This window comes from Mesocricetus auratus, unplaced genomic scaffold (assembly GCF_017639785.1).
Source record: "Mesocricetus auratus isolate SY011 unplaced genomic scaffold, BCM_Maur_2.0 Super-Scaffold_100004, whole genome shotgun sequence".
NCBI lineage: Eukaryota > Metazoa > Chordata > Mammalia > Rodentia > Cricetidae > Mesocricetus > Mesocricetus auratus.
The window spans coordinates 56,060,474-56,132,562 of record NW_024429189.1 but is presented as its reverse complement, the minus strand read 5'-3'; the positions used below and the strand labels follow the sequence as shown (position 1 = coordinate 56,132,562).

General features: G+C 36.7%; 5 protein-coding genes across 5 annotated transcripts in view; 4 read left to right on the top strand and 1 right to left on the bottom strand.

Annotated features, from left to right (window-relative positions):
* LOC101840227 (olfactory receptor 4C11) overlaps nt 1-6,050 on the bottom strand; it is a 12,013-nt gene extending 5,963 nt beyond the window's left edge. Inside the window, exons 1-3 of the mRNA XM_040745729.1 lie at nt 3,909-6,050; nt 2,388-2,576; nt 157-249 (exon numbers count right to left, since the gene is read on the bottom strand). The gene's annotated coding sequence lies outside the window, so the exon portion shown is untranslated. The remainder of the gene's footprint in view (nt 1-156; nt 250-2,387; nt 2,577-3,908) is intronic.
* Nucleotides 6,051-23,318: 17,268 nt separating this feature from the next.
* Nucleotides 23,319-24,694, top strand: LOC101840500 (olfactory receptor 4P4-like). Its single transcript, XM_005064999.2, has one exon. It carries the CDS (start codon nt 23,464-23,466, stop codon nt 24,397-24,399), a length of 936 nt encoding a protein of 311 aa, XP_005065056.1. The 5' UTR covers nt 23,319-23,463; the 3' UTR covers nt 24,400-24,694.
* A 6,623-nt stretch (nt 24,695-31,317) lies between these two features.
* Nucleotides 31,318-34,861, top strand: LOC101836160 (olfactory receptor 4P4-like). The gene has a single exon (XM_040745728.1). The coding sequence runs from the start codon at nt 33,228-33,230 to the stop codon at nt 34,137-34,139; it is 912 nt and encodes a 303-aa protein (XP_040601662.1). The 5' UTR covers nt 31,318-33,227; the 3' UTR covers nt 34,140-34,861.
* Nucleotides 34,862-41,247: 6,386 nt separating this feature from the next.
* LOC101836411 (olfactory receptor 4P4) lies at nt 41,248-42,932 on the top strand. The gene has a single exon (XM_005064583.2). It carries the CDS (start codon nt 41,302-41,304, stop codon nt 42,295-42,297), a length of 996 nt encoding a protein of 331 aa, XP_005064640.1. The 5' UTR covers nt 41,248-41,301; the 3' UTR covers nt 42,298-42,932.
* Nucleotides 42,933-61,841: 18,909 nt separating this feature from the next.
* On the top strand, nt 61,842-62,747 carry LOC101840765 (olfactory receptor 4P4-like). The gene has a single exon (XM_005065000.1). It carries the CDS (start codon nt 61,842-61,844, stop codon nt 62,745-62,747), a length of 906 nt encoding a protein of 301 aa, XP_005065057.1.
* Nucleotides 62,748-72,089: the final 9,342 nt, after the last annotated feature.

Below are 72,089 nucleotides of genomic sequence, written 5' to 3'. Positions count from 1 at the left end.
TTATACATTCCACCTAGAAAACAAGACTGCAAAAACAAAAGTTTGGAAATTTAAGTGATTTCTTGTAAGAGGTTCATTAAAATAATGTGATGAATTTTGGGTGTGTTTTCCTTAGTAAATTATAAAATTGAAGATGCAAAACATAAAAATACTCACTACTACAGTTTATTTGCCAGGATTTGGTGAGTTACTTAGCCGAAAAAGGTGCCTCCACCAAGACTATGACTTGAGTTTGAGCCTTATAACAACCTGCATGACAGAAATAGAAAATAAACTTCTGTAAAATTTCCTTTGACTTTCACATATGTTAGTTCCATGCTACACACTCACACACACACACACACACAGACCGCAGAAAGACAGAGATGAGACAGATACACAGAGAGATAGACACAGAGACAGACCCACAGAGAAATAAATGCAATAAAAATTAAAGCAAAGATTCATTTATCTCTTGAAATAAAAAAATCACTGAATTATTCATTGGAATTTCATAATTTTTGTCTGGGATTTTCTTATGAGCTTAGTTTTAATGAAAAGCCAGGGTTATCTTGCTACAGACATCTATTGTTCTCCCCTTTTAGTAAAAAAACAATAAATTCAGCTGTCCTGAAAAATTGCAGGGTTTAGAAAACTTGGACCTAAAAGGTTTTGCTTCTCATCCTGGGTCATACCTGGCTGCTCGTAATAAACAAACAAGTTTTTGCAATGTGTGTGGACTGGAAGAATATAAACTTTCCTTATTAGGTGTGGTAAAATTGGATAAATAATGTTCAAACACAGAGGAGAAAATATTGTTCTACAGATGGTATAATTAAACAAACACATACAAAATTATTAGTGAAAGTCTGTTAGTAATATTGATGCTGAAAGCCAAAAAAGCAGATTTGCCATGCAGGGTGTCTCAAGTTTGACTTCCCCACTAGAGTCCCTATGTTAGAGAAGGACTGGAAGTTCTCATCCTCAACTATTTTCTAGAAGAACAGCAAAATTGAATGTTTAGCCTCTTCTTGATAAAAGATTATTTTCATATTTGTATAGTGTAGGCTATGATTCCTTTGGCACAACATTTTACAGTTACTATATCCTAATATCTCATCTATATAATCTATTAATTAATATAGAAAGTAATTTGAATATCCAAGAAGTTTATTAATAAAATCACTGCTAGCCTTTAGTGATACATCTTTTCTATGTCCCTAATCAGAAAACAAGGACCACAATTTAGACTTTTAGCTTGACTTTTTGTGTATTCTCTCCCCTCTGCCTTCTTCCTTCATCGCTATAATTGGACAAGTGGGCAGGTGAGATGAAATGGCTCATGTGCTGTAAAGTTACTACTGCTTCCAAACACAGTGGTTGAGATACTCACTGTGGCTTTCAGCATCACTGTTCCAGTGTCACCAATTCCATTCCATGTAATCACACCTAGAATGTCACTTTTTCTGTACATTTCACATGTGGAAGCCTGATGATCTTTCCTTTTCTAAAACCCCTAGTCTCTGTTTCTTTCTGGACAGAGAACCCAGTGTAAATACCATTTCCTCAGCAAAGCCTATCTATATTTAAAGAGTCTAGTATGGTGTAACTAATATACTTCCTTTGTAAACTTTGTATTGTGCATATTTTCTGAGTATTTTTATCCCTCGAGAATACTTGTCTCATTTTTGTTGTAGCACTATTTATTCAGACAGTTCTGCACTCCCAAATAAGACAGATAAGATAAATTTATGCTGTTCCAGACTGCACATATTACAAAAACGTGTGCCTGTCAAACAAGAGCCAGAGAAGACCCAAGGCTTTGTTCCCCAAGTGTTCTAACCCCTATATCTGTACAGCATTCATGCCTGTTAAATATAGGTGAAGATCCATAGTCAAAAGGAAAATATTATCACTGTTAGTAAGAGTAAGAAGAGGAAGATAAGGAGATGAATCAGGCCAAAATTCATAAAAGGTTAAATAAAGTAAGATACTGTGTTTTAAGATTTAAGTAGAGTTGCTTTCTGTCTTTTATTCCTTGTTTTAGCCCTTACATTAAATCCACAGGATGAATTGTAAAGGAAGTTTATGCAAGTTCCCAACACTTATTTCATCCCCATTATCATACTGTCTCAGCAGCTTTAGTGCAAACTGATTCCATACCCTGAGGGCCTACATCTATTCCTGTCCTGACCCTACACTTGGTGAATAAGAAGTGTGTAGACAACCTGAGACTTTGTCCAGTGTCAGAGGCCAGATTTAGATAAAGAAAAACAAACTATTAACTTCTCATCAATGAACCAAACATGTTTCTGTTATTTTACATTTTCTAGGATTCAAAATGAAAATAGTTGATCTAAAAAGGAGGAAAATATGAACAAAATAGCTTATTATATTTGAAAACTTACCCTTTCTTTTGGAGATAAAGAGATTGTTTCCAACATATTGCTCATAGTTTATTTTCTCTTATTCAGTTCTGATTTACTTTGACAATGAATCATATGAAAGAGTGTCCGCAATATGCAAATTGGAGGACTGAGTCTTTCCAAGTGAGGCTGTATTTTAGATTCTTTCACAGTTGCTGTCTGTTATAAAAACTATGGAGAGAGAAGAAAGTCCACATACACTACTTCAGAAGACCCCATTTAGAATCCTGATGGAGACTGAAATATTGACTGAAAAGATTCTTTTCTTAAAAAGTCACTAGTACTCACTTTACTATACAAAAATATTTCTAAAATCAAAGTCAGCCCTTACACTGAAAAAGTCACTGGAGATATATGATAAGTAAATATCTTTTCTCTCCACAAAATATTTATAGGTAGGTATATGATAATATGCACAAATGCCCACCCTCAGAGGGACCAATACCATGTTCCTTTCTACTCTCCCCTGAAGGATTTTTCTGAACAGGCTATTTAACAGACTTAATACACTATCATAGCAACTACACAGCCAATTATTTCCAGGAAAATTTGTCATAGACATATACTAGTCCCTACCCCTAACTCCTTATTCTAAGGGACAGTTGTCACATTATTTACTGACTATTATATCCAATGATACTTTCAAAGCTACATTGAATTTTAGCACATAAAGAGACACAATAAGGTTTTTGAAAGGCTGGGATACTCTAGGGAGAATAAGGAAAGAGATATCTTGATTGAAGTATTCATTCTGGGGCTAGTAGGAAACCTGGGACTAAGGAAATTCCTGGGAATCCACAAAGATGAGCACAACTAAGATACTAAGCATTAGTGGAGAGGGTACATGAGCTGACCTTGATCTGTAATCAGATTGATGACTACCTGAATTATCATCATTGTACCTTCATCCAGCATATGATGGACGCAGATGCAGACATCCAAGGCTAAGCACAGGGCCAAGCTATCCCAGTCCAGTCAAAGAGATGGAGGAGCAATAATATGAGCAAAGGTGTCGAGACCATTTTGGGATACCCACAGAAACAGCTGACCTGAGCTAGTGGGAGCTCACTGACTCCAGACTGACAGCAGGGGAACCTTCATGGGACCGAACTGAGTCCTCTGAATGCGGTTGACAGGTGTGTCGCTTGGGCAGTCTGTGAAGCCATTTGCAGTGGGACCAGGATTTATCCCTAGTGCTTCAACTGGCTTTTTAGAGCCCATTCTCTTTGGATGGATTCCTTACTCAGCCTAGATACAGCGCAGGAGGCTTGATCCTACCTCAAAGAGATGTGCCAGACTTCGTTGACCCCCCATGGGAGGATTTGCCCTCCCTGAGGACTTAATGGAGGATGGGATGAGAAGGTGGGGAGAGTGGGGATTGATATGTAAAATGATAAAAGATTATTTTCAAATGAAAATGATAAAAGCATTTGAATATATATATTCAGTGTATTGAGTTTTAATCCCTGGAGCTTTTGACATATTTTGTAACTAATTTCTCACCATAAAAAGTGTTATCATTCAGATGCAAGACAAAAATCCAAGCAATCAGAATGGCTCAGGTAATCCTGTGGAAGAGGGCAAGGAATAATTGTAGGAACCAAAAGGGTAAGGGACATCTCAAGAAATATCACAGAATCAAATAACCAGACCTCATAGAGGCTCACTGAGATTGAACTAACAAGGGAGCTTGCCTGGGACTGACCTACACCCTCTACATACATGTTACAAGGTATAGCATTTCCTTCTTGTGAGACTTAGCAGTGGAGCAGGCTCTGTCCCTCACTCTTTTACATGCTTTTTGCATTCCTTTTCGTCATAGTGGGTTGCCTTGTCCAGTCTTAAAACTAGGGGAGGAGCCTAGTCTTACTGCAATTTGATATGCCATTTTGGTTGATATCCATGGGAGGCATGCCATCTTCTAGAAAACAACTGAGAAATATGGGTATAGGCAGAGGAGAGGTGAGATGAAGAACTGGGAGGAGAGAAGGGAGAGCAAACTGTGGTTAGGTGTATAAAAATAAAAATTTAAAGGTGTTAACATTAGAGTTAGAGATACAAAGGGAGAATACTTTCCTAGTATGTACAAAGGCCTTGATGCAGGCGCAAGGACCAAACCTGTACGTGATCATACACACCCATCCACAAATCACACACATGGGAATTAAACATACTAATGTACTATAACAATTAAATTATTTTACATTAACCTCAATGAATTTGATAAAAGGAATTTTAATATGTTAAGCAATTAATGTTGCAAGTTTTAAAGGAGTTTGAAAATGGAATAAAAGTGGGCAGAAAGCAAAAAAGAAAATTTAAAAGAATACTGCTTTTATTTTACTTCAGTTACTTTATATGTAATTAAATATGATAAAATGAAATACTTTAAAATTCATGTTAGCTAAGTTTTGACAAATTAAAATATTTCTACTACAATGCTATAAATTTATTTTAATTCATATTCAAAGAACTACCATTTGGTCAAGTTTGATTTATCTTCATTTTATCATTTTTTATATTTTGTTTTCTTTGCTTTTATCCTTCATTATGTACTCTTATCATATAATTATTTTTGAGTCCTATAAAGACCTTCTTACTAACTTTATAAAGTCTGAGAAATGAATTTGAAATCTACATTTTCTGTACAAGTGCTCTACAACTCAACCTCTGAATATTTCAGCATCTTAATGATGGATTCAGATGGTGAATAATAATTATTTTGAACTTTGAACGAATTAACCATGCACAACAGACATTACATAAGAGATGATTGTATGCTTACCTGTACTTGGCATTAATATGCTGAACAGAATCTTTAATGCCTATTAGGCTTACATACTTACTGATATATGAATTTCTTTAAAGGTTGAGGAAAAAAGTAGGAGGCTTGTTTATCTCATCTGAAATTGTTGTGAATGACAACAGAAACAATGTAAGACAACAGTGATGCTAAAAATATAAAAATGTGTATGTCAATATTATCTTTTTTACTTTAATTACTTTGATTATTTCCCCAATACTTCAAATACCACATAGTGCTGCTTCTTATACTATTTAATGTATACAGTTAAATACTATATCCAAGAATGGAATAATACAAAACAAACTCTATAATGTACTTGATCCGAATTAAAATATTATTTAAGAACTACTCATATACAATGCATGTGGGGTCACTTTAACCAAGGAACAAAGCAGAAATTAAATGAAATAATAAGGACACGAACTCTAGGTTTACAAATAACTGTATCAAATCATGCTTTGCTTAGTCTCACATTTAATAGATTATTTAAATTTGTAAAAGTTTCATATTTTACTTCAATCACCTAGTAGAGTAAAGCTGTATGTGCACACATACTGTCCTTGGGAGAATCTGTTAAGGAGACAGACATAATTCCACATATAGCTTGGCTGCTAAGCGTGGATGTGTTGACATCCTAGGTTCCCAGTTTGAAGGTGACATACAGAAAAGATTCCTGCTGACTTGTAATGTCCACAGAATATTATCGAGGCTATAAAGGGAAAACAATATATTTATTTATCAGAGAGAGAGAGAGAGAGAGAGAGAGAGACGCACTGACCAGGAGTCAGAAGCGTGGCTGGCTTCCAGGAGAAAAAAGGGAGTTCCTTCTTCTTTCACTTCCTTTTATATCTACCTGTGTCAGTTTACATGTCTCCGCCCTCATGGGTGGATAGCTTTCTGGGGTTCACTCCTACAATTCCCATTTTAGTATAAATAGAAGATTTAAATTTGATACAAACTCAAACATATACAACATATATACGTAGAGGGTGATAATTAAGTTTTAATCTACTTATCCTAAACATATCCATTCCACCTAAATTCTAAACTTATCTGAAAAGGATGCCTAAGTCTGAAAACCTCCTTCCAATCCCAACCCTAAAACAATTGCAAAGTAACACTAACAGGTGTAAACTATCCTCTAATGTCAATAGTAGGGAGAGGGGACGTGGAATTCTCAAATTTACTTCCTGCTGAAGTGGGACGATGACAATCATGGGGACCTGTGGGAAAAATTGTTAGTGTAACAAGAGTCTTAAATAGGTCAGTTAGTCTCTGTTTTGCAGGAGAGGCTTGACTGAAGTTCCGGATTAGATTTCAGATTTTGATTGAGGCTCTTGACTGAAGCTCTGATCCGATTGTAGAAGATGCACTGTATCAGTTCCTTGGCCTGACGATGTGTCAAGTGATGTAGTTCCAAGCTGGTTTCAGGATGGTGCCTGTCAGGTGGGGTCGATGATGTGGGGCAGTTTAGATGTATCCAGTCGAATCAGGCGGAGTCGGGAAAGTGAATCCACATTCTCTTTCTGAAGCAGTTGAAGATCGCTGTCAAGAAATCCCTTTGTCTCTGGAAAACTGAAATATTAATGTTAGCACAGAAATTCTTAACTTCTATGTGTATGAATACTGGGAAAGGCAACCCTAAGGAAGATAATACACATGAAGGAGATTAGAGTTTTAGAAAAGAATCAAATATACACAGATGACAGTCCCCATATATGTATATCTTTTTTTATGTCGTTGTTTCTGTCTTATATCAATGGCTCTTTGATATAATACAGAAAGTCCGAATTGCATTTTAACAATATGCTTGGGTTTAAAGCAGGAGAGCCAATCCAACTCCAAAGCCAGCAATAATTAGATGAATTTGGACTCAGGCATATTAAGAAGTGGAAGAAATAGAAATTATAATAACAAAATGCAGAGATTTAGACATTGATAACACATCGCATTATTGCATGTTTGGTGGTCCTCTGAATAGCTATCCTTTCTTTTTAGGTATCCATATACCTAGTATTTTTTTTCACTGTTCAGAACTAATTGTCCTATAAAGACACAAACAGAATACTTCTCTTTCCTTTAATGAGGTCTCCTTATACTTAGCAGACCTTGTAGATGAGCTGTCATCCTTCCTCCTCCTGAGACGCTTTCTGCTCTGATCGAATCTTAATTAATTTAGATGGGACCCAAAGCTTTTCTTCTCCTGTGGAAACAAAAGCATAACCCCTTCTCCAACGTAACACATATCCTGGTTTCCAGACTAAAGTCATAACATCCTTAAAATACACTGGTTGGTTCAGTTCAGAAGTCTTCTCCATAGTCCAGTGTCTTTCTGCTGCAGTTTGTCCTTTTTCATCAGCATTAAGAAAATTCAATGTTAGTAAAGCACTATGTAACCTGTGTTTAGGGGTCTTTGTTCTCCCCAGCTGTTTATGAAGCATCTCTTTTAAGGTTTGGTTAGATCTTTCAATCACTGCTTGTCCTGTTGGATTGTAAGGTATACCAGTTACATATTTTATATTATAATATTTGAATAATTGTTCCAATTTGCTGGAGACATATGCTGGAGCATTGTCAATTTTTATCGTTTTAGGTATACCAATAACAGCCATCACCTCTAAGAGGTGTGTAATAACAGAGTCAGCCTTCTCAGAGCTGAGGGCAGTAGCCCATTGGAATCCTGAGAATGTTTCTATGGTATGGTGTACATATTTTAAACTGCCAAATTCGGGGAAGTGAAATACATCCATTTGCAAAAGTTCATTTCTATGAATACCTTTAGGATTACAACATGCTGGTAATGGAGTTTGATTGTAGAATGAGCAACTGGGGCAATTTTTTACTATTTCTTTGGCTTGTTGCCAGGTGATAGAAAAATCCTTCTTTAAGCCTTTGCTGTTGACATGGTGTTTCTTATGAAATTCTGAAGCTTCCAACACATTACCTACTAACAAATCATCATTGCCTTGTGCCAGAGGACCTGGCAAACCTGTATGGGACCTGATGTGTGTTATATATATAGGATGAGTCCTGTTTCTGATGGTTTCCTGTAATTGTAAAAATAATGAGGTTAATTCTGTGCTATCAGGAACAAATTCTGCAGTCTCAATGTGCAAGACAACTCTTTCTGCATACTGAGAATCTGTGACTATATTAAGTGGCTCTGTGAAGTCTTTAAGTACCATGAGAATGGCATATAACTCTGCCTTTTGTATGGAGTTGTAAGGGCTTTGAACTACTTTACTTATATTTCCTGATTTATACCCTGCCTTACCTGATTTGTTTGCATCCGTGTAGAAGGTACGAACTCCAGAAATAGGTGTTTGTCTCACGATACATGGAAGAATCCAAATTGTTTTCTTTATGAATTTGATTCTCTCTGTTTTGGGATAGTTATTACTAATAGTTCCCAAAAAGTCACTGCAAGCTATTTGCCAATACTCATTATCCTTCCATAAGGAGGAAATTTCATCATTTGCTAAAGGTACAGTAATTTCAGCTGGGTCTTTCCCCGTCAGTTGACGAAGCCTTAACTTACCTTTTAATATCAAATCAGAGATCTTTTCTATATATGTTTTCAATTTTTTATTCTGTTTATGTGGCAGAAATACTCATTCTAGTATGATGTCTTCCCTCTGCATTAATATTCCTGAGGGGTATTCTCTAGATGGCAAAATAACCAGAATACAGTCCAGTTTTGGATACACACGGTCTAGATGTGCTTCTAATATTCTCTTTTCTACCCATTATAATTCTTTTTCAGCCTCAGCTGATAGTACTCGTGGGCTGTTTAGGTCTTTATCTCCTTTTAAAGCCATTTTTAGGTGTTTCAAATCATGCCCTTCTACACCGATAATTATCTGTAATTGAGAGATTTCTCCTAATAGTTTTTGAAGATCACTAAGAGTCCGGTAACGATCTCTTCTGATCTGTACTTTCTGCGGTCTAATTTTCTGAGCATCTATTTTATAACCTAAATAGTTAATAGAATCTCCTCTTTGTATTTTTTTCTGGGGCAATTTGTAATCCCCAGCGAGGCAAAGTTTCTTTTACTGCTGCAAACATCTTTTCCAATGTATCCTTATTTGAATCAGACAATAATATGTCATCCATATAATGATATATTAACGAATGTGGAAATTTTTTACGAATTATTTCTAAAGGTTTATTCACAAAATATTGACAAAAAGTTGGACTGTTTAACATACCTTGAGGTAGTACCTTCCACTAGAATCTCTGTACCGATCGGGAATTATTATAGGTAGGTACTGTGAGGGCGAACTTTTCTCTGTCGTTTTCTTGTAACGGTATCGTGAAGAAGCAATCTTTTAAGTCTATAACTATAATTGGCCAATGCCAGGTTATAGAGACCCCATAGGCTGAATTACCTTGTTGATGGCTCAAAGATCAGTAACCATTCTCCACTTACCAGACTTCTTGACAACAAAAACAGGTGAATTCCATGCACTAGTTGATTCCTCAATATGTCCAGCATCTAACTGTTCCTGAACTAACTTCTCCAAAGCCTCTAACTTCTCAGATGTCATAGGCCATTGACCCACCCAGACGGGTTCATCTGTCATTATCGCTTGCTTAATGGATTTCATTTCTTTCATGGGAATAGGTTCCCATTTCTGTGTAGTGGAACCAGATTGGTTCCTCTGTGATGATGGCCTTTCTACTACGGTTACTGGAAAGGCCACCTTAGAATGTCTAGTAGCCATATTTCGTTTATTTCCTGGTAGCCTAGCATCTGTTGACTCAACATCTGATATTTCAGAGGATGTATCTTCTAAAGATTGAAATTTTGCAACCATGTCATCCTTTAGTTCTCGGATTTCCTGCATTAAAAATTGTTCCAATTCCTTGGACTGTTCATTAAGGTCTTGGATTTTCTGCATTAAAGATTGTTTTAAATCTTTGGACTGTTCAGTTAAACGCGATTCCAAGCCTTTCATACCATCCTCCCTAAAAACTCCAAAGGCATCTATTTTTTCTTCCAGAAAAGGCATTCAGTCTGCTAGATTGCCATGATTATCAGAAATAGATTGAATTGACCCTGCTAATTTTGAATATTCCTCCTGGTTAGATTCCATCTTAGCCATAAAAGTAGTGGACATCGAATTGAATGTGTCTCGAAGATTGTCCTGGTCAAATTTGAACAAATCCCCTTATTCCTGAATTTTTAACTCTAACTTTTGAATTGACTCTGATAATTTGGAAAGTTCCAGCTAATTAGACTCAGTTTTAGCCATAAATGCAGTAGATATTGAATTAACTGTGCCTCGAAGATTGTTCTGATCAAATTCCAAATTATCTGTTTTGGTAACTAAATCACCTTTTTCCCGGATTTTTGATTCTAATTCCCAAAACATAAGCTCATGTTTCTTCCAAGTGATTACATGTATTAATACACTAATCACAAGCATGGCACATATATATGTATGAAAAATATCATAATTGTCTTTTACTGCATAATACATCATATTGGTAATGAAATCTCTAAAATCCTGCAGTGTTAAATTACCTGCCATGTTATAATTAGATGTTCTTACCATCAATTGGTGATTCCTAAATTGGAAAAATTCACCTCCTTTATTATCTCAAATTAAAATACCTGTAGTTACCGTGCTTGGCCAGCAGATGGCGGAGGTGTACTGCCAAACGCTACGTCTCCGCGGAAAATCGGATTCTCCCCAAGGAACCTGTGAAAACTTAATGAACAGATTCGGGCAGGCAGATTCACCACACAGCAGTGGAGCTTGCAATGGCTCTGGTAGCTGCTGAGGCAGTGCAATGCAGAATTAATCAGGCACGGGAATCGGGCGGGTGGCGGGTGGCAGGGGTGGGGCGGGCAGCAGATGACCTGGGTGCTGGCAGCGGGGACGCGGAGCAATCGCGGGGGGGGGGGCAGCTCCAGGCACGGAGCGGTGGCAGGGGGCACTCAGGGGCCCCGAGGAACAATGGAGCTGGGCCGCGGGGTGCGCTGCTGCTGCCGCAGCTGCTGCTGCTGGGCGTGCTGCAGGTGCCTGAGGCGGGGCGCCCAGTGGTCACGCGCAGCGGCTGACTGTGTCCGCGCCGGGTACACGCAGAGGTAGACTGCTGCGGTGTCTGCGAATGGGCGAACAGCACGCAACAGCTGTGAGCAGCACGCGTGGAGGCGCTGGGCAGCAGAGGGTTGGAGTCCTTGGGTCTGTGCAGCTTGGCAGCAGGGTCGGCAGCGGCCGGCGGGGCGGCAGGGCTTGTGGGGAAGGGAAAACAGCTCAGGGAGGAGAGGCCAACTCCTCTCTCGCGGTTCAGCTGCAGGTACGCGCAGCTGCAGATGGAACAGCACTCGTGGGGAGAGTGGCGGAGGCTCCTCTCTCGCAGCGGCAGGGGCGCTGTGGGTGTGGCTGCGGGGCGTGCAGGCTTGGACTGCAGCAGCTCCTAACTCAGCCTAGACCGCGGCAATGTAGCCTCCGAGGCCTCGCGGAGGGAGCGAGCCCCGCTGAAGTGCCAATTAGCACTCACCTCGGGATGCCGATTTCAGATGGTTTTCAAGGCATGGGCTGTAATTCCAAGCCACTTCTGCCACCAGATATCGAGGCTATGAAGGGAAAACAATATATTTATTTATCAGAGAGAGAGAGACGCACTGACCAGGAGTCAGAAGCGTGGCTGGCATCCAGGAGAAAAAGGGGAGTTCCTTCTTCTTTCACTTCCTTTTATATCTACCTGTGTCAGTTTACATGTCTCCGCCCTCAAGGGTGGATAGCTTTCTGGGGTTCACTCCTACAGATTATGAGCAAGACTAAAAATTTGTTGCTTGAAAAGACAGTAAAATATATAGTAAAAATATCTAGAATATATTTGTGAATTATGAGAAAAAGTTTGGGGAGGTTGATTGTATCTTGTAACTCCTGCTTGACCATGACCAAGACTGCTGGATATTTTTTTCTCTTCTTCTTTCTTTGTTTTTTCAAGACTCAGTTTCTCTGTGGCTTTGGAGGCTGTCCTGGAACTAGCTCTTGTAGAGCAGCCTGGTCTTGCACTAACAGAAATCCACCTGCCTCTGCCTCCTGAATGCTTGGATTATAGGTATGCACCATCAGTGCCTGGTTCCTCCTCTTTTAAAAGATGTTTTAATCCATGTAATCCTTTTCAGAGTGACAATGTAAACACTAATAACTTTAAAAGCCTGGAATATTGGTTTTGATTTGTGACCCACTAATCCTAAACAGACTAAGTAGCCATGGATTTGAAGGTATTTGTTGGAGCCTGGTGCAATGAGATGAAGACACACAAATGGTGGCAGTATAATTGTAGATTGCAATTGTCTGATTCACTAGTGGTGATGGACAGCTTTCACATGTTTATTGCATTACATCTTTTCAGAATTATTTCATTATTTGTAGACTGAGTAGTTTGTGCTTGTTTTATTGAGGCAGTCTAGTATTCTCAGTATATTGTTGACAGGAACCTTCACTCCTTAGAGAAGACTACAGTTACTATCTTAGCAGCCATTAATTGTCTACAGCTCTTCATCTAAGGGTTGGACCTTGTGATATTTCCTCCATCCACATTGACTAGCCAACTAATATTGCCATTGTTAGCATCTTGTGTAGGAAAGAACACTGTTAAGATTTCATGGATACAGCTTCCCTATCATACATAGAAAATACTATCTCAAAGCATTTGTGCTGGTCCTCTGGCACTTAAGATTTTTCCATGCAGTTTTCAACTATGTTCCTTGAAGCTTATGTGTAGGGTGTAGGGATTGTCAATGTAGATGTATCATTTGGGTTTGCACACCACAATTTGTTGTTATCTACATTTTGACCAGTTTTTCTTTCTTTCTTAAATATTTTCCATCTTATTTTGAGATCATAACTACAACATTTATTCCTTCACTTCCTTCCCTCCAAACACTCCCACATAACCCTTCTTACTATCTTTCAAATTGATGATCTCTTTCTTTTTTCATTAATTGTTTTTGTATAATTATATATATATATGTATACACAGATGTGTATATATGATATGTATGTATATGTGCATGTGTGTGTACATATTACTAAATAGAACCTGATCTGACAGTAGTTGTTACTTGCATGCATATTTTCAGGGCTGACCATCTGATATTGTATAATGACTTGGTGGGTTCCTGTCTGGGGAAGACTTTTCCTCCTACTGTCAGCACTCATTAATTACCTGCAGTTCTTTATGTAGATTTAAGAGCTGGTGGTCCATATGCACTTCTCACTCCCCATCCATTTCCTATATCTATTGTCTTCCATCTCATGTTTAAGCAGCCATATTAGTGAGTTTTTAATGGGTGTACCTTCTGAATTTCTAAGTCTATACAGTATCACAGCAAATTCTCTGATGTCCTGGATCTTACAATACTTCAAGTTCCTTTTCATAAGTTCCTTGAGCGTTAGGTGTGGGAGTGATTTGTAGATTTATCCATTGAGATGAGACTCCTCAACTCTGAATTTTGATGGGTAATAATCTCTGTATCTTCCATAGAGTATCCTGTTTCCTTGGTGGAGGATAAAGACTACACTTACTTGTTGCTATAAAGAGAAATATTCATAATATTACTAAAGATTATGCTATTTTAGTAACGCAGTAGTTGTAGGTTTTTCTCAATATCCTTGACCTCACTAGCACTGAGTAGTTAGCTAGGTCTCCAATACTAAGCATGGTTTCCCTTGTGTGGAGTAGGTCTTAAGTCCAATTAGAAAGCTGTTGTTTACTGCCAAGGTATGCACGTCATGACTAAACCTTAGCGATATTGATTCATGCCAGTCAGTGATGTGTTTTGTAGGTAAATAGGACTGTTAGTTACTTCCCTCCTTCAGAAGTGTGCACTGTGCACTCTGGAACCAAGAAAGTTAGTCCTCGGTGAAAAGACATCCAGATCAGATCTAATTCAGGGCTCTTTAGGTAATGTTTCTGAAAAACATGATTTCTTCATCAATAGGGATGTACTTTCTACCTCTGGGGTGGGAAAGGAGGTAGCAAACAAGGCCAAAAATAATAGGTTATATGTTTTGAGAGACTCATGGACAGTCCATGCCAAAAACTCACTACATATTTTTTAACGTGATTCCTTAACTGCATAGTGTCTCCTCAATTATTATAAGACTTCTGGACTACCCCTTCACTGCCTTTGAGAACCCTAAGGCTATGTTCTAGGGCCTTGAATGTACAACTAATGGGCACCCATTTTTTTCAAGATGGGTGTATGATCTATTGGGTTCTCTTTTCCTCACTAGAATAAAGTATTTAAAATCTTAATTTTCATTATCAGGTAAGATAGAAAGAATTTTAAATTTTAGCATGTATGCATGTGCTAATCCTCTAACCAGATACAAACGATATAAAGACATGTTTATAGATAATGTCTATATATAGATTTCAAGTAATTTTTTTTGGTTTCTGCATGTTCTTTTTTTTCTTTTATTTATTTAAATTTTTACACATGTTACTCTCAGTTCCTCTCCCTCCCCTCCTCCACCAACCCCCCAATCCTCCCAAACCCACACTCCACTCCATTCTCCCTCTTCTTTACAGGGAGGGTAAGGGCTTCCATGAGGGATTTTCATAGTCTCTCATAACATCACGGGCAGGGCCTAGGTCCTCCCCCATGTGTCCAGGCTGACAGAGCATCCCTTCATGTGGAAGGGGCTCCCAGAGTTTACTTGTATGCCAGGAATAAATACTGTTCTACTCTCCAAGGTCCCACAGATTGCAAGGTCTCTTCTCTGACACCCAGGTTGGGGGAGGAGGGTACCTGGATCAGTCCCATGCTGGCCACTCAGTCATCAGTCTGGAGACCATACGTTCCCCATTGTTTAGGTCAGCTGCTTCTGTGTGTTTTGCCAGCATGATCTTTTTTTTTTTTTTTTTTTTTTTTGGTTTTTATGAGACAGGGTTTCTCTGTATTGTTTTGGAGGCTGTTGGTCCAGCCCGGCCTCGAACTCACAGAGATCCGCCTGCCTCTGCCTCTGCCTCCGGAGGGCTGGGATTAAAGGCATGTGCCACCACTGACCGGCTCTTGCCAGCATGATCTTGATTACTTTGTTCATCACTCCTCTCTGCAATTGAGTTCCAGAAGTTCAATTCAGTTTTTAGCTGTGTGTGTCTGCCTCTGTTCTGTCAGAGACTGGATGAGGGTTCTAGGATGGCATATAAGACAGTCATCAATCTCATTAACATGGGAGGGCATTTAAGGTAGCCTGAATGCCAGTTGGTGTCATTCGTGTAGATATGTGAAGATCTCACTAGTGGCAGATCTCTCCTCTAACTTATAATGGCTCCCTGTATTACGGTATCTCTCATCCTTCTCTCCTCTACTCTTACCCTGGCTCAAACTTCCTGCTCTTCCAAGTCCTCCTCTTCCCTCTCTTTTCCCCCCTCTCTTTCTCCCATCTCCTTCTGTCCCCCACCCTCCACTCCCAATCCAAATTAGGAGATCTTGAACCATAATTTTATTCTGTGTTACCATGCATATCCCTGCACCCCAGATTCCCTGGTGGTGGGATTGTAGGCTGGCAATGTCCTCCTCCATGTCTAAAATCCATATATAAGTGAGTACATACCATGTTTGTGTTTTGTGAATGGATTACCTCACTCAGGATGGTTTCTTTTAGTGCCATCTATTTGCCTGCAAATTTCAACATTTCATTGATTTTTTTTCTGCTGAGGGGCATCTAGGTTGCTTCCAGGTTCTGGCTATTACAAATAATGCTGCTATGAAGATAGTTGAGCAGATGTCTTTATTATAAGAGTGTATATCTTTTGGGTATATGCCTAAGAGTGGAATTGCTGGGTCTTGTGGTAGACTGATTTCCATTTCCCTGAGGAATCTCCATACCAATCTCCAAAGTGGCTTCACAAGTTGGCATTCCCGCCAACAGTGGAGGAGTTTTCCCTTTCTCCATATCCTCTCCAGCATAAATTGTCATTGGTGTTTTTTATTTTAGCCATTCTAACATGAGTGAGATGGTATCTCAGAGTTGTTTTGATTTGCATTTCCCTGATGGCTAAGGATGTTGAGTGTCTCTCAGCCATTTTAGACTCCTCTATTGATGAAATGAGAGACTCTGGAAATCCCTCCAAGGAGGGCCTCACCCTCCCTGGGGAAAGATGTGGGGATAGAGCTGGGGGTGGGGGGTGGGAGCAGGACGGAAAGGGAGAAAGGGGGGAAGCTGGGATTGACATTTGAAGCATGCATGTTCTAATTTAAATAAAAAAAAGAAAAAAGAGAGAATTCTTCATTTAGTTCTGTGCTCACTTTTTAATTGGATCCTTTCGTGTTCTGGAGACTGGCTTCTTGCAATCTTTGTAAATTTTGTAGATCAGCCCTCTGTCAGAAGTGAGATTTGTGAGACAAGTTGTCTCACATAACAATCCCTGCTCCCTCTCCCTCCCCTCCTCCCAAGTTGACATCTCTGAGATCCTGAGCCAAAAGCAATCCCTCAATACTGGGCAGCAATTTCCTTAGAGGTTAAAAAAATTACTTCTTGTGAGGATCTGATGTTGTATAGGGAAGGAAGCATTCTCTCCTGAGGGAGCAACTTAAAATTCAGGAAGTAAACAGCTCAATAGCTTAGGAAGTTCATGAAATTGATCAGGTTCACTAAGCCCATTCCTCCTCAGAATAATACAAGAAATGCTAATTGTGAGATATTCTCAGACACCCAGGTTTCATAGAGGAGCCTCAGACTAGCTTAACTGCCTCAAAGATGGAGATCTGCTAAGCTTCCTGAGAGATTAGCAGAGCTACCTTGAAGGAGGAGACACCTAGTGAGCTTCCTAGAAAAGTCACAACCTAATTGAGCTACCTGGAAAAAGACATTCTTCTTTATGTAAATCCACCTGCAAGCTGTCCACTGAGGTTCAAATTTCTAACTTTCATGTGGCTTCACCACTGGTGAGTTGGTCTTTTGGTAATATTGCTGCCTATGAGTAATTTTTGTTTCTGTAAATAACGCCCCAATCATAGTTTTCTAATTAATGCCAATATAACTCATAGGCTTTTATGATGAACTTTCTTGGTATCTTTCACTATACAACATTTTTTCCAGATACATGCCTAAGAGTGGAGTTGCTGGGTCTTGTGGTAGGTTTATTCCCATTTTTCTGAGGAATCTCCATACTGATTTCCAAAGTGGCTGTACAAGTTGACACTCTCACCAGAAGTGGAGTAGTGTTCCCCATTCACCACATCCTCTCCAGCATAAATTGTCATTGGTGTTTTTTATTTTAGCCATTCTGACAAGACCCCAAATATACAGAATAAACAAAGAATGTTAAGAGCAGCTAAGGAAAAAGGCCAAGTAACCTATAAAGGCAAACCTATCAGTATTACACCTGACTTCTGCATGGAAACTCTGAAAGCCAGAAGGTCCTGGATAGATATTCTACCAACACTAAGATACCGTGGATGCCAGCCCAGACTACTATACCCGGCAAAGCTCTCAATCACTATAGATGGAGAAAACAAGATATTCCATGACAAAACTAGATTCAAGCAATATGTATCCACTAACCCAGCCCTACAGAAAGTTTTGGAAGGAAAAATCCAACCCAAGGAATTTAACTACAACCAGAAAATATAGGCATTAAAGAATCCCTCTCTACCAACAGCCAAAAGAACAAAGGGGTGAAATTCCACACATAACTCCACCAACAACAACCATTCCAAATCAAGGAAGAATGAGCAGTCAATGGTCATTAATATTCCTAAACATTAATGGCCTTAACTCACCCGTAAAAAGACACAGGCTAGCAGAATGGATTCGAAGACAGAACCCATCCTTCTGCTGCATACAAGAAACACACCTCACCCTCAAAGACAGACATTACCTCAGAGATAAATGTTGGGAAAAAATTTCCAATCAAATGGACCCAAGAAACAAGCAGGGGTAGCAATCCTAATATGTAACAAATTAGACTTTAAAATAAAACCAATCAAAAGAGATGAAGGAGGTCATTACATACTCATCACAGGTGAAATCCACCAAGATGAAGTGTCTATCCTGAACACCTATGCCCCAAATACAAAGGCATCCACACTCGTAAAAGAAACATTACTCAAACTTAAATCACATATAAAGCCCCACACACTTATAGTGGGAGATTTCAACACACCACTCTCACCGCTAGACAGGAATACCAGACAGAAACTCAACAAAGAAACAAAGGGTCTAATAGAAGTAATGACCCAACTGGGATTAACAGATATCTATAAAACATTTCATCCACATAAAAAAGAATATAACTTCTTTAAGACTTTCACAGCCATTTGAGTTTCCTTTATAGATAATTATTTGTTTATATCCATAGTCCATTATTAATTGATTTTTATACATCTAGCTTCTTGAGTTCCTTACACAGTTTAGATATTAGTCCTCTATCAGATGTGGAGTTGGAAAAAAAACTTTGCCTACTCTGTAGGCTGACATTTTGTGAAAATGATGGTGTCCTTTACATTACTGAGCCCTTTCTGTTTCATGAGGCCCCATTTATTAATTGTTGCCTGCATTATAGGTGTTCTGTTCAAGAGGTTTTTTTCATATGCCAATGAGATTGAGTATATTTACCACTTTCTCTTCTATCAGGTGTAGTGTGTTGGTTTTATGTTGAGATCTTTGATTCACTTGGACTTGAATTTTTTGGAGGGTGACAATTATGGATCTATTTGTATTCTTCTACATGCAGACATCCAGTTTGAACAGGACCATTCATTGGAGCTGCCTTTTTTTCATCATTCATTTCTGGATTCTTTATCAAGAATCAAAGGTCCATAGGTGCATGGATTTATGTCTTTGATTTCAATCTAATTCTATTGATCATCATGCCAGTTTTTATGCTAGTATCATTTGGTTTTTATTATTACAGTCCTATGGTATAACTAGAAATCACCAATGATGAGACAGATCTCTAACAGTTCTTTTATTGCTCAGGCTTGTTTTAGCTATCTTGTTTTGTTTTTCTTCTCTTGTTTTGTTTTGCTTTATATGAAGTTGCAAATTGTTCTTTCAAGGTTTGGTAAGAATTATTTAGGAATTCTAATAAGAATTACATTGAATCTTTACATTGACTACTTGGATTGTTAAGAAGTACACTATATAGTTTCTAGATATTTGAGTATTTCCTAGCTTTTACTGTAAAATTTTTAGTTAGTTTCATTTTGGTTAAAGAATAATTTACAGCAATTGATGCTTGTCTCATGATTTACACTTTGCTGCTTTGTGGAAAATCCTGTGAGAACATTTGGAACAGGCATTGCTTGCAACTGAAAGTTATTGAGACAGCTAGAATAAGTAGTGGGTATGTACAAATCGATTGCTTTGCTAATGTTCTTTGTGATTTTTCTGTTGACTGTGCAGAAATCTGGAACTATACCTACCGATTTATTTACTATTAAGATTCAACAGTTATTGGTTCATGAATTTAAAAACTGATGTTAAGATTTCAAACATCTGTAGATAAATCATTTGGATGGTTAGATCTTTTACTAATCTTATGCTAACAACATTGTTATTTTTTCATTTTCATGGGGGTGTGTGCAGTGTGTATAAGTGTGTATGCATGCCTTAAATTGTGTGGATGAACTCATGTGAGTGAACATTCATCTATGAAAGAAAGAAGAGTGTTAGAGGAAATCCTACTACTATCCCTAAACTAATACGGTTTCCAGCTGTCATGCAAAGTTAATACATATACATACACACACACACACACACACACATATATATATATATATATATATATATATATATATAGTGCTTTAACAAATAAAGCTTGTCTGAAGAATAGAGTGCAGAGCTAGCCACTACATATCCATAAAGGCAAGGCAGTGCTAGCACACACATTTAATACTAGCATTTGTGAGGCAGAGGCAGGAGTATCTATGTGAGTTCAAGTCCACCTTGTGTTACACAAGATTGGTCAAGTCTATAAAAGAAACAGACAGGCAGTGGTAGCTTACAACTTTAATACCAGTACTGGGAGTTTCATGCCTTTAGTCCCAGCACTAGAGAGGTGAAGACAAGACTAATATTTCTGGGAGGAGAGAGGAACATAAACTGGAGGAAATAGAAGCTCATTGCTTTCAGTCTGTGGAATCTTAGAGACAGAATTAGTCTGAGGCTTCAGTACAGGTAAATAATAGTAGCAGGTTGCTCTGCTTCTCTGGTCTTTCAGAATTTATGCCTATATCTGACTGTGGGTTTTATTATTAAGACCAATTAGATTTGCAATGTATATGTATACATGAAATTTAACCTTGATTTTTCATACATTAACTCTCTTACTCCCTTAACTCCTTTCAGAAATTCCCTACTTGCTTACCCACCCAACTTCATGTTCCCTCTTAAAAAACAGAGCATATGAGCAAAAATAATGGCAAAGCAAGTAGTCCATAAAAATTAGAAAAAATAGTGCCACTGGGCTGGGGACATACCTTCAACAGTGAGCCTATAGTGAACATTTACTATTAAAACTGCAACAACATTATACAAACACACACACAAATACAGAAGTTCTTGAATCCTTTTATCATTTACTACTTTTCAAAGATAAATTTGGATAGTGTAAGTTATCAGTGGGAGTGACAGTACATATTAATTTTAACATGCATTTTTTCCTATCTCTGAACAAAACAAGAAAATTCATTGAAGGAAGAATGAATAGTCCATTGCTGTTTTTTGACAGCTTGTCAAATATATTCAGAAGCAAATTACAAAATTAATAAGGGATTATCATGTGTCTATGTTTCCCTCACTGATATTTCATGATAGCATTTTGAACTCTCTCTCTCTCTCTCTCTCTCTCTCTCTCTCTCTCTCTCTCTCTCTCTCTCTTTCTCTTTCTGGTACACACACAGGAACACACACACACAGAGGCACACACACAGAGGCAGACACATGCAATCACACTTCTCTTTATTTCTCCTCTCCAGAATCTCCAATGCCTCTTTGGTGATTCTCAAGTGTTCATGTTCTTCAGAGAATGAAATTATTAAAAGGAGTGAAAAGTCCTTGATGTTCTTTGGATCCTAACAATACTGACCCTAGAGACACAGTGCTCAGAGAGTGGCTACTACAAAAGAGAAAAGAGAATTGTAGCCTCAGAATTCACAAGAGGCCTGAAAGAGAAGGCCAAGAAGGTAGACAACTGAGGAGTGCTGTGATATAAACATTCTTTAAAGAAGGTTCCTGAGGGTAGAAGTAGTCCTGCATTCAAATATAAAGATGCTACTATTTATTTCATTTGTACTTGGCTCTTGTATGTTTACAGGCCTAGCTATTTATCTGAGAATATATAGCTTTAAATACATGTGGATGGTATTTTCAAAAAGTTCACATTAATCAGCTTTCAAAATGTAGGCTCATTTTCTTATAGACTGAAAAAATATAGTAGTATGAATCCACAATTATTTAAATCTTACTCTTCTTATACAGCAGTGGAATTTTTTCATTTGGCAAAGATAAATGCAATCTTGATATTTTTAGAAAATTTACATTTCACAAGCTCTTTTATAGTCTTCCTTTTTTTGTTTTTTTTTTGAGACAGGGTTTCTCTGTATTGTTTAGTCTTCCTTTTTATTTCAGGTGTTCATGTCAAGCAAGATCAGGAAAATGAGCTACTGAGAAAGGTAGATGTGTGATAAGGAGAAATAGAAAACTAACCTGAAGAACATCAGTAATTCACGCACAGGTAATGTTCATACTATGGTCATTATATTACTCACTATTTATTTTGCTATTCATAAGTTACTAATTCAGGTGCTATCATCAAGAATGGCATGAAAGGACTGGGAAGCTGTTGTTCTTATTTGAAAGTTATTCCAATTGTTACACATTGTATTTGCTTTTCTTTTGGAATACATTATTGCTGCAAATGAAGCATAAATTTCAACTATAAATTTGATACAATTCATTGAAAAATATAACACATTGGTGGTATTGTGTATAGGCATTTTTAGTTAATTCTATGAATAAATGAAAGACAAGAAATTGATAGGGAGACATTTTCAGACCATGACAAATATCAGACTTTCCATTGTTAATGTAAAAAAAAACAGCTAAAATTGAAATTTTAGGTCAGTGTACTACATAATGATTTTTAAAGTATTCTAATTTTAAGCTTCAAAAAATTGCAAATAGCATTATTAGTGAATTTATAAAAGATGGAAACCATTGACCAATACTATCTGCCTAATTTGCAATAATGAGTCCTGCATTTTTACTAAATTATCGATTTGTTTTTTATGTGCAAATTCCTTCTGGATATTATTTAATTTTTGCCAGTAGAGCCAGAAGGAAAAGTGTGTGGTTATTACATTTCTCATTCTTTAACATGAACCATAGCTGGATAATATAGAATAATATATGTCAATGAGCAAATAAGTCCTAAAAATATACAAGCTGAGTTTTTTCAGATTTGCACTTAGATTATATACTATCTTTTCTTTAATTTGTTGTTTATGCATATATTCTATAGATTTCAAATTATTTGTGAATTTTAGTCATTCTTCCTAATGTGCTTTTATCTTCACTGTTTATGACTAGAGTTTAAAGATAATATATTACACTAAAATGTACAGGAGAAGTGCAAGTAAATATTCTTTCTTTTCAAAATAACAGTAATGAAAATTTAATCATGTTTTACCTTTTTAACTATCTTTAGAACCTAAACCACATAGTATATTATATTAACTTCAACAAGTGATTCTTGTCTCTCTATCTCCCTGCAAAATTTCATGGAATATTTCACTTCAGCCATATAATTTACATTTTAAAAATTTTAAACTTACTAATATATATTCCTGCACAACACATCAGGCAGATACTCTAATTCATGTTGCAGAGAGAAAATATTCTTAGCATTCTTCACTGTTTCAAATAAAATATGCGAATGAAACCAAAAAATAAGATGCATTCTGTACATTATGTTAAACTATATTCATGTTTCAAAATTTTACACAGCAATAGCACATTCTACCTTTATGGGGAAAATAGTAATTATAATTTACACTTTAACAGATAAAAGATTTTCTGGATATTTCTAATACAACAGACTACTACAAAGTTCTTTTTGAAATACAAAGCTCAATTTCCAAATACTAAGGCTGTGTTTTTGTGCAGTAGTACCTAACACTTGTTTGTAATGCAGACATATTTGTGATCACATGGGAACTCTTTTCCCTTGATCCTTTCCACAGATACTCTATAATTCGTGTACAAACTAAAATAAATGGAATGTCAGAGGAACATATCAGAATTCTTTCTCATGGGTCTGTCTTCTAAGCAGAATATACAAGTGTTTTGCTTCATCTTCTTCTCATTCTGTTACCTTGCCATCTTGTGTGGGAATCTTCTGATCCTTATCTCAGTTAGGTGCAGTTCTCTGTTCAACCAACCAATGTACTATTTCCTCAGTCACCTATCTTCCATGGACATCTGCTATACTTCCTGTGTGACACCCAAACTGATTGGGGATCTGCTACTTAGAAGAAAAACCATCTCCTATGAAAACTGCATGCTGCAGATCTTTGCAATGCACTTCTTTGGAATGATTGAAATCTTAATCCTGACAGTCATGGCCTTTGACCGCTATGTGGCCATCTGCAGGCCTCTCCACTACTTGGTTATCATGAGCAGAACCAGGTGCCATGTTCTGATCTGGGCTTCCTGGGTTGGTGGAGCTGCCCACTCCTTTTCTCAGGTTTTTATGCTAATATGTTTGCCCTTCTGTGACATGATTGAAATTGACCACTACTACTGTGACATTTTCCCTTTGCTTAAAATTGCCTGTACTGACACCTACATCACTGGTGTCCTCGTGGTTGCCAATTCAGGAGTTGTTGCCTTGGTAATATTTGTTGTCTTGTTTGGTTCATATGTGGTTATATTGTTCACATTAAGGAATCACTCAGCAGTAGGAAGACGCAAAGCTCTTTCTACATGTGGGTCCCATATAACTGTGGTTGTTTTATTCTTTGGACCTTCCATCTTTGCCTACCTAAGACCTCCTACCACTTTCCCTGAGGACAAAATATTTGCCCTGTTTTATACCATCATTGCTCCCATGTTCAACCCCCTCATCTATACCCTGAGAAATACAGAGATGAAGAATGCCATGAAGATGGTTTGGTGTCAAAAGCCATTGTCAGGAGAGAAACACAATTAATTTGTATTATTCATGGAATGTTAAAAGAAAACACTGCACAACTTTTAAACTAACCTTGCCATCAAGAATGGCAATCCATTTTTAAGATGCTCAAAGTTTTACTCATTCATAAATAACAGAGACTATGAAGAATAAATACTAACAACTATTTTACTGTGCAACCTAGTAAGAATATACATATTCAAATTATTCTAGGTTAAAGAAGGAGTGTTGTATTGTGTGATCAATTTCCATGCTCATTGAAAATGTTGCTAGTTATTCAATTTGATATATTGCCTGATGATAAACATTTTTTCTGCACAATTTAGAAATAGATTGAAACTGACTTTAGAAAAGCTGGCTTAATGATTAACTTCATAATCTGTCAGGATTTGTAAATAATTTTTATGTGGTGACACTTTTTTAATTTTCTTTTTTTTTGTTAATTTATTTTTTTATGTTACAATTCCAGTTCTTCCCCTCTTCTCCTGCTCCCCTACACTGGCCTCCTCCCATCTGCTCCTCAGAGAGGGTAAGGCCTCCCTAAGAAGTTTACTAATTCTGTCCCATCATCTCATTGAGACGTGACCAAGGCACCTCTCCACCTCCACACCCCTGTGTATATGTTGGGCAAGGTATCTTTCCGTGTAGCATGCTCTCCACTGAGCCCACTGGCAGTGGGTCTAAGATCTAACACTAATATGGTAACACTTATTTTTTTGGTTTTTCTAGACAAGGCTTCTCTGTATAATTTTGAAGACTATCTTGGAACTTGCTCTGTAGACCAGGATGGCCTGAAATTCACAGAGATCCACATGTCTCTGCCTCCCTAGTGTTGGGATTAAAAGTGTGTGCTACCAATGCCTAGCTTTGTGGTGACACATTTAAAGAAATCATTCTATCATTCTATGAAAAAGTGAAGAAAAAAGAGATTTGAGTGATTATGACACAAAAGGTTCAGCATAAATCATGTTCAAGCTGCTAGTATGTCTCCCCTCTATATAAATGTCATAGGCACATGACAGTTTTAGGGATAGTCATAGTCTTAGGCACATACAATGGTTTTAGAGATGTTTTCAGATTTAGGGTGAATTTATGAGGTTGTTTCTTCAACTATTTCAGCTTGTAGAAATTCTGAATGAGCAAATATGATTGTCCTCTTCTACTTATAAAACATAATTAGCTTGACTGCTCTAAGATTACACAATTGTGAAGAATAACCTTACATGAGAAAGGATTCAGTTCACCTTGATCAAATGGCAAAGTGCTAAGGAATTTTTCTTCTTTTAGATTCTTTTATATATTTGTTAACATATGAAGTAATGGTTTACATTGTTGTATTTTGGTTCCTCCTCTCCCTCACTGTACTTTTGCTGACCTCTTAAACCTTTTCTGTTTTTTTTCCTACAATGTATTTTGATCATTTTCTTTCCTATCTCTAACTCCTTACAGAACTACCCTCCTCTGCCTCCTGCACACTCTCTCTCTCTCTCTCTCTCTCTCTCTCTCTCTCTCTCTCTCTCTCTCTCTCTCTCTCTCTCTCTCTCTCTCTTTCTGTCTTTTTCTCTCTCCATAAAAACACAAATGAAGGTAAAACAAACAAACAAACAAAAGCAAGACAAAGGTACCAAAACAAAACAAAAACTTTTAAAAGAAGCCGGGCGGTGGTGGTGCACGCCTTTAATCCCAGCACTCGGGCGGCAGAGGCTGGACCAACAGCCTCCCAAACAATACAGAGAAACCCTGTCTCGAAAAACCAAAAAAAAAAAACAACTTTTAAAAGAAAAAAAAACATGGAATCCGTTTTGAGTTGGCTGACTACTGGGAACTGAGCCTTCTCTGGAGTGCGGTTGACACTACTTCGGAGAAAAACAGAAACGAGATTTTTTCCAGCAGGTATCAATTGGACTAGCCTCTTTGTTAGGGGAGATTTGGTGTCCACTTACCCTTTGCTGTCATGGAATTTTGTTTGGAGTGAACTTGTACAGGTCTTGAATTGCTGTCATAGTTTCTGTGAGCTGTGTATCAGTACTTTTCTAACTGAAGGATGCTCTTCCTTAGCATAATTTAGCTCCTCTGGCTCTTAAACTTTTTGATTCCTCTTCAGCACAGACCCTGAGCCTTGAGAGGAATGTTTTGATAAAGATATCTCATTTTAGTCTGAGAGTTCAAAAGTCTCTCATTATCAGCATGTTGTCCAGTTATGGGTCCCTGTATTCATTGCCATCTAGTATATGAGGAGGTTTCCCTGATGATGGACTGGCTGGGTGATACATTGACTTATCAATATAGAAATTTTTCACTGGGAAAAATGCTATGTTCCCTTAGCATAAAAATAGCAGTAACTGGTTCTTTTCTTTTAAACTTTCTGTCTGTTTCATCGCCCTCATTTGTTCCAAATTCCTTCTTCTTTTATAGCTGATTTCCTCCTCTTCATTTGTCTTTCTGTTTTCTTATATGTGTATCCTTTCCTGGGTTCAATCTTTCTCCTTTTCCCTTAAATTTCTTTTCCTCAGTTTTAGTGGAAACTACTTACTCACACAGAAACATGAAGCAACACACATATTTCATGGTTGATAATATTTTTCATCCATTTTCAGAGTATTCCATAATTCCTATTGTCATAGGATGAACCTACTACATCATATAACCGTGCAGATTCCATTAATTAGAATTAATTTTCATTAGTGGAGCTAACACAAAGATACAATTTAGCTACTTATATGTTAACTCTTAAATTTATCAATATTACCTAAGTCACCATCCCTTAGAGTCAGCTATTCCCAGCCTATGTACATTCACTTCATTATCAATTTTAATTCATATTCTCACAAATGTAGTAACTTTTCCATTCACATTTCTCACAAAACAGTCCAAGGATTATTTGTTTCAATCGTCAGGGTCTTGAACATGTTGGAGATGTACCTCAGGATGCTCAAAGCTACCTAATAAAATGATGTGTAGACATGGGACCATGGGGAAGTAACCTTAGGAACTTTCTTTCCCTATATTTCCGTATCTCCATCATCCATTCTTTTATTCCATTTGCTTTAGCCACAATCATAGCGTAGGTTTCAGTGTGGACAATATAATGGATATGACACTTCAGGTTTTATGTATGTATACCAATCAAAACTAGGGCAGGAATTAAGACTGTCAATGTCATTACTGTGAGTATTACATAATTATATTCTATGTAATGAATTTCAGGTACATTTATATAGCAATAGATTCATTTATATACTTATTATAAATAAAATTTTTATCTACAAAAAAAGCTTTAACAAAAAATCATCTCCTTCAGTCTCTACCTATTATTTTTATTAACACATTTAAAAATTTTTACAAAACAAAAATTTATTTTCTTAATTACTCATTAATTCATTAATTATTTATTTTTATTTTTCCCTTTTATTGAGAAGTGATTCTTTTCTCATGAAATATACCCTGATTAATAATTGGATAAGGAAAATATTCATTCCTTCTCTCTATGGCACACAATCCCTCTCCTTAACCCTATAGAAATGTATTCTTTCTAGATTTCTATAATTTTTTCAATATCCCTCTTCTTACTTATCAGAATCTTCCAAACTTAATTTTTACTGTTTCTGGAATTTTAAGTAACAAATTTTAAATGCTCTTTCCCCCTCCTTGTGTCTTTCCTGGAGAGTGACTTAGTCTCCTTTATTGGTTTTACTTCATAATAAGAGACAGATAATGTCATGGTGGTAAATTCCAAGTAGTTTAGAATATTAGCTTTTTGAAATAATTTTGACGATTTGGAAGAGGACAGTCTTGGATTTTAGTACTTGTATCATGTACCTTTAAAAGTATTAATGGACTACTTATAACTCAGAAGATTTCATTCTGTCACTGTCACACTTTTTTTCCATTTAAAGCCCTTCCCTGATGCATTGTCAGTGTATGTTTGTGGAAGTACTACACTTGATATACTTATAATTGTAAAAGGTAATGTTGGAATTTGCCATGCTTCTACATCAACATTCCTTCTTCCCTATGTTTTAACACAGGTACCTGTAGCTTAGGTTAGACTTGAACTCCCAACCATCCCACACAAGAGATATGTTCCACCATGATTAAGTATATTGGAATCCTTTATATATTTTAAATTATCATAACTTTATTCTAAATCATAATGATTAATGTTATATGGTAAATGAGAATTTGGAAGGGGTAAATAAACAAAAGCTTGTGCATACACATATGTGTGCATTAGTGTGTGTTTGTTTGTGTGTGTGTGTGTGTGTGTGTGTGTGTGTGAGAGAATAATAAAGGAAAAGAAGCTGTCAGCTTGACATTGAGTGAGACAATGAGGGATGTGAGGGAGGCTACCTGGGAGGGGCAGAAGGGATGAAAGTGAGGGTGGAAAGGGTACAATTCCATTTCAATTAAAACTTATTTTTAAGAAAATAGTCCATTAACTACACTTCTAAGTGATGAATGAGACATATGTGGAAAATGATACATAAATGTCTATAAACTGGAAGCATATTTTCAAAAATTCATTAACTATAAATTTTCTAAACCATTGAAGCAATAATAATGGACACTAGATATTTTTTCTTCGAAAATTCTACTATCAACCAGGAAAATAATGCCATTGACATAGAAGCAAAGGTATTTTCTTCCTTTGGAGAACTGTAGAGAATGTTAAGTTGATATGCCTTTCAAAAAATCCAAATTTAAATGTTTTTCACCACAAAACCTTGGTAAGTTATGAGAGGATCCAATCAGTGATGTCCAGGGGATTCACAATGTCATGTGTGGCTGTATGACTATTTAAAGCCCACATCCAGTGCTAGCTTCAGCTTGTCTGATAACTTGTCTCTAGAGGAAATTAATCTGGTAAGTTTATAATGTTGTCAGGAAAAACCAGGGGCTTATGAAAGGAAAAACCAATATATAGAATTAAAGACAAATAGCTTTTTTTAGAATGTTTGTTAATCTACAAAGTATCCAGTGGTTTTGTGAGTCTGGTTTTCTCCTTAAGTAATTTTAGTGATAGAAATAGATATTGTGATTTGACTAATTTGGATTTGTAACTCACTCCACTTGTCCTGAAATCGTTTCTTTTAAGAACATGACCCCTATTTTGTGTGAACATTTGCTGAGTTACAGGTGTCAATTGTCTTAAAAAGATGCAAGATAGTTTCCTATCAGCAGCTACTAAACTATTTGAGAGAGAGATAAATATAGGAAGATTATAAGAGTATCTACTTTTTGCCTCCACTGTGTAGAAACTGATGAAAGTAAAACTTAAATAGAGTTATCTGCTTTGATTTGGAGAGGGAACTTACTTTGAGATAAATTCAAAATGTTTCCCATAATGAGACATTTCATAGACATGGTTGCACACAACAGAGAAATGATGCCTACCTAGGTATAAAATTTCATATCAAGAAAAATATCACTAGAATGTCTAGTAGTTCAACAGAGTATTGATTAAGCATACCATCAATAAATTAAGCAATCTATCAAGAAATTCAGAAGCACATATTGAAACATGAAATAGATTCTGGCAAGAATCACTTGTTCTTTCCCTACTTCTCAAAAGCAAAGAAAGAGAAAAACAACAAACAAAAAATTCAAACTCACATAAAAAGAGAATTAATTTTAGTCAACCTAATTAGCCACATGCAAGTAACTCTAAAATTGACTGTTTTTAGTTGCCTTGTTTGATGTAGAATGTGCGGATGATTATGGAATTATTGAATAATTATTTTCACACTGGTTACATATCTGAAGTGATTCATTTCCATAATTCAACCAAATTTAAGGATGTATACTTACCCTGTACTAGAAGAAAAACAAGAAGACAGGAGAGAATATAACAAGTATTCTTACTGGACTGAGTTACTCTCTCATGAACTCATCTAACATTGAGAGTTAATTATTTCAAACTAGCCAGTGCTAAAAAATCGTGATTGTAATTGTACTTACCAGTATTACTATCAATGGAAGAAAATAATTACATGACAAAAATCATACTTAACCATGAGAGGTGTCTGAGATTCATAATGAAATATATATATTTTCTTAGTGTTTGTTGGAAGCATGCAAGGCATGCCTCTCTTTTGTGGGGTTAAATTCATAAAAATCAAATATAGATTGAACTTTCAGCGTCAAAGACCTACATTGAAATATTTGGGGCATTAAACCCCTGCTTTAAGTAGTAGTAGAAATAGGTTTATTATACCATAGGTACCTAGACGCTTTATTTGCATTGCTTTAAATGTCACTCTATTATTTTAAAAATTAAGACCATAGTTAATTAGTATGATATTCATAACTTAGTATCCACTTTGGTAAATATTTTGCAAATACTTTTTAGTGTTATTGCATTTAAAATATTATTATGTTAGGGAGATTAGGAACATGAGGTATGGGAAGGATTGAATGCTAAGGTGAGTGTTATACCTACTGATGCTTCATGAAAATAGTTTAAGAAGGTCAGATATTTTATCACACTAAAACTATAGTAAGCCCTAATTGATTCACTTTCATATGTTTAAAATTTACTATATTTTTAAATAATGGAATTTAGTGGTTTGGATGTAAGGTAATTATAAATCTTGAAATCACATTATGGAAACAAATTGTTTCTCAGCAGTAGTTAAATTGACAATGTTTTCATTTTTATTGTAGGAGTTAACAGGGTTAACTTAGTTGACAATAAAAGATAGCAAGGCAATTTGACAAACAAATGAGTAGATGAGAAATGATACTAAAATTATTAGATTATACAAAAGATGCTTACTGTAAAGAGCACAATTATACTCTTATTGAGAGTCAAATTTATTATAAAGCAAGTGAATTAATGGTTAACTATTCTGTTATTCTTCCTAAAATATTTTGAATAGTACTAAATTAGAAGTGCTAGCAATGAAATCTTGTTTGGTTGTCATTTTATATTTGATGAATAAATTGAAATTACTTTATTCTTTCTGAGACCATCAATAAAATCATTTTGTTTTAATATAAAAATTTAACTAGGGAATCAGTTCCCACCTTTCTTAGTTATCTTGTGACATGAGAATGGCCATTTCTTAAAAGTCAGATTTACTGAATTATGTGCCACTGGAGTTTAAGTTAAAAGTAAAATCTTAACAATATCTGGCTAAGAAGTCACTGGCTATTTACTAATTTATTTGTCATTCATACCCATTGAATGACTATTTCTAGTCATTGCCAAAACTTATAGTCATGATAAACTTGATTAACAGGAAAAGAGTGACTACTAGCATTCAGATATAAGCCAATACAGGCAATTTTACATACCTTGTTCTCTGAACTGTACAATATCAAGATTTTTTATAGGTTTTGACAAATGGCATAAATTGGATAAAATACAAATTAGGAATGGGGGCTTCATTTACTGTATATAAGAGGGAATATATGTTGTTATTTATATCATTTAACTATATAAGTATTATATAATATGCAAATATATAGATAAAACCTGTGTTATTTGTATATGTACATGATTTCAGGGCTGACCAATTAGGGATCTCATCCATGAGGAGAGCATTTCTTTCACTCTTTGCATTTCTTGGTTTCCTGTAGTTCTTTGAATGTGTTTGTGGAGGAAATTCCCCCTTCACTTTTAGCAAGTCTACTGTACTTTTTCAGACCAAGTTTTGGAAGCCATACTTCTGTGGTATTATGAGAGAAGTAAGGAGTAGGGTTTGGCATGTGTTGGAGGGAAAAACCAAAGGGTGTAAATGATGCATTTATATTTTGATATAAAACTTTTAAAAAGCAAAATTGTATAAATGAATTTGTTTTCCACTAGGTTTTTAGTTCATGTAACTTCCATGTTGCATTGTTATTTCAGTGTTATATTTTTAATGGAACACATACAGACTTAAATATTCTTGGATTACAAAATATTAACCATGTGGTACTAAATCACATAAAATAATAGGGAAATGAGAGGGAATTATGATTATTGGGTTTTTTTTGGTTTTTAGAGACAGGGTTTCTCTGTATTGTTTTGGAGCCTGTCCTGGAACTTGCTCAGTAGACCAGCCTGGTCTCGAATTCACAGAGATCCTCCTGCCTCTGCCTCCCGAATGCTGGGATTACAGGTGTGCGTCACCAAAGCCTGGCTTATGATTATTGTTTTAAGGTGTGATTTATTTGTAGTGTGTAGGCCTGTGTGTGTTTATGTGGGCCTAAGAATTCTGGAGCAGGTGTGTTCATGAGCCACCTCATATGGGTGCTAAGATCTGGACTCAGATCCTCTACAAGAGCCACACTCACTCTAACCAATGAACTATGTCTACAGACCCCTGACCAATTATCCAAATCAATTTTCTGAGCCAGTTATTTGGGGCACATGTTTTCTACCACATGCATGCATACACACACAGACACACACATGCATGCACACACACACACATACACACATCTATGCATATAAAATATGTTCAGCTTTTTTTTATTTTCTATATGTATACATGAATTTAAAATATAGTATATTCTGTAGGTCAAAACAAGAGCTATTGTTTAAGTTTATACATTTTGTGTGCTTTGTTTTATATTTTTATCTTTAACAATACATGAGTGTGTAAGGCCCTCAAATTCATCTTTTTCAAGGACTTAGTTGTATATTGAAAGCTTTTAGCAAGTAGTTCTCATTCTAAACCACTCTTTCATTGTTCAATCAACTGAATTCAACTTTATTAATGTCAAAACTGATGTAAAATCTGTGAAGAAGTCCCTCAAATACATATCAGTGTTAATCACCAATGATCTCTATATTGCTGACATTCATTAATGCATGTGTCTTTTCAGGGACCTGCCATGTATTTCTATTCCGCTGAACTATGGGAAATGTTACTGTGTTTGTTCTCTTGGGGCTTTCTGCAAACCAAAACATTGAAGTACTTTGCTTTGTAATATTTCTAGTCTGCTACATGGCTATTTGGATGGGCAATGTACTTGTAATAATCTCTATCACATTCACTCAGCTTATTAACCAACCTATGTATTTCTTCCTCAATTACTTGTCACTTTCTGATCTTTGTTACACATCCACAGTGACACCCAAACTCTTGACTGATTTACTGGCAGAGAGGAAGATCATTTCTTATAATAACTGCATGGTACAGCTCTTTGTTCTTCATTTTCTTGGAGCCATTGAGATCTTCATTCTCACAGCAATGGCCTATGATCGCTATGTGGCTATCTGTAGACCTCTGCACTACACTATCATTATGAGCAAACAGAGATGCAATGAAATCCTTGCAGTTTGTTGCACTGGAGGATTTCTGCACTCAGCTAGTCAGTCCCTTCTCATTACCTTTTTGTCCTTTTGTGATAACAATGAGATAGATCACTATTTTTGTGATGTGTACCCTTTACTGAAATTGGCTTGCACTGAAACACATAGAATTGGTCTCTTTGTCATTGTTGATTCTGGACTAATTGCTTTGGTAACATTTGTAATTTTAATGATCTCTTATTGTCTGATATTACACACCATTAGAGTTTACCCTGCAGAAAGCCGTTCCAAAGCTCTTTCTACGTGTAGTTCCCATATAACCATTATGGTCTTGTTTTTTGTACCTGTACTCTTCATTTACATCAGACAAAATACAACATTCCCAGAAGACAAAGTGTTTGCTCTTTTCTACACTATCATAGCTCCTATGTTCAACCCTCTGATCTATACACTGAGAAACGCCGACATGAAGAATGCCATAAAGAAAATATGGTATCATCAAATATCTTTGTAAAAGAAGAATGTTCCATGTAAGACATGAAAAATGAGTACATGTGAATATTGAACCTTTCTACAACCATCTTGTTCCTGTCCTTGTTTCGGTTCATGTCTATGTAAACCATATGTTGATTTTATGAATTCTTATTCTTCTATGGCCTGTCATTTCCCTGCGGCTTTATTCTCTCAGCCATCATATACTGACTAGCTTAAAAAAGATAACTTGCAAGGTTTTGTTTATTCTGTATATTGGTCTTCCTCATTGCCATTATGTATCCACAATCACAGTCTAGAACACTAATTACTACAACTGCTGCTTCATTTGTTTTCTTTAATAGAGTCACAGGGCCCCAACATGTCCAGGAAATTATATTACTTCAACAACATAGATATTATATTCTCCTATAAAAGCATAAATTTTATAGATAAAGACATTGCATGAAAGGACTATGAATAAAATGTCAGGAATCAAAGATTCTGTAAATATGTTTTCATGTAATAATGACATAAACAGCTTTTTATTTATATAACTATATAGACAAATAAAGAAACATTATAATGTATTGGTGAATGTTTATTAATTATACAACTCTGGTTATCCATAAATATCATCTCTGATTTTGTGCATTGAATTTTCACTAAGCCATTATAGTTTCATGTTGAAAAAAATCAAAGTCATGGTTCATGTTAGTCTTCTGGGGTCAAGTTTGAAACCTATTGTGAAATGGTTGACCTAAATAAAAGTGGTAATGTGTTTTTATTTTCTCTTCTCTTTTCTTTTCCCTATCATTTCTGAAAGTTAAAGGTCAAGATTTCTCTAGAACTATTTTCCTTTGCTTACAGAGGGGTTCCTTCTCAACGTGTGTTGATATTGCCATTTTTTCTGAAAACATTCCCAGGGCTTTTTGTGTTCAAAATTTCCTTTGATATAGTATACTCAGCCATGTTGTACTGGGTTTAACCTACATAGTTGCATTTTTAATTAGTTATCTCTTTGTAGTTCTATCTTCAAATAGGTATTGCTATACATAATAGTATGAGAGAGTGATTGGAATATGTATCTGCTTTCAAATGACCTTCACTGTGATAGAGAATAACCAAACTTAATACTTCATAAGATAATGATGATGAATAAGATGTTCCTTAAGTTTCATGCATTGTACTAGTAATATAAACATTGTTGGGAGGAAAAGTATTTCTACGTCCAGAATGACTGCTTCTGCAAGAACAAATTCTGCCCCTTATATTCTGGATGATTTCTAGAATTCTGAAACTGCAACAAAAGTGGTCAGTATTGTCAATAAAGACTACAACATGCTGGACATTCTATGTAGATATGATTTATCATACAAGAAATTTATACTAAAATATTTGGTATTATATAATTTGAGAACTTCTTAGGTTTTATAAAACTTGTAAATTATTAAATAATGAGCACTTTGAAACAATGTTATGTAAAAGATATGAATATATAGACATTTAAGAATACAAATACAATTAATTAATTGTATTCAGAATTTTCTATAAAAGAACAGAAAACCAATGGGAGGAATTTTATCAGACATTTAAAATGCAATACTAATTGAAATTAAAAAATATGTAAATTTCAAGTAAACGTAGTAACATTTATTAATCTAAGTAAATAATATAGAAACATCTGCATTTTTAAAGGATCAAAATTCTTAGGAATTAAGAATGACAGAGAGATGCTTACGCCAGTTAATTTTCATATGAAAAAAATTAACCAGAAAAATTTAACCATCAGAAAATAAAACTTCTAATGATGATAGATTATAATTGGAGAAGATATCATAAGCTTACAAGTAAATGTCATAAATGATAGAAAATTTGTACATTTTTTGGAAGACATTACAGGAAACATGGAAAAATGAGAAATTTGTATTATAGAAAAGTAACTTCCTTTCCAATTGGTTTACAGATTCCATTCCAACTCTAATCAAATTCCTGAGCATATTATGCAATAAAAGAGAAATACCAAACATGCTTTAGGCATGTTTTCATGAATAAATAAAACAGGAATTGGCTGTGAAGAGTTTCAATAATTTAACTATTGTTTGAAATAATGTAATGTATAACCATGGTGAGATAGAAGTACTACTAAAAGAATCGTCCTTGAATGTATGCAGAGAAGAGAAATATCCTTATAGCATTAAACTACACACAAGTTTCTACAGAAGCACCAGCAAAAACAGAGGTCAGAATCAGCAGAACAGGAGAGTGATGGATCAGAGTAGCAGCTCACAGGTCTAGGTGATGTCACCTAGCAACAAAGTGTGATAGATAAAGTTCAGGGAGCCATGTAATGCAGTGATGACTCGTGGGCTTCAAAGACACCAGATCTGTTTCCCATTAGTGGCAATATAGTTTATCAAACTACATAAAGTCAGGCTGTAAGTGACTAAATGTTTGGATCTCTGGACTATGGTTAAACAGTTTGCTATTTGAATAAAACACTGTTCTGAGCTAATGTGAATCTGCCTTCTGTGAATGGGAAAACAGCTAAGAGATCAAATTTTTGGGTCATTTTAGAACACTGATATTGAGGATAATTATCTAAAATATCTATAGGAGGTAAATTTGTTTAACGATAGCACAGGTATTGAGAAATAATAAAATGAAAAATAAGCATTAATTTCCATATTTCTTCAATAACAAAAAGCAATGATAATTATCATGTACAGATTGTAAATGTCAGCATATATAGGATAATGTGTAAAGATTAACCATTGAATTTAATATTGAAATACATATTCCCCATGACTTTCTTTACAGTTTTGTCATTTATTATTTATCTTTAAAAGTATTTTGATAGTTCTATACATGAAAACTCTATTTCCAATATTTTAAATCCTCCCTCTTCCTTCTCCAGGCTTTGCCCCATACTCCTTTTCAAGCCCATGGCCTCATATGATTATTGTGGTTACACCCAAACACCCAAACCTAATAATAACATAGCAGGTACTAAAGGTTCTGTACTGCACACACACACGCACACACTTATATACATGCTCTGGGCAGCTGAGCATGGAAGAAATTATACAGAAAAAGACGTAAGTGTTCTCCAGGCCATAAAAAGTAGCATACTAGCTTCACAGACTTAGGCTAACCCTTAGCATTCTGTGTTACTTACTTCCACAGGGCCATGCTAGCCCCTTAAATCAAGGCTCCAGATTATCTTAACCACAAAGTTATCCTTAGCTTTCCGGCTAGTTTTCCTGTGTGAGAAACCAACCTTTATACAGAGCAGATTACCCAATTATCCCATGTTCCAAGTCAGCTCCTGTGACATGACACATGGGGGCCTGATCTAGCTCCTGGTCCACTACTGAGAATAAGGTCCCAGGCCCTGGTTGTTAAACCTGATAATATGCGTTTCCCCAGCAACTTGGATAAAGGCAGGAGATCCTTGATATTTGAAGTATTGCAATGTAAATATTCCTCTTGCCCATTGAACAACTGTTCTTGTATTTGTGCAAACCAAATTCATAGACTTTGTTCCTGTTTCCCTGTATCATAACTTTTTATTTCATGTCATTTGGCATTCAGTAGGCTTTTGTATGTCTTCAGAATTTATGTCAACACAGAGCACAGATTTGAGGCTTACTAGTATTGAGTGTTTGGCAGTCCTATGATTATATGCAGACACTTCGGAGTGTGACTCATTATTAACCTTTGGAAGAACTACTTTTGAAATTTCGAGAGGAATTAAATAATTTAAAGTTGAACATTAGCCCAATGTTCTTTTGGGATATGCCTCATGCCTCAGAAAAAGTAAGAGGATGCCTTGAGATCTACTCTCCCAGGTAATATACTTGACATATCTTGGAATTTAACCAGAGAATTTTACCTATATGTACCACCTCTAAAACCGCAATGGACAAACATCTTGAGAACAGAAACAGGAAAAATCTTCCCCATAATTCCAATGATGATTTTTTCAGGAGAGTATATTTTCTCTCAGAAAGGAGCAGGAATATCCTAGAGCCAGGAAACTTATGGATAGATGAATTAACAGGTAAGTAACATTATAATCATCCAGTTGTAAGTAAAAGCTACATCAAAAAGAAGTAATAGAATGACCCACACGTGTACAGTTTGAATCGTGTAAGTGTATGCACACCCATTTTATAAATTTATCTTCCTCTTCCTTCCATATTTTTGGAAACATTTTGCTTAATAATTTTCAAATGAATATATTTTCAAATGAAAAGAAGATATTAGATAAACAAACTGTTAATTTATACGGAAGAATAAAGAGATATAAGAAAAATGTATAGAATGTAATGGAATCTGTTCGAACAGGAATTTATTTTTTTCTCTTCTGCCTTTCCATATGGGATAAATACATAGATGATGGTGAAAGGAAATTGGAAAATATCATAAAAATTATAGAATTTCATACAGAGGAATGTGAATATTAATGAGGAGCACAATTGATCAACAGAATAACAGTGTGAAACTGGGTGGTGGCAGAGAATGTCTTTAATCCCGGAACTTGGGAAACAAAGGCAGATCTCTGCATTTCAGGCAAGCCTGATCTACAATTTGCGTTCTAGGCCATCAAGGGCTATACAGAAAACCTTGTATCTTGAAGCACCCTCCCCCCAAAAACAAGAACAAGAAGAAGTAGAAGAAGGAGGAGGAGGAAGAGGAGGAGAGAAAGAAGAAAAGAGTGAAAACTAAAATATTATTAAATTAATGAAGACTCAGAATTATCTGTAAGAGAATAATCCAAAGCTTTTGAGATAAAATTTCAATTTACCTTGACTCTATAAATTATTTTTATTAATTGTTTGAGAATGTCAGACAATGTTGTCTGATATTTTCTCCCTCAACTCCTCCACTGGCCACCTTCTCAACCCTCCAATCTTGTTCCACCCAACTTTGAGATAGGTTCTCAATTTTTTTCTCTTATTTCTGTATGCAATGGAATTTGTGTTTTTCTTAGATAGTCTTGACTTTGAGTCTTCTCTGGTGAATGGTTAAACTGTAAGTGGTGACATCACTAAAACAAAACATCTGACTTTCCCTGTCCTAGAAGCCATCAAATGTTAATAGCTCCTCAGCTAGTGGTTGGAGTTTGCATCCACTCTCCATTTTCCATGCTAGGATTTTGTCTAGTCAGAACTTTTGCAAGTCATGCATGCTGTCACGATCACTATGAGTTCATATGTGTCTCTGTCATGTTGTATCTGGAATCCACTGCTTTTTTTGATATTAGCTATTGTCTCTGGTTCTTCCAGCCTTTCTGCTGGTTATTGGCAAAGATCACTGATCATTAGGGTGAGATCTGAATGGCTATTTTAAGGTTCAGCAGTCTGAAGTATTTTGCTACCTCAACATTACCAGTGTATGTCTCTGTATTTATTCCCACCTACTGTAAGGAAAAGCTTCTCTCATGAGGGTTGTGAGATGCTCTGACACAGAGGATTAGTAACCTTGACTTTCTGAGTTGTGATAAAAGTAATTATAAAAATAAATAAGTAAACCAATAGGTGAAAGAAACAATATAAAAGTTAAAAGTTTAAATATGTAAAGCAGGAGCAGGTTTTCAGTATTCAGATATCAATAAACATGTTAAAGACTATTCTACAAATAGTCTTCAATAAGTATGTTCTGCATTATCAATATTATAATTTTTTTGAAAAGTAGAGAGATTTCTCAGGCTCTTGTAATATGAATGATATATTACACATAAAATACTTGAGATTGTATTCTGACAGAAAGGCAAAAAGTAAACACATATTAGTTTTTACCATTTTTCATGTCGGTATGATCAGCTGTTTTATCTAAATAATGATATCACTCATCTTAATATTAACTTTTCAGAGTAGTTTTTGTTAGTATCTGTGCACAAGCAATGTATATTTGTAGCTGAATAGGAAACAATAACTACTAGTACTTCTTCTCAACTGAATACTAGCTAATGGAAATTATACTAAAGAAGACTGGGTGACCATGAGGGAGGTTAATGATATTCTTGTCTGTGAAGATATGGCCTGTTCTTGCATCTGAATATCAAACATGTGCAATGAGATAGATACATCTACCATAGCAGCAAATTATGAAGGGCAGCAAGAATGTAAGGCATTGTAGTTTCCTGTATGAAGAACTGCCTTGAAGAATCACAGAAGAATGAACACTGACATTACATGTTAATGACAGTATTGGTGAAATCATAGAGGGATTGGAGGATATACAGATAGGACAATGTGACAGAGGCTAGGTAAACGTCTTAAGGATAGAAGAGAAAATAATGGGTTTTGCGGTTGAGTGCAATTGAAAGAACTAGGGTATTAGAATTTAAACAAAATGGAGACAGAGGCTAGGGTCCTCCTATATGATTTGCAGACTAGTGTAACAAAATCCAGGGTTATATTTATTATTATGAAGTCATTTCTATAAACTCAAAATTTTGAAATTCTGAACATTCATTTATTTAAACATTATTAAATTTCTGTTTTTTGTTTGTTCTAATCATGGATTTGGATACTGGTATTTCTGTGTCTTGTGGCAACACTTATTTGTCACATTATAGTTTAATGATTATTGTTTTTGAGCTATGAAATTAATAACAGCAGAACTGGTAAGCCTCACATGCTATGATGTTCTCTACCCTGCTTCTTATGGTATTCATAAGTACATGAAACTTTTGAGCCCATGTAGGGAATGGATTTTATACTTGTAATGCATTTCATGAAAACAATTTAATAAACACAATACATGTTCTATAAATATAGCAAAATATTAATTCTAAAACAAATGTATACTTTTTCCACTTTATCTGTCAATGCTAAGCTACCAATTGGGCAAATTACACTGTGATAAAGAGCTCTTGCCCCTAAATTCACGTTTTTATATGCTATAAAGAATAACAGCATATTTTTGTTTAAACTTTCCACTAGTATGACTTTTACTTTTACACACTTTTACTAAAATAATGTGTTTGAAATGATGATTTTTAAATGAAAATTTTTTCTATAGAATATGAGAATTACAAATACACACATATGTACAGAGAGAGAAATATGAGAGATTTTGTAAATGAATATAATTTTTATAGTATTTGCTATGACTTATACCATGATTAATAAATATTTTTAATCATCTGTCATTTGCTTTCAGCTAACTCTATTTAATCTTAATTATTTTGGAATATGGAAAGTACCAATAACATCACTGAATTTATACTGCTAGGACTTTCCCAGAACAAGAAAATTAAAATTCTATGTTTTCTGCTGTTCTTGTTTTGCTACACAGCTATTTTGGGAGGAAACCTGTTCATAATGATTTCTATAACACTTAGTCGACTAAATGAACAACCCATGTATTTCTTCCTTAATTGCCTTGCTTTGTCAGACCTGTGCTACACCTCCACAGTGACTCCCAAGCTTCTCACTGGCTTTCTCATGAAAAGAAACATGATTTCTTATGCCAGCTGCATGGCTCAGCTCTTCACCATGCACTTCTTTGGAGGAACTGAGATCCTCATCCTCACAGTGATGGCCTATGACCGCTATGTGGCCATCTGCAAGCCCCTGCACTACACCATCATCATGAACAGGGGGAGGTGCCATGCCATGGTGGCTGCTTGCTGTGTTGGTGCTTTCATCCATTCTTTTCTCCAGAGCTTCCTTGTTACGAGTCTTCCCTTCTGTGGCCCCAATGAGATGGATCACTATTTCTGTGATGTTTATCCTTTGCTGTCACTTGCCTGTACCAATACATACACAGTCGGATTTCTCGTGGTTGCAAATTCAGGCATGATGGGACTAGTGACCTTCATGGTCTTGATGTGGTCTTACTCTTTCATATTATACACCATCAGGGCTTACCCTGCAGAGAGCCGTGGGAAAGCTCTTTCTACATGCAGTTCCCATGTCACTGTTGTCATTTTGTTTTTTGTGCCTGTACTTTTCATTTATATTAGACCAGCTGCCTCTTATCCAGAAGATAAAGTGTTTGCTCTTTTCTACACAATCATAGCTCCCATGTTCAACCCTCTGATCTACACACTGAGAAACATGGAGATGAAGAATGCCCTGAGGAAAGTTTGGTGTCATAACATATTTTTTATTGGAATAAGGATGATAATATTCACTGCTAAATCAGAGCATGAGACAGCTAAAGCATGTTGCTCATTGTCTTTCTAAATCTTGAACCATTTGAATGTATGAAAGTCCATGTTTAATCAATACTCGTAAATAATGGTAACTTTCATGTGTGAATTGTAAATATCATCTCTTGCAAGATAATGATCAAGGATTACTAAGAAATGTAATATTAATATGCATTCCCTGTGACTCTTATTAATATATTTTTAAAATATCAAATTCAACATTACATGTTATAGTCTTAACTTCTGTGTCATATTTTCTGAAGAAGGTGAGATGTTTGTATGGAAGATCCTGATCCCTGTGTCAGTCTTTTTACAAACTGCAAGGAACCATACAGTTGGCTTGGCCTACCTTTCTTCAGAGCTATGTATCATATGTTCTTCAGGCTAGAGTCCATGGCTCCTGGGGCACACTGTGACTTTCAGTTCCTGACAGACCAATGCCATCTCTTAGGCAGCGAAGCGTTCAGGCCACTTTGTGTTTCTCTGTATGCTCCTTTTGTAGTCAAGGAAGCATGAAGACTTGACAGGACAGTTGTTCTTCATTATTAATCTTGTGTACTCTGTCTAGTTTGCAAACTACTAGAGCCTGGCAACCCAACTGTATCGTTTGTGTCAATTTCCTTTATATTCTATTTATGATAAAGGTATAAAAAATCTGATTGTTCTCAATAAAAATGACACATCCTCAATCTTGCTGCGACTCTTCCAACCCAAGTGTGCTTTCATTCGTCATGGTCAAAACAGGTGGCCTGCTAAGTAAGCACAGGCGCTTACACCAAACAAGGCATCAGAAGAAATTCTCTGTGTGGGAGGGCAAGAAAGTATGGACCTGACCTTGTCTGTACCCCCAATGTGAATGGCAAAATAAAACCCATCGTTTTGCAAATACCAGGACGTGAGACTCCAGGTTACGGTCTCCAGAATGAGCTACTTAGTGCCTTCTGTACACCATGTCAGGACCTGTTTAACCAAGTTAAACCTCACCCAGTAGAAATGAACTGTAGGGTGGCCAGAGTCTCAGGATAGCCTCATAGACCCTGATTTGAGCTGGAATCTAAGTCTCTAATCTCCAGCCTGGTCTTACAGGTTATGGTCCTCTATAGGGGCATGCTAACTTTTGAAGCAAGGAGTTGTAGATCACATACTCCACTCAGTTGGCCCATGTCTTTAAGCCTTTATTTGCATGGGTGCTTTCAAAAACTGAGACCTAACCTGCAAAAAATCCTATTCCTCTCCTCCCACCCTACATCACACACACCTGCTCATCCAGATTTTGGGGCCTCCCCGATCAGAAATGATATCTGCCCTCACTCCATTCTCACTAGCATGACTGTTTCTCAGAGTTTGCTATAAAGTCCAGATCTCCAAACCCATTAAAATGTATTGCTACTTAAAGGACTGATATTGAGATGTGGGGAGCACTTCAGTTTGAATTTGCACCTTATTTATGAATTTGGAAATACATATGTATGTAAGTGTACATGTATGTATATAACTAGAATTAATGAAGTTAGAGGTACTAAATTTAAAAGAGATCAGGAAGGAATAGATAAGAATGTTTGGAGGAAGGAAGGAGAAGGGAGATATGGTGTGATTATAAATTATAATGTCAAAAAATAAATGAAAAAAAATACATAGCTTACCTATTATTTAAGCACCTTCCTTAGTGGCAAGCCAACTCTATGCTCACTTCTATGCTTCTTAGATGTATCTTTATTTGGCACAAAGCAGGCTTAACTGTCTTTTCAGTTTGTGTCAACAGAGAGCACAGACTCTGAGATTCACTAGTACTGACAGACTCTCAGTGCTTGGCTTGCATGAAATACCTCAGAGTTGAAAATAAGAATATAATTTGAGAATTTTTAAAAATCTATTCTTTTTCTTTATTTGAACCTGTGTATTTTGTGCTTCTGTCCTCTCTTTTCTTTGTTGAAATATTTTCATGCAACATATTTCAATCATGTTTCTCTTCCCCAGTGTCTCCCAAATCCCCATCTCTCTCATCCAACTTTACATTCCCTTTTCTTTTTCTCTCTCTCTTTCTCCCTCATATATGTGTGTGTATACTATGCATAAATTAAAAAAATACACATGTAATAAGAACCACAAAACCAAACTCTATATACACTATGTAGTATTTACATAAAGTAAAACCCCACAAAATCCAAATACCGAAAAACATTAAAAAAGAAACAAAAGACAAAATAACCACCAATACCAACATCAAAACAAAACAATAGCAAAGAATTCTGTCAAAGGAAGCACAATGTTCACAAAAGTATCATTCAATTTCTTATGTGTTGGACAACTACTGCTGGGATTGGGGTCTTCATTGGAGTGTGGTTGAGATAGACAAGGAGACTTCATTGGTGAAAACTGATTTTTTTCTTTGTTAATGTTTTTCTGTTGCAAATAGCTTGTTAGTTATGAATGTACTCTGTGTCCACGTCCCCCTCTCAGTTCTTGGATCACTATCTGACTTAAACTTATATGGATGCTGGGAACACAGTCATAGTTTTTGTGAGTTCATATGTACTTCAATCCTGCTGTGTCTGGAGGACACTGCTTCCTTGGAGTCATCCACCATCTCTGTCTCTAAGAATCTTTATACCTCCTTGGTGTAGCTCCTTAAACTCTCAGTAGAGGAGTTTGATGTAGACATTCTATTAGGACTTAATGCTCCAAAGTCTCACACAGTCTGTCCATCCCCAGTTGAGGATCCCTTTCTTAATTCCCATCTAAATCAAGAAGAAGCTTCTCTGATGAGGGTCAAATAATTCTCTGATCTATGGATACTGCAATTTGTCTTTAGGGGTCATTTTTATTACTGTGTTCCTTTAGCAGAATAATAGTCGATTTTCCCATAAGGAAATAACTTTTCCGGTGTCAGGTTCTTGGCCACTTTCTAACATTATTTATATATTGTAATATTTTTAAACTGATTTTTTCATCAAATATATTATTATTATGGTCTCCATTGACCCAACTCCTCCCAGTCCTTCTCATCTCCCTAATCACCCATATCCACACCCTTTCTTTCTCTATCAGAAAACAAAGAGGCATTTAGATTTTAGAAATATAATGAATAAGATAAAAACAAACAAACAAAGCAGAATATGACAAAACAAAGAGAAAAGGGCCATCCCCATAAAACACACACACACACACACACACACACTTCTGACAATGAAGATTTTTCCTTCAGTAGCATGCAGAGTATCTTCTATACCATTAATGCTAGTCAGTAGGGATGAAGCTTCAATGTGGCACCCACTGTACTTCTCTGTGTTTCATGATGTAAGCAAATGCCTTCACTAATAAGGCCTTACCATCATGTTATGGATAGTAACCTATAGCCTTGCTAATAACCTATGTTGTTTGAAGGATTACATGGGACCCATTAAGATGAAATTCACTACTGGCACGGATGTTTTATTTGGCATTATATGTTGCTTCATTGAGATATTGTATCCCCTACTACATGGTGATTTCATTTATATTATTTTTAAATATATATGTAATTTATAAAGCTTCTTATAGTAGTTGGTTTCAATATGGCTTTTCAAATGGTCTTCAGAATGAGTTGTCGCATCATATATTCCCTACTTTCCTCTTCTGCTCTGCCTTCCCCTCCTATTTAATATTCCTACTCCAGTATCCCTCCTTTCTCTCCATAAAACTGCATTCTGCTTCCCCTCCTTGATGAGATTCTGCTCATCCACACCCCAGTCCTTTACTAGGCACCTAGAACCTGTGACTTTTCAGATTTGGTTTAGAATAAATAGTAAACCTTAAAACCTAACAAGAACATATAAAAGAAAAAATATAAATTTTTTTTCTTTTTGACTTGGGAAACTTAATTCACGATTTTCCTCTACCTCCATTTTCTTACCTATCAATTTCATAACTTCAGTTTTAACAGCTGAATAAAATCCCATTGTGTTAATGTATAATGTTTTCATCATCCATTTATTATTTGTTTGATATCTAGGCTATTTTCAATTATAGCTATTATAAATAAGGCAGAAATGACATGTATGAGCAAGTGTCTTTGTAACAAGATATAGACTTCTTTGGGTATATGCTCAAGCATGGTGTAGCTGGACTTTGTAGTATATTTATTCCTCATATTCTGATGACCTGCCATGTGATATCCATAGTGGCTGTGTAACTTTGTATATCTACCAGCAATAATGGAGTGTTCCTCTTAACTCACAGCATGTTATGTCACTTGTTTTATTGATCTTGGCCATTCTATCCAATATAACATTGTACCTCAAAATGGTTTTGATTTACATTTCCCTGATGTTTGAGGATATTGAACATTTCTTTAAGTATTTCTCAGCTTTTGGGGTTCATCTTTTAAAACTCTATTTAGTTCTATACTCAAATTTTAGTTGGGTTATTTATTTTCTAGATGGTCAAGGGTTTTGTTGTTGTTGCTGTTTATTGTATATATTAGATACTAATGCTCTGCTAACTATATAATAATAAATATCTTTTTTCATTATTTAAGCTGATTCTTTGCACTAATGATGGTGTCCTTTGCCAGTCAGAAACTTTTCAGCTTTTTGAGGTCACATTTATTAATTTACAGTCTTAGTGTCCAATCTATCAGTGTTCTGCTCAATTAGCCCTTTCCTGTGCTAATGAGTTCCAGCTTATTCACAGCTTTCACTTCTATCAGATTCAATGTACATCATCTTATGCTGAGATACTTGGTTCATTTAAAGTTGTTTTTCAAGCAGAGGGATAGATATAGACCTATTTTTCTTTTTCTACATGCAATAAGACAGTTGATCAGTGTCATTTGACAAAGTTGCTGTCTTATCTGCAGTGTTTAATTTTAGGTCTTTTTGATAAAATATCTATAGTTGTGTGACTTTGTATACATATCTTCAATTCTATTGATCAATGTGTCTGCTGTCATATTGGTATACTAAGGATATTCTTAATTTCTTTGCTCAGTGTTGTAATGTTTTACTATACAAGTATTTCACTTTTTGGTTGGAATTTACCTTAAGGTATTTTATTGTTTCATAGGATTTTGTAAAATATACTGCTTCTGATTTCATTTCTTTTGTTTATAATTTGTAAATATGAATGCTTTGATGTGTTCATGTGTGTGTGTGTATGTGTATGTGTGTGTGTGTTAATTTTGTGCCCTGGTATTTTGCTGAAAGTGTTTATCAGTCGTAGAACATTTTGCTGGAGCTTTTAGGGGTCTTTATGTATAAAGCCAGATCCTGTGCTAAAAAAAGATACTTTGATTAACCCCTTTCAGTTGTCTTATTGCTCTGGCTTAGACTTCAAGTATTTTATAGAATATGTATGGAAAGAGTGGGCAATAAAGTTTTGCTCTTGATTTCAGTAGAAGGACTTCAGATTCTATACATTTTGATTGTTGATGGCAATGGGATTGCTATAAATTGCCTTTTTTTAGTTATGTCTCTATATGCCTAGTATTTCCAGGAATTTTATCATGAAGGCATGTTAGATTTTATTAAAGGCTCTTTCTCTATCTAATGAGATGATCCTGTGGGTTTTGTTATTCAGTCTTTTAGAGAGGGTGAGTGGTACAGTTCTGGAGATGCAAAGATTTCCTAATTTATTGGGAAGCCAGGCTATACCCAGAGTTGCAATATGACATCTCTAGGGGAACATTCTAGCAGAGCTATCCAAATTTTTTCTCTGCCCAAGATGTTACTTATTGGGCTATGCTCTGCTAAAGGGTAAATCCAAGCAGAAATGTAGCAACCTCCTCTGGCTCTGCTGAAAAGTTGTTACATTTTCTGTTCAGCCTTGCTCAGATCTCCCTAAGTGAACATCTCAGGCCCCTAAAGGACGTCCCAGCAACATTCTTCTGTTCAGTGCCAGTGAATGAAGATCTTCACCCATGACTCTTTTGAGAAAGATTTATTTGGGAAAGTATCCAGGAGAGTGGCTGCCTCTGACAGGGTGGGAAATAACAGCCTGCAACTTAACAGACAGAAGGGCTTACATAGGACTTCTTAGGGGTGGAGTTTTCCCAGGGAGAAGTTTTTCTGCTCAGGGATTGGTTAATTTCCTGGTTAGGGATTGGTTAGTTTAGTTGGTCACAGGCAGAGATGGTCCTGATTTCAGTGTTGAACTCAATTTCCTGACTGGTCTGTTTTAGTCTTTTGGCTCTAATTTTAGGGCCATGGTGAATTTCTTTCACTGTCTCTGATGCTAGGGATAAATTGTGATTGCTTGGCACTGGTTTCAGAGTCACCATATATTTATTTTGTTCTAAATTCAGGGATAAAGTGTTTCTTTCACTCACTCTGGGTTCAGAGTCAGGATACTCAGAGACTGGTTGATTTCCTACTCAGGAATTGGTCAGTTTTGTATTTCTGTTAGTTAGGGGCAGAACTTGCTCTGGTTTAAGGGCCAAATTGTGTTTCTTTTACTGGTAATTTTTACTTTCTGGCTCTATTTTAGGGGCTAGGGAATATTTCTTTCTCTGAATCTGGTTCTAGAGCCAAAGCATGTTTCTTGGCTCTGGTTTCAGAGTCAGAATATTTTTCTTAGGGTCTGGGTTTAGGTATAAAACTATTTCTTTCACTGGCTCAGGTTTCAGGTCCACAGTGTGTTTCTTTCACCATCTCTGGGTTCAAAGCCAGGGTGGGTTTCTTTGGCTGACCTTTTTACCCTGCATCACTGTTTTTGTTTTTTAACAAATAACTGGAGTGATTGGAATGGGGATAACATTTTTATTAGACAACTTCCTGCTGAATTGGGGCATCAAGGTTCTTGGGACAATCTTCATCTTCATCCTCGGGATATAACTGGTTGCTACAGATCTCTGGCTCCACAGCTAGGGCTGGTAATCCTGTAATAGTAACTTGTTAAAGGTGTGTTTAGAAATCTTTTGGATGTGTTTTTTAATAAATCTAGATAAGAGATTTATGACACAGGGAACAATTATAGGACTAGAAAATATAAGAAAAGAAGAGCCATAAAGGGTGGTATCCAGTTCCACATATGACTATTAGTGATTCACCGGCTGTGAAGATATCAAACTGTTTTTGGTTTTGAAGATCCAGTTGGAGTTGATGAATCTTATCTTTCACTACACATGATTAGCTGACATAGGAACAACTTTTTTCTCCAAGAGACAAAGATCACCTCTTTCTGCTGTGAGTAAATCTAATCCTCTCAAATTTTGTAGTACTATGGTAGTCAGTGAGTCTATTCATCCCTGTAGGATAAAGATAGTCTGAGTTACCTGTTGGAAATCCTAGATAAACTGTAAGGAAAGCCTATGATAAATCACAAGGAAAGTAGTCAGACCTGCTGTTCCAGTGGCCACACCTGCAGTTATGTCAGGGTGGCTAGAAAGTTTATTACTTGGATTGCTCAACTCTCATTCTGTGAAGCTATGAACTTGGCAATGGGGATGGGCAAGGGTTCTTCATTAGGTACCACCCCTAATTTGGGAAACAGGAACAGCATGGGACAAGTCCCAGACCACCAAGCAGATAAGCAGTAATAAACTTGAATACCACAGAGAGTACAGGCAGTGTGAAGGTTTGGACATAAGGACTGGGTGATAGTACAAAGGGTAAATATATTATTGCAGTGTTTAGAATCCAGGGTGACCACACGGTGCGTTCCTGAGCAGATAAAGCAGTCTGTAATACTAAAGAGAGGAATCTGAGAGAGATAAGAGCTGGTAGTGACATTTGGCTTGGAGCACTTAACAAGTGGTAAGATGAGAGAATCTAATAGGACAATGGGTGATGCCATAAAGGCTGGGAGGCAGTTTGATTCTGGAGGGACGTACAACCAGCACTTTCCAAAGAGGTAAGACTGAGTGGTATTCAAAAGCCGATATGTAGTAGTTAGAGTCTGAAACAAGAGATGGTTTGAAAGAGAGGTGGGGTAAATATCATCAGAAAAAGTGATGCTGAGCATATAAGAACCTTTGAGGAAATTTGGACCACTTCTACTGTGATTGTGTTTCATGGGTGGTTGAGATAAATACTATAATAAAGCTTACCAATGACTCCCATTTTGTCTGGGGTGCCACATGTACTTAGTTGGGATGTAAAAGATCCCCAGTCTTCTTAAAAGGCAGAGTTCTTTCCAGAATATGCTTTATATTTCCAACAGTCTCCAGACCCTACCAGTGGTCTGGTTGAACTGTTGGGTATGTTTTCCTGAAAAATCATATATCTATTCATAGTTTGCTCATGATTGGGGTAAGTAGAAGAAGTACCAGAATTAAGGAATAATCCAGTATGGTGGGGCTTGAGGTTTAACAGATGTGTGAGGCCTCATTCATCTGAGACTGAAGGCAAACTTTATATAGTTTTAGGGACTGTCCCTTTGCTAATTGAGAGATGTGGGTAAGAGTTATTAAATCAGCTTGTTGGTTTGTAGTTTGGGTGAGAAGGGCCTGTGCTTCAACCAGTATGAAATCTGTAACAGTAATACCATTCTGCCTTATATAGTCCTTCATATAGGTAAGAAGGAGCTGCCTTCCTTGTCCCATGTATAAGTCATTTGAAGTAGTGCTCCCTCCTTTTAAATAACACAGAGAGAGAAGGGGGTAGTTAAATCTGGAAGGTGTAGGGCTGAAGCCTGGAAGTGGGCCTGTGTTAGCTTAAAAAATCACTTGCTAAAAGAGGTCAAAAGAAGTTCCTGTGAGGGGCCAAGGGCTACTTTATGTAAGGGACAGGTAAGAAGGAAGAAAAATTATTTAAAAATTGTGGGAAGCCTGCTTTTCCTAGGAAAAATAGGATCTCATCCTTTGTAGTAGGGACTATAAGTGACTGAATTAATTGTTTTCTTTCTAGGATTATGGCCATATGAGTTGGAGTAATAGGGAATCCCTAATAAGCAAACTGAGGGTGGATCTCTGACCATACTTCCTTGCTTCTTAGGTTTACTTGCTTGGAATATCTTTTCATTTTTTAACCACCCTTGCTGGTAGGGTGTGTTACTTTGATGCAGCAGCAAGATGGATTCTGTTTTCTATTCCAATCTTTTAGTTTGTGTTCATTCATTCATTCATTCATTTATAGTAATATAACAAACAACATATAATAAGATAAAACAAAAAATTACTAAATTGAGGTTGCCCAAGACAAACCAACACCCATAAAATATACACAGAGGACCTGATGCAGAAGAATGAGGGTCCTGTGTATCATCTCAGTGTTTGTGAGTTCATATGATATTTCTCCATGTTGATTTAGAGAGTATTGCTTTCTTGGTGTCCTCTGTCCCCTCTTACTCTCAAATTCTTTCAGGTTTCTCTTCTATGGGGTTCCTGAGCTCTGAAGAAAAGATTTGGTGGAAGCATCCCATTTACGGCTGAATGTTCCAGAATCTCTCATTTTTTGTGTAATGCCTCACTGTCAGCTAGTGATCTCTAAGTTTGTTCCCACCTGCTGAGGAGGAAGCTTCTCTGAACTAGCAGAATAGCATCAGGAATCATTTTATTAGTACTTTTTTTTCTCTTTTAGACTTTTACTTTGGGTTCCTAGGCTGTCTAGTCTCAGGTTTTTGTTCACTTGAATGGTGTCAAGTATGGGTTCCATCTCATGGAATGAGTCTTAAGTTAAATCAGTTATTGACTGGTTACTTTCATAAACTTTGTGTCTTCATTGCCCTAGCATATCTTTCAGATAATACCCCATGGTAGATAAAGGGTTTGTGACTGGCTTGGTGTTTAGTTTTATTTAGTTTAGTTTGGTAGCATACTGAATAAATTACTGAATCAAAGACACTGGAATGGAGGGATGGAGGTTCTATGTAGCCACCACCTTGATATCTCTGTTCATGAGTTTTGTGGGTATTGTCTTCAGCAATGGGATTTTTCCTGTCAGTTTCTGTAGAGTAGCCTATATGTACTCTTGGCAGCAGTCTGGGTTGTTTGGTGATGTCTGTGGGGTTCCTGTGACCAACAACTCAATTAGATGTAGCCCTATGCGAGAAGTTTTATTTGTTGATTCAAGATGGTCATTTGGGACACTGTGTCCTCTATTATTCAGTTTTCATTCACATGTGTATGCATGTATTTTTAGGAAGTTTCTACTGTATCATGTTTCCATACTACCAATCAAATGCTCCCTAATTTTATTTTTCTCTATAAATTTGTTCCCATATTCCCCCTCTCCACCACTTGATTCCCCTATCGCAGCACCATTTCCATCCATATATATCTGCTCTGTTTCCCTTTCCTAGTGAGATCTATCTGTTACCTCTAGTCCCTTACTCTATGCCTACCCACTGTGCTTCTATGGATTATATCTTGGTTGCAATTGAATTAACATCTAATATGTACATATAAGGGAATACACACCATAATTATCTTTGACATTTAGTAATACTTCACTCAAAATGAATGTTTTTCTAGTTTTATCCACTTCCCAGGAAATTTCATGAACCAGCTTTTTAATGGTTGAGCAATACTTTGTTGTGTAAATTTGCCACATATTCTTTATCAGTTCATGTCTGTTCAGGAATACAATAGGTTGTTTCCAACTTATAGATATTATGAATGTAGCAGCAAAGAGCACATGGTTGAACAGTTGTCTCAGTAGAAGGATAGCACATCCTATGGGCATATGTCCAATATGCTAGTTCTCCATTTTGAAGTAGATCCATTCTTAAATTCCTAAGGGACTACCACATGAATTTTCATAGCAGCTTTAAAAGTTTACAATACCATCAGCAATATTTAATTTCCCTACTTACAATATATCCTTGACATTAAGAGCCAATAATTTGTTGCTTTTATCTTTTGAATGTTAAATAAACTATTTTCATTTTAACCTCTTTATAAAATTTATTTATTTTACATCCTGCATGCAGTTTCTTGTCCCTCTATTTCTTCGAATCTCTCCCCCACACTCCCCTCTGTTCCCACACCCAATCAAATCCTCCTCTATTTTTGTTCAGAAAAGGGCATGTGTATCAGGGATAGCAACAAAACATTACATATTAAGTTGCAGTAAGATTAAGCATCTCCTCGTGTATTAACATAGGACAAGGCAACACAATATGAGTAGTAAGATCACAAAAGTCAGTAAATGTTATAGAGAGAGAGACTCTGCCCCTACTGTTAGGTGTCCTATATTGGACAGAGCTACTCAACTGTAACATATATTCACAGTGCCTAGATCAGTCCCATGCAGGCTCTCAGTTCAGTCTCTGAGTCCCTATGAGATCAGAATAATTGATTCTGTGGGTTTTTGTGTGGTGTCCTCTGGCTCCTACAATCCATTCTCCTTTTCCTCCTCTGCCTCCTCCTCCTCCTCTTCCTTCTCCTCCTCCTCCTCCTTCTCCTCTTCCTTCTTCAGGAGTTCCCAAATTCTGCCTCAGATTGACTATGGATCTGCATCTGCTTCCATCAGTTGCTGCATGAAGCCTCTATGATAACAATTGGGGTAAGTACCAATCTATAAGTATAGAAGAATATCATTAGGTATCATTATATTGACATCTTTTTTTCCTTCCAGTTGTGTTTGGTACTCTTAAGACTCTGGGTGACCCAACTTGTGAGTCCAGGTACTCCAGGCCATGTCAGGGGTGGGCTTACACTTCTATAAGAATTTTAGTTAACACCAGCCTTTGGTTGGCCACTTCCTCACTTTATGTCACCCTTACACTAGCACATCCCATAAGCAGGACAGACTGTAGGTCAAAGGTTTTGTGGATGGGATGGATTCTCATTCGCTCCACTTGAAGTCTTGCCTTTCATTGCTTGGTCAAAGGAGATGGCCAATTCAGTAAATTTTTCCACTACTGTGAGGAGTCTAACCAGGGCTCATCCTTGTAAATTACTGTGAGATTCCATTTTACTAGGTTTTTAACCTGACCCCCCCCCCAGCATCCTCTTTCTATTAGTCTCTTTCAGTTCACTCCTCCTCTGTTCCCCCAAATCTGATCACTCATTTTCCCATTCCCACCCACCCACAGCCCACTCACAAAATAGCCTCTATTTCCTCTTCCCTGTGAAATCTGAGTGTCACACTTGAATCCTCCTGTTTACTAAATCTCTATGGGTCTATAGACTGTACCAAGGTTACCCTTCATTTTACAGCTAATATCTAACTATAAGTAAGTGATTACCATGTTTGTCTTTCTGGATCTGAGTAGTCTAACTCAAGAGTATTTTTTTCTAATTCTATCCATTTTCATTCAATTACGTGATGTGATTGTTCTTAACAGCTTAGTAATAAATATTTTATTTTCTTCATCTTTTCCATGACTAGAGGATATCTAAGTTGTTTTCAGGTTTTGGATATCATAAATTAATCTGCCTTAGACATAGATGAGCAAGTGTCCTTGTGGTATTATTGAGCATCGTTTGGATAAAAGTCCAAGAGTGATACATCTGGGTCTTGTGGTACACTGATTTCCAGTTTTCTGAGAAACCACTAGTCTTTTTTTCCCTTTTTAAAAATCTAAATTAGAAACAAGTTTGTTTTACTTATCAATCTCAGTTCCCTCTCCCTCCCCTCCTTACCTGCTCCCATCCCATCCCCTTTCTGATCCCCAGGGAGGGTGAGGCCTTCTGTGAGGGAACTTCAAAGTCTGTCATATCATTTGGAGCAGGACCTAGACTGTCCCCCCATGTGTCTAAGCTAAGAGAGTATCCCTCTATGTTGATTGGGCTCCCAAAGCCCATTCGTGTACTAGGGATAAATACTGACCCACTACCAGAGATCCCATAGATTAACCACCTCCAAATTGACATCATATATTCAGGGGGTCTGGAGCAGGCTTATGTTGGTTTCCCAACTCTCAGTCTGGGGTCCATGAGCTCCCCCTTGTTCAGGTCAGATGTAGAAACCATTAGTCTAAGCACCTCCATATCTGAAAGAAAGCTAATCTCCAAAATAAATAAACAACTCAGGAAACTAAACATCAAAACAATCAACCCAATTAAAATATGGCATAGTGATCAAAACAGAGAATTCTTAATACAGAAATCACTGAGAAACACTTAAATGTTCAGTATACTTAGGCATCATGGAAATGAAAATCAAAACAACTTTGAGATTCCATCTTATAGCCATAAGTATGGTTACCATCAATAACACAAGTGAGGCCAGGAGGTGTTTGCACATGCCTTTAATCTCAGCACTCAGGAGGCAGAGGCAGACAGATCTCTTTGAGTTTAAGACCAGCATGGTCTACATGAGCTAGTTCTAGGACAGCCTCGAAAGCCACAGAGAAACAAGGTCTTGAAATACCAAAAACAAAACAAAACAAAAAACCACAAGTGAGAGCAAGGCCATGTTAGGAGAATGTGGAACATGGGAACACTCCTAAATTTCTGTATTGGAATACAAACTATGGAAAACAATGTGATCATTCCTCAAAAAACTGGGACTCTGACTACCTAAATATCCATCTCTGTCACTCCTGGGCATATACACTAAGTAAATGCTATCCTACCACAAGGAAACTTTCTCAACTATATGTTCATAGCAGATTTACTTATAATATCCAGAATCTGGAAACAACCTAGATGTCCTTCAACTGAAGAATGGATAAGTAAAAAGTTGTACATTTATACAGTGTAATATTATCCAGCTGTTAAAAAATGACAGGATGAAGTTTTCTGGCAAAAGAATAGAAGAATCATCCTGAGTCAAGTAACCCATACCCAGAAAGATAAACATGGTATATACTCACTTTTAAGAAGTTAATCATCATGCTACAATCCACAGACCCAGAGAGAATTCTAGGGGGACACTTAGATCTCTCTGGAAAGGCGAAATATATTTGGTGGGTGGACTGGGGAAGAGTAGGGATGGGAATACTATTTTCAGTTGTGTGGAGGAGGATGAAGGGATAGTACAGGAATAGAAGACTGGAATTGGAGGACATCTTCAGGTTGATGTTGAAAGAGTACACTGGAGTCAATAAAGGTAACCCTATCAAGGACTACTAATAATGCAAGAAATAGAACCTGAACCAGGCATCCCCTATAATCACACAAAGCTTCCAGCACTGGGACCAGGACAGCAATCCAAGCACAAAATCTTCCACCTACAATCTGCCCTTCCTGCAAGATGTGTTGGTACAGACCTTGTGAGAAAGGATAACTAATGACCTGTCTAATTCCAGGCTCATGCCACAAAAGGAAGACCACCCCTGACACTGCCTGAATGACCATTGCTCACCAATTTATTTCTCTTTAGCGAGATTTCAGAGGATGTCAACATGTCTTTCAGGGATTTGGGGGCCATTTTTCTTTTGATAACATTTTGACAAACAAAGTGCTTTTGGTGATTGACAGTGAAAGTTTTACACATATTGGGAATTGCTCTTAATTACCAGTTCTCAATTTTAACATATTAGGTAAATTGTCTTCTGAAATTTAGTTTGGATTTTTATATTTGTATGTACATAAAATCAACACATAACAAGGTGATAACCCATACTAAGATCATTTTCTTTCTTCCTCTCAAGCCTTTTCTCTCTAAGAATGGCTAGTAAATTATACGGCTTTTCACAATAGTAGGATTTATAGACAATGGTCCAGCCTTTCACTGATATTTCTACATAGTTCTGTTCTGTGTTGTTTCTGTAGAAGTAATGTGTAGAGATCAATTCACTTCAACTCTTCCAAATCAGCTCCACATACCCTCTGTGAGCTCATATTCATATATATATATATATATATGTAAACTTGTATATATATATTTATATATATATGTGTGTGTGTGTGGTGTACATCAAAGTTGATCATACTAAATTATAGCAAAAGCTGTCACTGTTACTGTCACTCAATGGTCACTCATTCCATGACTGATAACATGACAAAGTTACAAATATATAGCCTAAGTGAAATAAGACAGTGCCATCATAAAGTTAGTAATTACAAAAGTCTGTGAGATGCAAACCAGTGGTTTATTTGAAGTTGTAGAGGTTAGATTGGAAGAATTCTGAGTGGTTGCTTTTCTCTTTGAACACAAGCAACCTGGAAAATTTTAGGCATTCTATTTAAATATTGAAGCATGCTTATGTCCTTCAAACTGAAGAAAGAATCTGCAAAATCCTCATAGTACTTAATTTACACAACTTGTATGCATTCATTTGACTTAGAAATGGTTGTTTCATTCACTTACATAATAGTTGTACTTTTCTTGCAAAGTTTTGCATTCCTATGCACGTAACAGGACTGGAAGTGTTGACAGAAGATATTCATCGTAATGAAGACTATGGTAAATTGAATTAAAATACTCAGGGTCTCTCAATAAGTATCATTACTTTACGTTAGGTGAGATTATTATATTTTATGAAACAAAAATATATTACTTAAATCTTTCTTTCTTTAAAAATCATTACTGTCTGTATCTGTATGTGATACAAAGGAATTTGCTACTGGACTTGTCAGTATATGGTTTGGCCCAAATGTCTAGAGCATGCCAGATTACAGTGACATCAGAATGAAAGACTGAATCCACAAAGTAAGTTAGAATGGACCTTGAGAACCAGTGTCGTCAGATATTTCCATTTAAAAAATTATTTGTTTGTTTTTATTTAAAAACACTCTTATTTACATATCAATCTCCCATTCCCTTGACCTCCTCCCATCCTCCAATGCTCCCAACTCACCCCCCCAGACCCATCCCCCACTCACTCCCCAAGTCTAGTGAGGCCCTCCAAAGGGAACCATCAAAGTCTGTCACATCCTTTGGGGGAGGGCCTAGGCCCTCCTTCTTGTATCTGGGTTGCAATAGTATTCCTCCACAGGGAATGAGCTCCCAAAGTCCATTTGTGCTCTAGGGATAAATGCTGGCTCCACTGTTAGAGGTCCCATAGACTGCCCAGGCCTCCTAGATAGCACCACATTCAGAAGGCTTAGTTCAGTTCAATGCTGGTTCCCCAGCTTTACGACTAGTGTCTCTGTGCTCTCAGTAGATCAGGTCAACTGTTTCTGCAGGCTAACCTGATTATATTCCATGATATAATATTTTTCTTGTTTCTTTTAAAAGCTAAAGTAGTTCTGAGAACAGAGTTTCCTGAATTGCAGTGACTGATTTGCACATTTTGGAATCTCCAGAGACAAAAGGTTGTAGTCTACATTAAAATGAACTACGTAAATTAACTATAGTTCCTGCAAATGGGACTTTGCATTGCTGAGTTACAGTGGCTGGCAGAGAACTTTCCAGTAATGCCTCAGGGAATTTAGAGCTTTAAAAGACTTCTTTGTTCTCATGTTGACCCATAACTTTATATTCTGTTCTTCTGAGACAAATTTTATGGTTTAAAATGTCTTTTGATTTCACAGTAATACTGCCAAGTGTCTACTTTCTGCGTGCTTAAGAATTGCAGATATTTGTGCTTGACTTCCCTTAAACACTTAATAAGCTTCAAGACATAGGTGCTAAAAGTGTTTGCAGTCTCCTTACACAGATTTGAATTGTGGATTAAATATGGAACACTTTCCACTTTTATTCCAGATTTACATAATGGGGTGACATAAGAGAGAAATATCTCAAAAGGAACACTTTGTTACACTTAGTGATCTGAATTACTTATAATCACTGTGTGGGAAAAAATGTTATTCCACACTAGCTAGGCTTTAGACTGGCTGTGTACTATTTAATTTCATTTAATTTTCAAGATTATAATTTTATTAAGTGTAAAATAAAATGGTTATTGCAAATAGATTCTGGAAGACATTGCTTTTGACTACATGCTCTCCACCAAACAGCTGAATTCAAGGTAAGAACAAGAGGCATAGTAAATTTATTGAAAGTTTCAAGTTGAAGTGGTTTCCACTCAGCCTCATTTGGGGGATTACTCATTTCTTTCTTCCATGTTCTTATTAAATAGACAGTACAGCAAGTGCTTGGTAGTCTCCTAGTTTAAGTTACTGAATTGAAAAAAAATCCAGAATTGGAAGATAATCATCTAACTCAGCTCAGGTGAATGTAAGGAAATTCCAGGTAAGTTCTTGGCATCAAAAAGGTTTAGATAGACAGGGTAGCATTGCTTATCCTTTACTAATGGCTCCATAATAGAATTTATTTTTATTATTCTCATTGGAATCATGTGAGGATACTTTTGTCTATTTACAGTGTTTGAGAAGGAACACGTGGCTTCACACATGATAGGCATAAGTTTGACTATAGAGTTAAATCATTACACCCCTATTTTAACATTTTACCTTTTTCTAAAACAGACTTGTAGGTCTCACTGGCTATCATTCAATTCATTTTGTAAATGAGATTTTCCTTGAGCTCTTGATTCCCTATCTGACTTCCAAAATGCTGAGATGTTGGTGTACTTCACCACATCTCCCTAAAATGTCTTCATTGAGTTTACACGTTATGGTGTAACTGCATATGGAAGTGATACAGATTGTTTGCCCAAATTATATAAAGCTATAAGGAAAATTTCACTTGTGGGTATCAATAGTATATGGTATTAGAGTTTGTTTTATTACTTCTTGAATTAGTTATATTACTGATTTTTGTAAAATGGTTATATAGTTTAGATACATGAAATATTAGGAATAAAATAAAGGTAACTGTGTTTAGTGATTCCCTACCTAGTAAACAGAAAAATACTATGTAGTGTTTATGTTTATAATAGGTAAAGAATTCAATTTATTTGAAATAGGACCTCACTGTATAGTCACCATGTAGTCACACTGTTATACAGGCCTGGAACTCACTTTGTAGTCGAGGCTGGCCTCCCACCCAGATAGATCTACTGTTTTCTGATTTCCAAGTGCTGGGATTAAAGGTGTGTACCATCACACTGGCCTTAGGTAATGAATATGTGTAACATATTAGGAAAAGTGCTCATATTTTAAATTCTAAGCAACTATAGAAGAAAAATAAATGCAATATATTTTATTTAGTATCAAAAATTACTATTAGGAACATGCAGATATGCGTGTGTGTTAATGTTTGGACAATAATATTATTATCTCTTGCCTGATTGTGTTGATGGCATGTTTTTCTTAGAAAACAAAATGTAAATTTAAGAGATATTGGAAACTAAACATTTATGATTATCAAGAGAAAGAACATTCTGACTTAAGAAATGCACATTTTGTTAAATCTGAAGAAACCTTATTTCAAATTCAAAGATCTTCAAATATAATGTTTATAAAATTCGCATATTTATTTATAACAATATGTTTGTATAAGTAAAAGATACAGCTAGTGAACATTCAGAACATCCAATGGGTAGTGGGCTGTTGCTTTGCATGTTCTCTTCCACAGAGATAAGGATTCAAATCCCTTTACACTGCTCAAGATTCATTCCCAATATGGCTGGGCTCAAAAGCACTGATGTCTAGAAAGGGTAAGTACCAAATTCTCTGTCATTCATTTGAGTTTGAGAGATTTACTTAGATGCTTTTAACCTATTTGCATCCCCCCAAGACCAGGGATTCAGTTATCCTGAGTGGATATTCATGTAATGTGTCTCACTAACTTACCTTTAAGTTATTATACATAAGCCATTTCTCCATAAGCAAGCAGAGTGCCATCTCCAAAATAGAGTTAGCTTTAGTTTTATTAAAACAAGGACAAACATGGCCACTAAAACAATAACTTATCAAACTCTGGTTTTGACAGTGTTAACCTGAATGCTATGTGTGGTGGTCATTTCTATGTTTAAACAGCACCAAGAACACAAGTACAGCTTCAGTTGGTTACAAAAAAGAAAAAGATTTCAGGGTAAGAGCACAATGTTTTCCTTTTCCTCCTTGATGAAAATGCATTTGAATAATAAACTTGAATAGAGTTGATTTTTTACTGTTTGGACATAATTTTAGTCTCCAAACCAACTTACTCTTTATGATCTCAAGTAGTGAGACTGACACAGACTTTGAATATTTTCATGATTTTATTTTGACTTTATACATCCTTTATATTTGTCATAAGAATTTGCACATGAATTTTGATAATATTATTTTTATCATGTAAAATTTGATTATGACAATGAGTGAATGTAATCATATTTCATAACTTTTATTTAATATTTTGGTACATTATTTTTAATATTTCTTTGTTTCCAGATATGTTTCAAAACATTTTTAATGTCCCTTCATGATATGGACTCACATGAGAATGAAGAACATTTTTCCCACCTTTTAAATAGTTGTGTTAATGAATTTTAAGTAAACTTCGTTTTGTGTGTAAATATATAATTTGGGAAATTCCTCCCAATCATACAAAATGAAGAAAAGTTAAATGAACAGATAAAACACAATTATTAATAAATGTAAAATACTATTGCTTTACCTAAATTTAAACTGGTATTAAACATTATTCTAGTAATTATATCTGTGGTTTATGAGCAGAGTAATTTTTAAAATATTAGAAATTAGTATTTTTGTTTGAAAATGTTGGAAGAACACAGCTTTTATATTACATAATCATCACAAAGTGGGCTAGTACATAGGAGACATAGTAACTAAAACCTTTCTTACTGTACAACAGAAATGATTAAGATTACATGATTACATAATTGTTAACTGACTCATTTTATGGAGGTTTTGTTTCTTTCATTTGTAGATATTTAATTTTTCTGCTTATCAAATATGAAATTGAAACATTGAAATACATGGAGATCCAGAGAAATGTCTCTGAATTCATTCTGCTTGGACTTTCTTATGACCATGACATACAGATATTTTGCTTTGTTCTTTTCTTAGTCTGTTATTTGGCTCTTTTGCTAGGAAACTTTGTGATCCTTGTATCAATTCGATGCAGCTCTCTTTTTTATCAGCCAATGTACTATTTCCTCATCCACCTATCTTTTATGGATATATGTTTTACCTCCTGTGTGACACCCAAATTCATTGGTGACCTTCTAGTAGTTAGAAAAACCATCTCTTATGAGAACTGCATGCTGCAGGTCTTTGCTATGCACTTCTTTGGAACGATTGAAGTCTTAATCCTGACAGTCATGGCCTTTGACCGCTACGTGGCCATCTGCAGGCCTCTCCACTACATGGTCATCATGAACAGGACAAAATGCCATCTTCTAATGTTAGCTGCTTGGGCTGGTGGAGCAACCCACTCATTTCCTCAATTTTCCATTGCAATCTCGTTGCCCTTTTGTGGCCCCAATAAAATTGACCACTGCTTCTGTGATATATTTCCTCTACTCAAAGTTGCATATATTGACACCTACATCACTGGTGTCCTTATTCTGGCCAATTCAGGAATAGTCACTTTAGTGACGTTTGTGGTATTATTTGTTTCTTATGTCATTATTTTACTCACTTTAAGAACTCATTCAGCAGAAGGAAGACGAAAAGCCCTGACTACATGTGGGTCTCATGTCACTGTGATAGTTTTATTCTTTGGGCCTGCAATCTTTTCCTATCTTAGACCTCCTACAACTTTCCCTGAAGATAAAATACTTGCACTGTTTTACACCATCATTGCTCCTATGTTCAACCCCTTAATTTACACACTGAGAAATGCAGAGATGAAAAGTGCAATGAGAAAAGTTTGGTGTTAATCTCTAATTTTAATAGAAGTATACAACTAATTTGAAGGTGATTATTAGGTACGTATTGTGAAACTGTATATGTAAATTGAGTGGCTAGATACTATGCTATATATGTCATAGATTTCACTGTCTTTATTAGAATGAATGTGCACAATAAAGATCATTTAAATTAATTAATCAAAGACTATTAAAATATATAATTTCAGGCTACTGAACATGGGTCAGCAGGGTTACTTGCATTGAAAACATGAACCAAGTAAATGATGTGTTTATCAAGAATATATATTTAACATTTCATAGAATTAATGGGCTTTGAGGCCTGTGGTGTTTTGAAAGAAAATGTCCCCCATAGGGGATGGCACTATTAGGAGGTATGGCTTTGTTAGAGTAGGTATGATCTTTTTGGAGGAAGTGTGTTACTCTGGTAGTGGCCTTTGAGTTCTTCTTTGCTGAAACTACTCCAAGTGTCACATTTGTTTTCTTGTTGCCTGAAAGATATAGCAGCACCATGTTTGTCTGCATGCCACCATGTTCCCCCTCAAGATGATAGTTGACTGAACCTCTGAACTGCAAGCCACCACCTCAGTTAAATGTTCCCCTTTATAAGAGTTTCTGTTGTCATGGTGTCTCTTCACAACAATAAAAATCAGATTATAACTCAGCAGGATGACACTCAGCTAATGTTGATAGGCATTTGATATATTCATCTGACAGCTTTTCTTAGATATTCTCCTCAACTAAAAACCTTAGTGAGAATTTTTTGTTTTGCAAGACAGGGTTTCTCTGTGTTGGTTTGGAGACTGTCCTGGAATTCACTCTATACACCAGGCTGGCCTGGAACTCATATAGATCCCCCTGTTTCTGCCTCTTGAGTTCTGGGTATAAAGATTTGCACCAATACCACTGGGCTCACTGACATATTATCATGCATTGTTTTGCTAATTTATGATGAGTATAAATTGGAATTGTCTTATTTTAATTAAAAGACCGTACACTAAAGTAAAATTGGTATGTGTGTGTTTGTGTAAGATTGCACACATGTACACACATGGGCTGAGGAAGATGTCTGGTGTTCTGTTACTGTCCCATATTTTCTTGAGTAAGGGACCATCACTGAACCTGGAGCTTGGTGATTTTCACTTAGGGTGACTGACTAACATGTCCCTGGGAACCAGTCTCTCTTCACCCTCTACTGCCAACTCCTGGTGTTGCAAGTACTTGTGAGTTGTCCTGGCCTTTTGTGTGGGTCTCTGGGATCTAAGCTTAGGTCCCCATACTCCTGCATCAAGTGTTCTTACCTATTGAGCCATCTCCCCAGTCCCTGAAGAATTTTTTAAATGAATACTTGACAACTACATTGAAGTATTGATAGCAAAAAACAGGCTCCAGTCTGTGGCACTTGTAAAGAGAAGCTTTTTCCTTGAGAGGAGCCGTTCCGCCAGCCTGGTTCTAGAGCTGCATCAGTCCCAAATAAACACACAGGAGGCTATATTAATTATGAAGCTGTTGGCCTTGCTTGTTTCTTACTGGCTAGCTCTGACTTAAGTAATTACCCCATAATTGTTAATCTAAGTATGTCTCTTACCGGAAAAATTTCCAGGCCTCCTACCCCATGGCGTTACATCTGGAACTCCCTTGTGATTCTCCTTCCCAGAGTCCTCCTGGACTCCTAGTCCCTCCTATCTAGGTTTCCTATTGGCTCAACAGTACTTTATTGACAAATGCACAGGACTTCCCCCAACAGGCACTGCTTTTGATTTTTAGCCTTCTTCAGCCCCTGGAATGATCTGTATTGTCTACTAGACCGTCAAGGTCAGTCTTTTCTGCTTGGTGTATGTATATGCCCTCCCACCAAATGCCTTTTGTTATCAAATGATTGTTTCCTAAAGATTGTTTTGCCACCTGCTGTCATCAGTCAGTGGTGACACAGATTGACAGTTTCCATCAAAGTTCCAACTTTGGATAGTTTAAATTTTATTTCCTGTGTTTGTGTGTTTGCCTGCATGTATGTATGTGCACAACTGGAAGCCAGCATCAGATCTCACAGAACTGGAGTTACAGGAGGTTTTTCGATGCCTGGTGTGGCTGCTGGGAAGAAAATGTAGGTACACTGCAAGAACACCAAGTATCCTTAAACCATCAGTCATCTCTCCAGCCCCGTCAGTCAAGCAAAATGGTTTTGACTATGTGTGACAGGTGTCCTTTACCAGAGGACAGTATAACTCTGGGGCTGGAAAGATGGCTTGGTTGATAAATTATTTGTTTTGCAAACACAAGTTCCTGAATTAAGGCCCCAATATCCATGCCTTTCTTCTGTACTTGTTTGTCAACTTGATACAAGTTGGAATTATCTGTGAGGAGAAAGCCTCAGTTATGAATTGCCTCCAACAGCTTTTAGGTAGTTTGGGGGGCATTTTCCTGATTGATGATTGATGCAAGAGAGCTCAACCCATTGTGAGTGCTCTTATCACCCCAGGCAGGTAGTACTGGATGGTGTAAGAAAACTTACTGAGCAAGTTATAAAGCATGTCAGTAAACAGTGTTTCTCCATGTTTCTGCTTTAATTTCTGCCTGTGTGAGTTCTTGCCTTGGGTCCCATCAATAAGGTGTCTTAGTGATCAGAACATAATTCTTTTACTCCCCAATTGCTTTTGATTATGATCTTTATCACAGCAATAGTAACTACACTAGGACAGTGCCCAAAAGGTGAATCATGCTTATAATCCTGGTGCTAGGGAAATAGAGATAAGTGGGTACTTGGCAGTGGAAAGGGCTGTCATTACCCTGACAAGTTTCAGGACAGTGACTAAACCCTATTTTTTAAAAAAAAAAAGTGTGTACAATGTCTGGTGAATAGCATGTGGGGTTGTATGAATGTGTGAGGGTTGGGGGAAGTCCTTCTGTGTATATGTTACCCTATTGGTAGATAAATAAAAGCATTGATGGCCAATAGGGAATCAAGATAGGTAGAACTAGGACTTGAGGAGGATTCTGGGAAATGTAGTCAAGAGTATAGAGTTGCCATATGATTCCCAGGAAGAGAGGACACATAAGACTGCATCCTTGGTAAGATAACAACTTATAAAAATATATATTAGTGAATATCTTTTCCCATTCTGTGGACTGCCTTTTTGACTTGTTGACTGTGTCCTTTGCCTTACAGAAGCTTCTTAGTTTCAGGAGGTCCCATTTGTTAATTGTAGATCTCAGTGTCTGTGCCACTGGTGTTATGTTCAGGAAGTGGTCTCCTATACCAACTCATTGAAGGGTATCTCACACTTTCTCTTCTAAGAGCTTCAGTGTGCTTGGATTTATGTTGAGATCTATGATCCATTTGGATTTAAGTTTTATACAAGGCAATAGACATGGATCTATCTGCAGTCTTCTGCATGCCAATACCCAGTTATGCCAGCACCATTTGTTGAAGATGCTTTCTTTTTTCCATTGTATAGTTTTAGCTTCTTGGTCAAAAATCAAGTGTTCATAGGTGTGTGGGTTAAAATCAAGGTTTTTTGATTCAGTTCCATTGGTCTACCTGTCTATTTTTGTGCCAAAACCAAGCTGTTTTCAGGACTATAGCTCTATAATAGAGCTTGAAGTCAGGTATGGTGATGCCTCCTGAAGTTCCTTTATTGTATAGAGTTGTTTTGGCTATACTGGGCCTTTTGTTTTTCCATATAAAGTTGACTATTGTTCTTTCAAGTTCTGTGAAGAATTGTGTCTGAATTTTGATAGAGATTGCATTGAATGTGTAGACTGCTTTTGGCAAGATTGTCATTTTTGTTGGGTTGATCCTACCAATCCAAGAACATGGGAAATCTTTCCGTTTTCTGGTGTCCTCTTTGATTTCTTTCTTTAAAGACTCAAAGTTCTTGATATGCAGGTCTTTCACTTCTTTGTTTAACATCATCCCCAGATATTTGATGCTGTTTATGGCTATTGTAAAGGGTGATGTTTCTCTGATTTCTTTCTCAGCCACTTCATCATCTGTATATAATAGGGCCACTGATTTTTTTGAGTTAACCTTGTATCCTGCCACTTTGCTGAAGATGTTTATCAGCTCTAGGAGTTCCCTTGTGGAGTTTTTCGGGTCACTTATGTAAACTATCATATCATCTGTAAATAGTAAAAGCTTGAATTCTTCTTTTCGTATTCACTAACCCCACATCTGATAGAGGGCTAATCTCCAAAATTTACAAAGAACTCAAGAAGCAAGTCCCCAAAACACCAAAGGATCCAATTAAAAAGGTGGGATACAGAACTAAATAGAGAATTCTCAATAGAGGAGGCTAAAATGGCCAAGAGACACTTAAGAAATTGCTCAACATCATTAGCCATCAGAGAAATGCAAATCAAAACAACACTTAGATACCATCTTACTCCTGTCAGAATGACTAAAATCAAAAACACTGAAGACAATTTATGCTGGAGAGGATGTGGAGAGAGGGGAACACTCCTCCACTGCTGGGGGGAGTGCCAGCTCATAGAGCCACTTTGGAAATCAGTATGGAGATTCCTCAGGAAAATGGGAATGAATCTACCACAAGACCCAGCAAGTCCACTCTTAGGCATATATGCAAAAATGCAAATTTATACAACAAGGACATCTGCTCCACTATGTTCATAGCAGCATTATTTGTAATAGTCAGAACCTGGAAGTAACCTAGATGCCCCTCAACTGAAGAGTGGATAGAGAAAATGTGTCACATTTACACAATGGAGTATGACTCAGCAGAAAACAAAACAATGGAATCTTGAAATTCACAGGTAAATGGATGGCACTAGAAGAAACCATCCTGAGTGAGGTAATCCAGTCACAAAAAGACAACATGGTATGTAGTCACTCATGTATGGATTTTAGAGATGAATAAGTATAGTGCCAGTCTGCACTTCCACTGACAGAGAGTCTGGAAAACAGGAAATTACCTAAAAGAGATATGCAGAGTACCCCAGAGAAGAGGAATGAGGCAAGATCTTCTGAAAAGATTGGGAACACGGTGAGGCATGGGGGGGAGTGGGATCTGGGGAGAAGAGGAAGAGAGAATAGGTCATGGGGGAACAGGAAGTTTGAGTGGGGGGTAGAATAGGGGTAAGAGGGAATCATAGGTTAGAAGACAGATCTGGTACCAGTGAGACCTCTAGTGATCTAAAGGGATGACACCAACTGGCAAGCTAAGCAATAGTGGAGAAACCACCTTGAAAGCCCATTCCTGATAATGAACTTGATGTCTATAACAATCCTGGAGCCTTCATCCTGTGACTGATGGAAGCAGAGGCACACACCCACAGTTAAACACTGAACTGAACCCATGGAACCCAGTGACAGAGAGAGAGGAGAGATGAGCAAATTGGCAAAGAATGGGCTGGCAAAACCAGCAGAGACAGCTGATCTGAACAAGGGAGAACTCTTGGATCCCAGACCGACAGCTGAGAGGCCAACATGGGACTGATGCATACCCCCTGAATGTGAGAGTCAGTGAGGAGACCTGGGCAACCTATGGGGCCCTTGGCTGTGAATCGGTGTTTATCCCTCTCATACAGACTTCATTTGTCCATAACACAAAGAGGGATGCTCTCTCATCCTGGACTCTTAGGGAACTGCCTGAACCCTGCCCTGAGTGAAATGACAGATTCTAGATATTCCCTATATGGAAGAGAGTGGAGGCTGGGGAGGATGTTGCAGAGGTGCAGGAGGAGGAGAAGGAGAGAGAACTGGGATTGGCTGTGAAGCAAGCTATTTAAAATAAAAATAAAAATACATGTTAGTAATTATGGGTTAATAATTATGTCAGAGCTAGTCTTTAGGAAACCATAGCAAACAGCCAACAGCTTCATAATTAAAGTAGCATCCTGTGTGTTCATTTTGGACTGACACAGCTCAGTTTCCATTTTGGCAGGACGAATGTACTTTACATGTGAGTACATGCATGCACATACAAACAAGCTTGTATACTGACACATACACATAATGTGTGACTCTGAAACTGCTGGGCTGTGAATGGGCCATTCATGCATTAGACAGCTATTAAGTATGTTGCTGCAATTTGAATTTTTATGAGTTTTTATTCACTTATTTGCATGTGTGTGTGTGTGTGTGTGTTTGGTGCTGGAGAGTAAGACTGGGACCTGCTTACTTGAACATTAAGATAAAATCCAGCCTTTGTAGCTTGATATTTCATAATTTGTAGTCAATAGTTGGTTCAATGTTTATATAAATATGGCCAATTCTTTCATATTTATTAAATTGTGGGGTATGTGTGTGTGTTTGTGTGTGTGTGTGTGTGTGTGTGAATGTGTGCATGCACTTGCATGCACATGTGTGGTATGCCTGAGAACAGAAATCATTTTGGGAAACTACTGTTGCACTTCACATTATTTTTTGACACAAGGTCTCTCACTGAATCTGGGGCATACCAATTTGCTAGACTTACTAGCAAGACATTCCCAGAATTCTTCTGTCTTGACTTCCTAGTGCTACATTTATGGACAAGTGCCACTGAGAAAGACATGGGTACTGCAAATCTAAATTCAAGTCTTCATGCTTGCACAGCAAAAGCTTTAACCACAGAGTCATCATATCAGCTCAAGTCTATTGTAGCTATTAGTTCTTCTTCCTGAGTCCCTCTTGTCTCACTGTTTTGATCACCTCTATTCCAGATGTTAAGTATTGATTTCCAGAGGATTCACAGTCCTGTGCAAAGCACATTTAGATCAACCTGGCTAAGAACACCTCTTCAAGTGCAAGTTAACTAATCCAACCAATTAGACAAGATGGATGGATTAGTTGAGAGAATGCAGGAAGATGAGGGACTCTGGGATAGGTAAATAAACTGGCTCCAGCAGTACCCAAAAACCTCCTGAAGAACACCAAAGAATCTTTCCCTAATTCAGCACTTTTTATCAGGTTTGCTACCATTCTTATTGAACTGTCAGTGTCCTACAGATTCTCTTTAAATGTCCCAAAGAGAGCTTGGAATCTCATTCCCCTTTGTCTTTCTGACTCTGAGAAAGAATATTTAAAGGAAGGGTAGAATTCCACATTAATTTCTTTATTTCCATTAAGGCATACTTGGTTTCAAATCTCTATCAGTTCTTTCTGAAAATATGAGGTATTTTTTGCATCTATATTGGCCTGGTCCTTGATATAAGTGGATAAGATAAAAGAAATGGTCCTATGGATAATTGCACTTCTCCAGGGGATTTAAGGCTTAGTTTTATGAGGGATTGGACAGAGTGTATTATTTGCAACAGCAAATAAATTATAGAACGTCATAGAAATCCTTACAGTATCAAACATTTTATTTTATTTTTTTGTTGTTGTTTAATTCAGGCAGACCTCAGACTTTTTTGGCCCTTGTCTCCTCAATGCTGGAACTATATCACATGTTTCACAACAGAGTCTATAGGAATAAAAATGTAGACTATATAAGAAGGTAGAAAAGTTGACAATGAATTCAAAGATAAATATGTAAATGGCTAGCATGACTAGGCGGATTTGGAAAGCACTGATACAGAGAGAGCCAGCCTCAAAGCACATCAAGTTGAAAGTGATTGAAGAAGACATCAGATGTCAACTTTGGGTCTCCATATTTACCTCTACACCCAACACACATATACAGACAAACAGATTCATGAATGAATAACTGAGCTTCAACCTAGCAGGTGCCCAAACTTGAAGCTAAAGCTCAGCACTTCAGATGTACCTTCAAGGTACAGTGCATTTTTTTAACTTTATTTTATTATCTGTGGATTTCATATTATGCATTCTGATCCCACTTATCTCCCTGACCTCTCACATCTACCCTTTATCCTTGCAACCTCCCCTACTAAACAAAAGCAAATTTAAAAGATAAACAAAACATAGAAAGAAAACCTACAACAACAAGAAGAACAATGTCTTGTCATGGAAACTGTCGTTCTGTCAGTCAAGTCGCATGGTTTACCGTTTGTCTGTCTTTTCATCTTTGCTTGCAATTTTTCATTGTCACAAGTCACTGGTCTGGTTCGTGGTCACTGGCTTAAGCTCCACAAACAATAATGGGTTCTCAGTGGGGCTCCTCTTGGATATCCTGTTGTTGTTCTTAGTCATAGAGATTCTGCTGTTCTGTATCTGTAGGCTTGTCCCTTTAACATGCTCCAACATTTCATAAGTTCCATGGGTGTTGGGTTTGGCCAACTCATAGCTCTGGTTCTGGGCCTGTGTAGTAGCTGGGTTGATAAGCTTGCTAACTTTCCTTCATCATCACTACCCAGATGAACTCTCCATCACTGCTTTGGCTAGCACACCCAATGCAGCCTATATCAAGGAGAAGGGTCAGTTCTACAGCTCTGGAACCCTCAAATATGGATCCTCCTCATTCATATCACCAGGGTCAGATCTACTATTTTTTATAGCAAAGGTGCAGGACCTTCATTTCTGATTACTTTAGGGGGCATATGAGAGGGACTGGGGTCAGATCTCCTCTCATGCCTTTCCTCTCTTCTCTACCTGGGACTAAAGACCTTTGGCAGTACTAAGTATGATAATACCTGATCGCAGGGTGCCAGAAGTGCCAGGAAGGCTGCTGGTTTATTGTGACCCCCACAAACCCAGAAGTCTGGAGGTAATATCTGTGTCCATCACAGATTCAGCCTCTGGTGGGCCCAGAAGCTCCTGGTTGATTGTGAGATCCCTAGACACAAAAGCCTGTGTGGGCACCATTTGTGTCCATCATCAGCATATGTTATTGTTATTGTTATCAGCAATTGTTCATTAGCAACAAAAATGTTATGTCAGAAATGTAAAAGATACAAAATCGCTCTCCATATGCCAATCAGGGAGGGGATGGAACATAGTCATCTCTTAGTTTCATAAACGACTGCTTATATAATTTTTCAAAAAATTGAAATAAGAATTGACTATTGGCCTCTCCACATACTTTTTGTTCCCTCTCCATTTTCTCTATGGATCTCCCTAATACTGGAAACCTCTAGAATAAAGGATTCTGTCTCTTCCAGAGCAAGTTAGCTATGACTTATCAATAACTGTTTGTTTACAATAATTTGAATTAGTGTGCATTATCAGGTAGTTTTCTAGTATTTTTTAAAGAAATGAAGTGTGTGTATATATGATGGGTGTGAATATACTGAGGCAAGTATGGATGTTTTACAAGTGACTTCCATGAGCTTTTTGTATCAGAGACTGTGAAAGACAAAAGATCATGTAAATATCATTTCTAAGTCAAGATAACACAATTTCACTTTCAGAATGATTAAATTATGTTAGGGATTTATTTTTATTATTTTTATTTATGTGTCTGTGTATGTCTTTGTGTGAGTGTGTGCACATGAGTGTGTGTGCCTTCAGAGGAC

Coding starts and splice junctions, on each gene's coding strand:
- LOC101840500 (XM_005064999.2), top strand. CDS start 23,464: ATGGAATGTCAGAGGAACATATCAGAATTCTTTCTCATGGGTCTGTCT.
- LOC101836160 (XM_040745728.1), top strand. CDS start 33,228: ATGGGAAATGTTACTGTGTTTGTTCTCTTGGGGCTTTCTGCAAACCAA.
- LOC101836411 (XM_005064583.2), top strand. CDS start 41,302: ATGGAAAGTACCAATAACATCACTGAATTTATACTGCTAGGACTTTCC.
- LOC101840765 (XM_005065000.1), top strand. CDS start 61,842: ATGGAGATCCAGAGAAATGTCTCTGAATTCATTCTGCTTGGACTTTCT.